The sequence below is a fragment of the Haemaphysalis longicornis genome, unplaced genomic scaffold (genome assembly GCF_048455015.1).
Source record: "Haemaphysalis longicornis isolate Haplotype H1 unplaced genomic scaffold, Haemaphysalis longicornis Haplotype H1 scaffold_4, whole genome shotgun sequence".
Taxonomy (NCBI): Eukaryota; Metazoa; Arthropoda; class Arachnida; order Ixodida; family Ixodidae; genus Haemaphysalis; species Haemaphysalis longicornis.
This window is the reverse complement of record NW_027526361.1, coordinates 103,209,228-103,270,175: the sequence shown is the minus strand read 5'-3', so window position 1 is coordinate 103,270,175 and position 60,948 is coordinate 103,209,228. Positions and strand designations below refer to the sequence as shown.

The following is a 60,948-nucleotide window of genomic DNA, read 5'->3' as shown; positions in this document are numbered from 1 at the left end:
TAATTGTGCGCTGAGACGTACACCTGGGCTACAAGGCGCGTCCCTGCGCGGAGCCTCATAATCCAGTTGCAGCTTCACCAAATTAGGTTCAATCTTGTTTCTTTTGTTCGCTGAGTAACATTAAATTGTGCCCTTTAGCGCGGTTGATGCTTTGGGCCTTCAGTTGTAAAGCCCTTGCCTCTTTCCCAACACACCTTGTCGCCAACAAATCGTAAATTGCTATATGATGAAAACTCGAATGCACAATTCCCTTTTAGGCCAATATTTTTCGCGTGGAAAGCACTGCTAGAAAGCGTGCCTAAATTACATGCACACTCTGACGACAAAAGTGCTAAGTGACCACAACCTAATCAAGCCTGTTTTAATGACATGTTATTTTCGGAAAATGAGGTTGTGCGATAGAATTTAGGGTGTCTGCGCACTATTCCCCCATCATCCATTGACGGGCTGGTTGTCGTTGGCTTGAAATTAAAATCAGTTGTGTATTGCACTTGTCTTCATTTGCCTACTTGACACAGCCGCAGAAATGGAGCAAGACAAGCCTGGAAGCTTCTTCGTCCATGATGAGGGAAGTGTTCGGGATATCGCCATGAATGTCGTAGAAATGCAGGTGAGCGACTCGTAAGCGTATCCAGCGCGCCTTTGCAGTGGTGAGGAGCATGCAGTTCATACCGAGGCGGCTAAACGTGTATTGTGACGACTATAATCACGCCTCATGAAGAATCAGTACACGTTCAAAGTGTCAATCCAGATGCCATGCATCATGGCAGCGACGTTTATGATTCCTTCAATTTATTTTCATCAACAGATTTTTTTAGAACGGGGATCATGTTAAGCATGGTGCATGTTAAAAACATGGTGCATGTTAAAAACATGGCATTAGAACATGGTGCATGTTAAAAACGCGAGAAACAGCGCGAACTACCAGGACGCAGAGTAGAAGACACACACACAGCGCTGACTAACAACGAAGTACTATTGCTTGCAGGCTGCTTAGATACACTTTTACAAAGCCATGGAAAGGAAAAAAAGAAAAGTTGCGAATAACACGAAGAGAACATAAGTTCTTGTCACATTGTCATTAATAAGCACCCCGTTATTCGTTTCAAAGATACATGATTTCATTTTCATGATAAACACAGGCGCTTTGCTTACACATTTGTTGCCCCTCTGACTGATGAAAAAAAAACCATATATATCCCCTGTGCGTTTGTCCGCATATCTTCGAATGATATGACACTGGTCACATTCTGGTTCGCACATACACTGCTGACAATGCGCAGCCAAGTGGCCGCCAACATTCGTTTTTAGTGAATTTGCATGCTCCTGGAGCCGTACATTAATGCGTCTTCCCGTCTCACCAACATAGCTTCGTTTGCATGTCAGGGGGATTTCGTAAATGACACAGTAACAGTAACCCACGTACTTCGCTTCGTGTTTCGTCTAACATGAGTTGCCCTTTATACTATCGTTATTCACCATCGCACATAGCTTGCTCAGTTCATTGGGTTTATTATGTCTATTATGAGAACTATTGTGCCCCCTCCTTCTGCAATTTTCTTAACTTCATGCGACACCTGAAGCACGCACGGAATAACGGTTGCGCGATGCTTTATGTTCTCGGTTTCTCTGTTAAGTAACGGTTTGTTCTGTTTTTGTTTCCGGAGATCCCGTAACAGGGTTTCAGCGACGCTTGATAAAAACGGGGGCTGATATCCAGTGGCTTCTAGTCTGCCGATTTGGACGTCAGAACTATGTTTCGCTAAGTGCTCGCACGACCTAGTTAATGCTGATTTCTAACACTAAAAAGAGGGGTGGTCGCGCCTTGCTTGAAGTCAGCATTAACTATGTCGTGCGAGCACTCAGCACAACATTGTTTTGACGCCCAAATCGGCAGTCTGGATATCATCTGGTGCTGGATATCATCCTAGGTTTTTATCAAGTGTCACTGAATCCCGGTTACGGAATCTCCGGAAACAAAAACGGAACAAATGGTTACTTAAAGGAGAAACCGAGAACGTAAAACGCCGCCCAGGCTTTCCATTGCTTTGTAGATGTTCATTTACGCCGTCTGCAAGCAATAAAACTTGGTTGTTAGTCAGCGCTGTGTGTGTGCCTTCTAGTCTGCGTCCCGTTAGTTCGCGCTGTCTCTCACCTTTTTTAAATTGATTTCTCACGATAAAGTGGTTTATTTACGTGTATAGATTTAAAGAACTAGAGAATGGTGGATTGTGTGGTGTAAGAAAACAAAAATCATTTAGTGGAGGAAGATATGGCGCTGTATTAGCTCCTTGAATTGGACCTGTCTTAGTGGGGCAGTCTTAACTTCTTGAATCTCCACACATGCGACTCTGCTTTAGTTGGTTGCATCAAAGAAAAACAAACACTGCATGTCCTGCATATCGATTTTCCCTGAAGATCATTGAATCACAAGTAGAAACATGTTCGCCTGATTCTCTGTTTTTTGAGGGACACAAGCTTGAGTGACTCCTGCTGATTTTTAACTCATAGCGGCCAAAGCTGCTGATGGGGGAAGCAGTTGCTGGTATGCCACGCAAGGCTATGTCCGCCAGTTAATAATCATCCCCCCCCCCCCCGACCACCACAATATTAGCCACATTGCTTCAATAAATCACTTTACTGCCCCTTTTCCAGGAAGAGGATAACGACTTCTACGTGTGCGACTTGCGCGTGCTGAAACATCGTGTCGAGGATTGGCGAAGGGAGCTGCCGCGCGTTACCCCCTTCTACGGTGAGAGATCTGCTAAAATTGTCTGTGCGGAACAAAAAATTCACCATAAATTGTCTTCCCGCGTTAAGAAAACTCAATTCCACCGTGCACAGGGGAAGAATGGCTGATCAGCGTACTCAGGTACCGTGACCTGCTGGGACAAGAAATACGTGCAGGGGGTTGGGACGGATTTTACAGCTGCCACCAAATCTAAGCGCTCGTTTAGTAACAGAACAGAGGCTACAGTCAAAAAGCCAGTCGAGAGCTTTAACCTCTCGTAGGTGTTTCGGGAAAAGCTTCTATTAGGAAACATTTCTAAACGATAACTTCTGGAGCATTGATTACCAGCGTTAAGGGTGCGTACCAAGTCCAGTATTTATCGTGTTAGTGGCCTCAGTTACACAAGTCCTCACCACCATATGCAGGCTCTCACGGAAACGGCAGCTGCATTTAAGACAGATCTTGGGGCATATTTTCCCCCAAAGTTACGTCGTATGTGGACGCTCACTTGCGCTACAGAACATCAGCTGATCCTCCGCTTGAGCGGACTGTTCTTTTCGGACCTTCGCTTCGCTGATTTTGTATCAGCGAGGCAAGCGCCCTCCTCTTATTTTAACACGTGGCCCTGCCATAGATTGCCCAAGCCGATTGCCTAGGGTGGATGCGCCAGCAATTCTGATTTTGTTTTGTTTACGTCATTAGGCTGGTGCTAGTTCTCTTTAACGTGTGTGCACCGTACTCGGCGTCAGTGGTGTACGCAGGATTTTGTTATGTGAGATCCCCCAGCAAGGGAAAGCATAAAAGGAGAAAAAAAGTTGTTTAAGATAAACAAGACGAAAACGAAAATCCACAAAAAGGCATTTACGCAAATACGAAGGTTTCAAGGTGACGTCGTAGTCCATATAACTTTCCGATGGTGCAGTTCCTTTTTTTCTCTGTAATTGCAAGAGGCCTGATCTTTCTTTTTAAAACATACTTCGAAACGGTATGTATTTGGTGCGTAGCTTATCCCACAAAAGAAATTTACGGTAGCCCTTATTTGTTGGCAGCCAGTTATTTTTGTCTTTCATCCCTACAACCCCCTTTACCCCGGCGCACCCCAGTTCTCGGCATCAATTCATGAATGTATAAATACAGCCCCCCTGTTATGTACTACTGTGTGCGTTCGTAACACCGTACTAGGCTTCAGGGTACTCGCACAGTTTTCCGATTTCACGTAGTGCCTGTATGGTTGCCAAGCCTGATGCGTTTGCACTAAAAAACGTACTACAATCCGTGCTATTGCGGCTTGCCGTGTGGAGCACTCATGCAGCACTCGTTGAACACTGCAAATGAACCGGCCCAGTTCCTTATCCTGTCTTGGCTGAGAATACCGAGTTGTTTCATGCCTCAAGCGCGTGCCACAACGTGGACTACGTACTGATCTATGCAAGTGAAAGCAGAATTGCTTCTCCCCTACATGCGCAAGATGTCTCACAAGTTGGAAAAAGTTGCCTACGTGTGTAATAAGCATGTTGTCTTTTTTTTCCAAAAAAATTAGTTGCGCTGTGCGTTCTTATTTGTAGAGGCGACTGAAAGACTGCGAGAATAAGCCCTTCAAGCGTGCTCTGCAGCAGGCTGTGGCCATGGCCTCTCTTGCAGAGAAAGGCCCACGTTTTCAAAACTAGTGGCAGCATAAATGACCAGATTTGTGAACGACAAGGGGGCACGACTGGGTACAAACAATCTTGAATGTATCGGCTGATTATATGCAGAGTCTTAAATGCAGATAAACCGGTCGTCGCGACAACGGTCGCTTATGAATGCAGAAAATGCCGAAACCGTAAAAACTAGTACGTGTCGCTACATTATACTCTTCTCCGCAGAACGATTTCTGATGCCCAAAATTTTTAAACGGAGTGGTAAAGCTCGTGCACGCAGTTTTCTGAAACAAACATCAAAGCAATGTAAAATAACTGCATGCTGGAACTCTTTCTGAGTACGTGTGTTTCAAAGAGGCCCTAAGTTTAGCTCTTAAACGTTAATTAGATTTACTGCAACTGCAAGTGATATTTGCGTAAGTTTCGATACCGGTCAGATGTTTCGCCTTGTGGTAAATACCGTCGGAATACTTGATCAATTCTTCTGTTAGGCAAGTGAATGCGAGAGCCATTTCTACATTTCACTATCCGTGTTTGTTTACGTACGACAACCAGCGACAATGATGATGAATTACTGGCGCAATAGGCTGAACGCGTCTCTATTCGCGCAGGAATCCTCTACTTTGGCTGGTATAATCCGCAGTTCCACCGAAAAAAATTTAGTTGCACGTGAGCGCCTCTTTCGCGCGAGCATTTTGTCCATTACGGTTGGAGCGGCGGTTTTAGATTGAAGCTTTATTGTCCTCACTGATGCCGTTGTTCGCCAATACGCCCTGCAGTAAAGCCAACTTTCTCTGACGATGATGATGAATGATCGTGGCTGAAGTGAAAGGAAAATGAAGGAAGCTCACACTAATGCGTAATACTTCAGGGTAGCGAAACTGTACGCAACCCTAGCGACCATCACGACGGTTTAAGTTCACCATTGCAGCCGATTTGTTTCTTCTTCGCTGCCGCAACGACCTTTACTCCATCATTGTTGCTATAAGTGTGAGCTTCCTTCATTTTTTTTTGCAAGTGATAATCTCTGAACATCACCTTGGGGAGGGGGGGGGGTGTACGCTATGACGTGTATCTCTAGTACCGAGCAAGTGTTCCCATGGTTACAGCGAAAGCTGGAGTTTTTTTTTTTTGTGCCAATCTTGACGAATCTCCCTGAGGGGGTATGCTTGACCAGGGACGCTGGGCGGTAATCCCGAGGCAAGCACACACGTGCGCTCGGCCCTTGCTTGGTTTGTTTAACTGCCGGAAGGCCGCCGTGAGGCAGGCGCTCACGTGCGCGCGATCGGTATTTTTAACTGCGGACAGGAAAAAAATATGATTTGCTGAACAGCATCGTGGTTAAAAAATGGCCGCGTATCTTCTCCTTGTCTCCGAAAAACGATAGTCGACTGGCGCCCCTGCCAATTAAAGGCCTCCCTTCTCTTTCCAGCGCTCCTCATGCTGTCCCTTTCCCGAATCGTTCCTCCCAAGATAAAGCGCTAGAGGTTTGCTCAAGTCAATTTAAATTTACCGCGTTCTACTGCTCCAAGTCGGGTGTCTCGATGCGAGCGCTGCCGTACGGCGGAGATGCGCGTGAATTGAGGGGCCCTCCTACAACATTTATAGAACAGCGATGCCCTACTGCAAGAGCGTTCCAAGCGGAACGTGGATCCCATCTAGTGGAACCTTTCGTTGCTATCGCCATTTTATTTCTTAAATGCAGCCAGGTGGTAGCGCTGGCAACACCAGGCGACGATTTTCTGCCGTTGATGTAGTATTTTTATCTGCTATCGCAAAAACCAAGCATCCATAAATTTTTTAATAAAAGAACACTGCAAATGTCGCTTATGTATTGATTTTATGCCTTATAAATACGTAATGTCTTGTTCTTGTTTAACAATGTTGGCAAGTATGAACACTGACACCGGACTTAGACGTTTAGATTTGGCTTTGAGTATATAAGAATATTGCGCAGATTTTATTTCACTTTAGCCGGGTGGCTAAGTCGAGTCCCAGACAGACAGACAAACCAATATTTCTGAGTTTTAGGAGCCCAAGAAAGACTATCGTCTTTAAAAAAGGCTTTCAGGGGCCTGAATCGAACCTGGGTCCCTCGCGTTACGGAGCCGGCGTCTATGCGATTGCTCCATTTCGACATGGTCGAAGCGAACGCCAAACAGCAGGGACCGATCCGCGGCCTACACCCCAAACCCAAACGTTAGGCGGAAGGAGTGCGCAGCCGAGAGCTGCTGCAGATATTCCAGAGAAATGATGCGTACCTACAAAGGAATCCATCCCAAGAAAGCCTTGCGATTTCCTTTCCCTTCACCCACGATCATTCATCATCGCAAGAGAAAGTTGGCTTTCCTACAGGGCGTATTGGGGTACAACGATTTGCAACAGCATACTCGGCACGAAGCGCTGCGAGACAATGGCCGGGTAGCGCGCGCCGCCGTGCATTCGATGATCACGCGATCAGTTTCCGAAACGCAGGAGATATGCACCGTGACCGAGAAGATTGCAGTTCGCGCTGCGCCCAAATTTCGCATTAGGAAGTATTGTAATCATCAGTAATTTTTAAGCACGTTTTTGTTTTTTACTGTGAGCGAGAATAAAGTGCTTGGTACACTGATCTCCTACTCTACAATTGTCATAACCTTTGTAATATGTAACTAGAAACGATGATATAGACTTCGCGTTTAGCGGAGTTATGTGCATTTCGATCTGTCTTTACATGCAAAATCGTTTCCTTAATGATTTTATGCCCATTTTCAGCTATAAAAGCCAACACGGATCCTGTAATCATTGAAACGCTTGCAAAGGAGGGATTTAATTTTGACTGCTCGAACAAGGTGAGGAAAAAACCGAACCATTCTCGTTATTGTTGCAAATTCAGACATTCTCAAGGATCGGTTAAGCTCAGGTGGCCTAGCGGAAGTATTGGCAAAACATCAATAATTGGCCTCCATTGGACATGGCGGATTTTGCCCTGCCAAAACTATCTATAGCCTAGTGCGAATATTGCCTTTGCAAAGCGCAAAATAAAAATAGGAGGTAGGCACAGGATTTTAAACGAGAGGTCAAGGGCAACCCCAATTACTTTCCCAGACGTGGGTATGCGTTTAAACTCTACATAGATTTGGAGTCTGAGTTCTTACCAAAAATGTAATTCTCAAAAAATTCTGAGCCATTCCATTCTGAAGGAACATGACCGGGAACTTTTAACCCGCGGTACAAAGGTGACACATACCTTAGGTGAAAGGTGCGAGCAAATTTTATTTTTCTTGAGGGCTGATGATGGTCACCCCTAGGAAAGAGGCATACATACTAACGTACGGTTTCATCATAACAATTCTAATCTTGGAAATAGTGTCTCTTGATAACAAATCAGCTAAAAATTTCCATTAACGAGATGAGATGTATCGCTTGTATTCACTGTCGAGGCACGCATGCAGGCAACCAAGTGAGCGCCCCGTTACTGGTTACGTGAGGCTCCGCGGGATGGCGGTACTTGTCTGTGCTAGCACATCAATTGTGCCGGGTGTTCCAAACTCTACCCCACCGAACGCGAAGTAATGTCTCGACTGCAATGTTAATGACATCTGTGTTGAAACCACCGTTGAGAATCAGGTTGAAACGGAGCAGACGACGCACGCCGGTGTTTTTTTTTTTCTTCGGCGTACGGGTGCAGTGGCACAAGCCGCGCCATGTTCGTGGCCGTTTACAGTGTTGCCAAGCGAAGAAATTGACAGCTAAACTTTTCAATGAATTCCACCTATAGGATTAGGCTGTAAGTCATGTTTTGGTTTTGAAAATAGTACGTAATAATAACTAATCTACTTTAGGTGCATATCCATGTGACGAGTCATACAAGCATGACGTCCTAATCATGTGTTTTGAACGGCGTGCGACATTAGTGGTTGCCGTGTGCTCACAGACCACACACCAGGGCGTTAATCTTTAATACCTTGCACTATAGAACACCTGGCACTTCAAACGTACTATCTTGATCACAGCTAAGGTGAACACGGAAGCGCGGGTCATTCCATGCGCGGGAGCCACCTGTAGGCGTTCCGAGTAAATTCACACGCGCATTACATAGCCTCGTTGCAAATGAACTGCGCATGCGTGCGAAGTTACCCGGAACGCCGACAGGCGGCTCCTGCGCACGGAATGACACGCGCTCCCGTGTTCACACTAACTGTGACCAAGATTGTACGTAGACACAAAAGATACATCGAATCCGAGCCATGTAAGCTTCGCTGAAAATAAAACTCGGGTTGTGTAACGTAAAACCTTAAAATTAAAACGGTACTCCATTTGTCACAGCAAGTTTTTTTTTCTTTTAGAGTGAACATGCAAGGCTAGGATGCCACGGTCTCGCGCTGGCGGCAATTTGCTCAGCGGCCTGTGTTCAGCGGATGGAAAAAAAATTGATAGAAAGGTCTTAATGCCTCAATATTTCGTATAAGAATGTTATATCGCCCTGGAGAACTCTCTTCCCAATAATGCTTTTTTGTTTAGAGGTCTAGCCAACCTTAAGACAATCGCTGTAAGTTTGGTATCTGTGCGCTTGCTTTCCAACATCCTGTGGTACACAGTGCGGCATGGTAGCCTACGTAGGAAGTATGGTTACAGCTCCCTTTTATACAGTTACACCTGGATATAAGGAACCGCTATGTAACGAATTCTCATATTTAATGAAGCTTTTCAATTTTCCATTTCCAGCCCCATTGAAACCCATGTGTTTGCGACCGCTGTGTGACGAAGGCACGCGATGGTTAACGTTGATGTAACGAATCCGCTACAGTATTGTTTTTTTGCACTTTTTCTGAAAAATCGGCTTGAGAAGGGCAATAATTTAGCGAACTTCGCCTGCACCGCAAACTACCGTGCGTTTGCAGTGTGAGGGAAGTGTGGGTTAGGAGCTAAGCCCGCCTGTCGGCGTGTAGCCGCACGTCTCTATTGCTGTCCGTGGTGGCGGTTCGTCGGTACTCAGTTCTACTGCCATGAAATGAGAAGTTTTGCCTTTTCAAGGCAAGCTTGCAATTTTGAATGCCGTCTCCGCCGGCGAGAAAGAAGAACGCCGCCACCCGGTACAGTATCCCAGCTAGCACCCCCTCAACCATTTTCAGTGCGGCAATGAGCATTAACTTCACGAAAAGCCACCCGTTCAGCATACGTTTGTGCCTTCAATCGGGTTAATGCACCAAAAAGTGTCAAAAGGCAAAAGTGATAGTTAAGTTACGTTTGTGCATACGGGATTACGTGACCTTGCTTCTTTGCAGTGCCGTGTAGTGACTAAGTTCGTGGGAAAGCAGCAGGAACGAATCGCGCTATGTTTCACTGTGAAATGAATACTTTAAGGCTGAAATAGCCATCACTGATGTCGAGCAATTTGTTTTTGTTTGTGCTTTATTCACGCGAACCTTAACTGGGAACCTGCACGTAACGAAAACCTGCACGTAACAAAAAATGCCAGTTTTTGTCAACTTTGTTATATCCACGGTTAACTGTACACCTTCCGATCGTCCGCACCTCCTCCTGAGTCGTGTGTCCTCCTCACTACGCAAGGCCTCTCGATACCTCGTGACATTGAGCAATGCCACGCGTTCTTCAGCGGCCATCTAAGCGGCGCAGTAGAGACTGCGCTGTTATTAGCGTAGCCACGTTATAATAACACGCCATTGTGTCTACCAACCAATAGTGTGTGTCCTTAATCAGTGACATAGAGATCGGCCACTGTCCTTGTATTCAGTATAGCAAATCCTCAGTGAAGCTAAACCTGAGCCCAGTAACTCCAACCTGAGCGCTAACTTAGCTGGACTTCCCTCTTTGGAAGGTCAAAGGGCTCTGAATTGTCGTTCTTTTTTTTCAGCGGGAAATTCAGTTGGTGCTGAAGTGTGGCGTGGACCCCAATAGGATTTTATACGCGAATCCTGCCAAGCAAGTTTCACACCTTGAATATGCCAAAAGTGTTGGAATCACTTTAATGACGTTTGACTGCGTGGAGGAACTCCACAAGATTTCAGACAAGAATTCAAGGTTGTACTCTTCCTATTACACAATTTCTTAGATGCAGTAGGAGAAAATACCTACGCGCTTTACAAGTAAACAACCAAATGAAAGAGGATTGAACGTTGCCGTAGCATCCTGCTTTCTGATCCCCATACCTTAATTCGGTAATTCTGGAATATAAACACGCACTGAAAAAAGGAAGCTGAGTCATAAAAACTGGTAACCTTTAACATCCTTTTACGTGCAACGGAAATTTTTATGGTGTGAGCTGATGTCGCAGCCTCAGAGAAAAACGCAACCGAACTAATGCACCGGTTTATTTTCCTGGTAAAGCCCCTACATTTATTTAGGCGCGCTGGAAATGCGCCTGTCTAGCTAGAGGAGCCACGGCAGATCGTTCCATGGTGCAAGAAGGGATCCCCATTCTGGCCGGCGAAGCCTTCGTGCACAGTAGGTCACAGCGTGTGGACTAGGAAAATCAAAGTTGTGAAATACTGCGTACGGCCCAACCAGGGTCCGCACGTCCACATGTCCTTTGTGCAAATGGTGCACATATCTTCCGCCCCATGCTACCAGAGCTGAAAATTTTGAACTTGTTGCAATTTACACGTCTTTTTTGCTATAAATGACGTCCTTTACCCGATTAAGTTCGCTGCTCAAGCTTTTCATTCACACGACACCGACTGGGATAGGGCATTCAGTCTCGTTCTAATGTCATACCGCGTACCCCTTGCTTCGCTGCAGGTGTCTTCGAAACTCCTTTGCCACCGCTGCCACGCAAAACCTTCCGCTGTCTTCCCTAGAGCACTGCACGGGCCCGGGCCGGGCCGTAAGCCCAGGCCCGACCCGGCACGCGGACCGGGTCGGGCTGCCCGAAGTCAATTATCGGCGGGCCCGGGCCGGGCTCGGGCTCGACACCACGGGCCCGGGCAGGGCTCGGGCTTGAATTCATAGGCCCGGCCGTTAAGTTCCGACGTGAAGTGTACAAAAGAGCATAAAAACGAATATTTTGAGTTTACTTTTACGCGCTTCTTGATGTTAGCTGTACACATTGTTTTAAAAACGTGTTTTGCTAGGTCTGATAGTCGCTATACTGTAATTTTAATGACATTTCATGTACTGCACCAAGATTTTGTATTTTGGTGTATAACATATCAAAGATACGGTTACAAGGAATGCCCTAGCGGGGAAGGAATTAACTAAGAAACCCTGGAGCTGCGCACCTATGTCTATGTACGTGTGTTTTAGATGTCGAACCAATCTAAATGCGGCTGCCGTGGCTTGAAATCAAACTCGCGTGCTAGAGAAGCGCAACCGCTTAACAACCACTGCAGGGAAAATATTTCAACGCACGCACATACTCGTGGATTCAAATGGGGAGCAAGAAATTTCGGCAATACCAACTTGTGACCAAGACAACCACATGAAGTTACCAAGAGTCTGGTCATCAAAGGTGATGATGTCTCTCGTGCAAGAATACGAGCTATTATAACGCCGATGTGGCGGGAACTGCAGATGGTGTAAGCTAAACTACGTGAACTTTTAAACCCTTATTTTTTGCATTTCAACTCAGGACGTGCTTGTACAGACTAGATGCTCCGTCTGATTTCCCGCTACGAAAACACTGGTCCAAATATAATAAACAAATTTTCTTCAGCGTCTAAGACCGAGCCTCGTCACACACACGCGGGCCCTCCCTAGGCTCGAAAATAAATGACCGGGCCCGGGCCGGGCCTGGGCTAGGCTCACTTATGAATGCGCGGGCCCTGGCCGGGCCCGGGCTCGGTGTTACGGTACCGGGTCGGGCTCGCGCTTCACAGAGCGGGCTCGGGCCGGGCTCGGGCCTTAAAATCAGGCCCATGCAGTGCTCCGTCATGCCTATCTTCTCCCCTTTCTTTCGTTCCATGATGAATGCAATGCGGTTTCCTCAATTTTATTTTCGAATGCTTGTCCTGCCCGCGCCATTTGTTGGGATCTTTTGTTTCTGTTGTGCTCATAACGGCTTCTTCTGGCCTCTTTTGGTTTGGTGTTTGCTTAATTTCGCCTCTCTTCGCTGGCGGTTTTATATCGTTATATTTCTTTTATTTCCCACTGCAAAAACCAGTCTAACCTGTATAATCAACTAAAAGAATCTGGCACTCTGCGTTATGAATTTATTTTACATAAGATATTTTTTAAGTTACCTGTGCGCTGAATAATGTCGCCACGTAAGAGCCATGGCCGCAGTGTTTTGTATTTTGTAACGGTTTTTATTATATATGGTTGTTCTCAAGCATTCTTTCACCTATTTTTGGCTGCTTGGTTGAAAAGACAGACAGACAGACAGACAGACAGACAGACAGACAGACAGACAGACAGACAGACATACAGACAGACAGACAGACAGACAGACAGACAGACAGACAGACAGCCACACACACAGACAAGCAAGCAAGCAGGCAGGCAGGCAGGCAGGCAGGCAGGCAGGCATGAAGAAGCTACACCGGAGGCGCGCTTTAGTAGATGGCTGCGGAATAATTTCTACCACCGGGGTATATTTTTCCTGCCCTCATGTCTCGAAACGCGGTTGGTTTCGTCTATCGAATGCATCAGACAAAGGTCCGCCTCGGCCAGTATGGAAATATTGGTGGGTGTACACGGCCTTATGTTTTTTATAATGGCAAGGCAAAGTTACATTGACGAGGGCGTTCCAGAAACGACCTCCGTCATTTAGGGGTAGCGTAGTGAACAAGCGACTTGCAGGGGAGTTGCCTCCGTTTCAACGATGCAGAGCGAAGAGAGAGAGAGAGAGAGAGAAAGCTCTTTATTAGAGGAGAAAGCCGAGAGTTTTGCCGGAATCGTACCACCGACATGCTACTCGGCGGGGGAATGGGTAGGGGAGGGTAGAAAAGACCCTATAGATACAGGGCAGAAGAAAGAGAAGAGAAGAAGTAAAAAAAAAAAAAAGAAACGGGCATCATGTAGTTTGTGTGAACAGTTCGACGAACGTCATGTTCTCAGTAGTTTAAATCAGTTCAGTGACGCCGATCTCGTCCAGGTATTCAAACAACGCCTTTAGTGCTTTGCGTTGTGCTGAAGGAGTGTGCCAGGGGCCAAGGAGCACTTGTAGGCTGATTGGTCCTGGGCGTAGGTGTTCGATCTTCTGCTCCAACCGGCACCTTGCGAGCATGTAAGCGGGGCACTCTAACAGTACGTGTTCCACGGTTTCTGGCGATCCGCAGTTATCGCAGTAAGGATTCGAGGTGGCGCCAAGTCGAAACAGGTAAGTTTTTGTAAGCGCTGCATTGAGTCGTAATCGGTTATACAAAGTTTCTAGTCGGCGCGGAAGTCGCTCTGGCAGCTTAATCCTCAGCTCGGGGTCTATGTATTGCAAGAACGGATAGTGGTGCTCTGGAAGAGACCAGAGACGGTTCCGCTCCATTAAAACAAGTGCCTTCGTCATAGCTGAGGCATCATGTTTGGTGAAGAAGACCTTCCTCATATTATGCATTTGAAGGCCCCTGCGAGCTGCTTCATCTGCCTTTTCATTACCTGGAACACCACAGTGGCCTGGTAGCCACTGAAATGTCACTTGGTGCCCAGTGTCTTTGGCCTGGTGGTGCAAGTAAGTTATTTCACGAGAGGCGTGTTCGTGAATGCTGAAGCAGTCGTTGCGCAGTAGACTTTGGAGGGCTGCCTTGGAATCTGTGAAGATGGTCCATTGCCCCGGCGGTTGGCGGAGAATGTACCGGATGGCTTCCTTGATGGCGTGAAGCTCGGCTGACATAGATGACGTTGCCCGCTCGAGACGATAAGAGAACGTCTGTCCAGTGGACGAGATGAAGATCCCGGAGGAACTGCGGCCAGGCGTACACGACCCGTCTGTAAAAATTTGTTTTGTGCCTGAGTATAGTCGGCAAATGTGGCAGAGTGTCAACTGTAACAAGCCGCTTTGATTCATATTCTTTTTAGAGTCGATTCCCGGGATGTTGCATCTAATTTGCAATGGTGATAGGGTCCAGGGCGGGAAATGAGACGGCATTGAATTTGGTGCCTGGGTGGGAATCGAAAGGTGCAACGACTTCAATGTTCGACCGAAACTTGAGTTCCCATTTTCTATCAGTCGGGTTATTGTACGGGTTTTGGCGTGCATCCGATGTCGCAGGTGTATCCGCACGGTTTCTTGGAGCCTAATCACGTCCAAGGGCAGACAGCCAGCTTCAGCGACAGTACCCAAGCACGACGACCCTCTGGGAAGTCCGAGGCAGATACGGAGGCAATTGTTTCTTGCCGCGTCTAGCTGTTTCCTGCTTGTTGGTGACAGATTTTGGAGGACAGGGAGACTGTAGCGCAGTATGCCGTCGACATAAGCTTTACAGAGTAGTATCATGGAGCGGCAGTCACTGCCCCATCGACTACCGGCAAGATACCCGACGATCTTTGACATCGCAGATATTCTCGTACGGAGCCTTTTAACCTCCGGAGCCCACGAAATACTGCGGTCAATTAAGATTCCGAGGAATCTTTGAGTACGTACATATTGCAGGGTACGGCCTCCGAGGACTAATGGATATTGCTTCATGTTCTTGCGAGTAAAAGCCATCGAAACACTTTTCTCAGAGGATAAATGCAGTCCTATTGGCGAAAGGTATGCTGATATTTTCGCAAGAGCTTTCTGCAGTCTTTGTTGTGTGGTGCGACGTGACCGCGCCGCACTCCAAATGCAGATGTCGTCCGCATAGAGTGTGATATGTACGCCACCCGGGAGGACTCGCTTTAGGTGGATGAGTGTCAGGTTGAACAGGAGAGGGCTCAAAACGGCCCCTTGAGGCACTCCTTTTTGTATAGCGTAGTAGGACGTTGGCCCTTCTGGAGTGCACATGAAGAGTTCTCGCCCCTGTAGGTAGTTTGTTATCCACGCATAAAGTTTTCCCCCGAAGCCAAGAGCAGCAAGAGATGTTAGGATTGCATCATGGAAAACGGAATCGAATGCCGATTTTATGTCCAAGAATACTGCAATGGGGATGTATCCGTTATGTAATTCGTCTTCTAGAGACGAAACCAGGGAAATTACGTTGTCGATGGCAGCTCTATTCTCGCGAAAACCGTTCATCTCAGGTGGATAAAGTTTTTTGCTTTCAAGGAACCAGGTCATTCTCCTGTGTATCATTTTTTCCATAATTTTACCGACACAGCTTAGCAAAGCTATCGGTCTGAAAGAATCATACCTCGTGGGTGATTTTCCAGGCTTTAGGATGGCCACGAGCTTTGCTAGTTTCCATTCTGAAGGTACGGTGCCAGTGAGCCAGAGTGAATTGTAGTATTCCAGGAGACGTAATCGAGAGTGGTGAGACAGGTGAGATATGGCCTCGTAGGTGATTTCGTCTTGCCCAGGCGAAGAACGTTTGTTGGCACGGGAAATGGCTGCGTTGAGTTCTTGCACGGTAAAGGGGAGGTCGATGGCGGGGCAAGCAGCTGGCGGTACTTCGGAGGAGCCACTTCTAGGGCATGTCGGAGGTACCGATTTTGTGGTCAGGATTCTACAGTACTCTTCAGCCGCCTCTTTTGGGGAAATGCCAATGTGCAACGATAGCGCTCTGAATGGGTATAGCTGCTGAACATTGCTGCGCATTCCCTTAACAACGCGCCAGATGCGTGACAGAGGTTCGTGGAAGTCTAATTTTGAGCAGAAATCACGCCACCGCTGCGTTCTCAACTTTTCCAAGTGACGCCTCACCTTCCTCTGTGTTCTTCGAGCCTCTCGTACATCTTCTAATGCCTTAGTGCGTCGTGCCTTTCGTTCTGCTCGCCTGCGAATGGCTCGTAATTTTTCGTAGTCTTGGTCGGTCTTTACATGTAAATGTTTCTTCATGGTTCGGGAGGATTCCTGAAGGCAGTTGGTTAAAATTGGTATAAGGTCTTCGTCCGGAGTTGCTGCTGTGATTCTGAGGTCTGCAGACGCCCTGTAGCCTTCCCAATCTGTGCATTTGACCCTCAGTTCACGTCGAAATATAGCTGCACTGGGAGAGGATATAAGGATGGGGTAGTGATCACTCCCTCTTGTTTCGAAGTCTGTGCACCAAGCAAATTTTCGGATGAAATGGCTTGAAACGAACGAAATATCAATGCAGCTGGTGACCTTTGGGTTTTTTAAGAACGTCCGGCGGTGGGGGTTCGAACCCCACCGCCGGATACCCACCGGTTGATCAGGGTACAAGCGACCCCCGCCCCGGTGCCCTGGGCTTACCTAGGGGAGTGTACGCTTGGGGGAGGTCCTCCAGGTATGCCGTCCTCAGCGCTCGGTGGGCTTAAGGCGCTCTGATATTAATCCTCGCCGGTTTCTGCAGAGCGAAGAAAGCTTAACTTGTTTAGTGCATGGTGAGCGATGATACAGGAGCAGCACCCTGGCGTGCTCACAGCATGACAGCTGAATGGGCAGAGCAACGCTCTGAGTGGATCCCGGGAGTCTCAGTCACTAGGCTAGCCGAAGGGCAAGAATTTATAACAACTTCGCAACGGCGCATAACCTTTGAGTGCGTTGCGCACGTCACCAAAGTACAGATACACAAAACACAAGTCCTGTGATGTGTTCTGCAGAACCGGTGTGTGCAGAGAGGGAGATAGGGGAAAAGGGGGGGTCTACGGACGCCAGAGTCAAACATACACAAGTAAAAAATTCCCGCATCTCCACGAAGTGAATCATGACGAGTGGGCGAAGCACTGGGGATCGTTCTTACCGTAAATCATCCGTGACATTGCCCACTCGCGCAAGTAAATGAGTGACAACGCGTGTGTACAGTATATACAATTCCAATCCAATCCAATCCGATACAATTCCGTTTAATCTAATGCAATCCAATCCAATGCTCCTCGCGCATGCGCAACACTGTCTACACGGAGGCTAAAGGACAAGCCACGGATAAAGCGAGGTCCTAAGGTGCTTCGCCCCTAAAACATTCTTGAAGAGCCGGAGAGGCGACGAGTCAGATGCCGCTGCCGTCAATGGCCGCTTAGGCAGGCTCTTGCGTTTTCGAGCGGGTTCAGGCCGCGCAGTATTCTCGCAATCGCATGAGCGCTGCAAGTGTCTTCTGCTCGCGGCACCAGTGCTATGCGGGAAAGCATCAAAGCGCGCCGTCGCGCTGTGTGCTGTCGAAGGCCGCGCACCGCGTCAACACACGCACACACACACTCAGTCGATACGTAACAGCCTGCACTGCACCTTCGTGACGCTGTAAAACCAGACCAATGACCATGGTTGTATTGCTATGTATGTATGTATCTATTGATCATTAGGAAGAGAGGAAGGACCACCAGCATGCGTAAATTGTTTCGCCTAGGGGCGGACTATCGGAACGCCTGCTGGGGTAGGGGAAGTGGGATAGGGAGGAAAGAGTACATAGGAACAGCGGGGGATAGGCGAGAAGGGCAACATGGTACATATGTACAACCCAAATGGGATCTCAACAAGGACCATATCTAAAACACAAAGGAGAAAAAGGAGTTAAACAATTAAAGCAGAGAGAACACTACACATATATACCAATAAACAAAATGTTAATGTGCGACATACATGTAAAAGGGACACACATATGCACGCACACACACACACAGAAAAGCTGCATCCGCAGCAGCACTCCACTGCAATCAGGGTGACTACAGGATTTCCCGCTCAATATAATCCAAACGCCAGTGAATATAATCCCAGCGCCAGTGAATATAATCCAGGCGCCAACCAATATAATCCAGGCGCCAACCAATATAATCCAAGACCCACGCAGTGCACAACACATGACAGCGCTTGGTAATTTAGTTGGCAACCAATACCATTCGGGCGCAGTGTATTTTCATCCAAGTTAGATGAACTAGGTTACGTGACCAGTTTAACCAGACGACCTAAGAACTGCGCAATAAAACAGTCACGTGACTATCCAGCACTCTCCCTAACTACTATAGTGAATACGAGGATGGTGTTATGGGTATGAATTATCGGATTTAAATTGCTCGCTTACTCGAAATTTTAGGGGAAACTGCCACAATGCCTAACTCTCGAAACCCAATACGGGCACGTTCGGTTTAATTAATTACCTAATATAGCTACTTAATTCATTATTCGTTAGTCATTGATTTGGATAAAAGTCAAATTGATGTAACCAGGGCTTGTGAAGTACCAAAATAATGGTCTCCATAAGGGGAATCACGTGGGAGAAATAAAAAATTGCTTCCTGCTTATGGTCATGAGATAGTCACGTTAGTCATAGATTGCATTAAGTGTCAGCGTAATGCCACTAGGGCTTGTGAGGTATCAAATTAAACGTCTCGATAAGTGGTATCACGTGAGACAAATAAAAAATAGCTTCCCGCTTGTAGACATGAGAGAGTCACGTGAGCCCTAGATTGGGTTAAAATTCAAAGTGATGGCACTAGGGCTTGTGAGGTATCAAATCAAAGGTCTCGATGAGAGGAATTCCGTGAGAAAATTAAAAATTTCTTCCAGGTTAAAGTCATGATAACAGTCACGTGAGTCATAGATTGGGTTAAAAGTCAAAGATATGTCACTATGGCTTATAAGGTATCAAATTAAAGGACTCGATGAGCGGAATCACGTTGTACAAATTAAAATTTGCTTCCTGGTTATAGTCATGGGATAGTTACGTGACTCACAAATTGGGTTAAAAGTCAATGTGACGTCACTGGGGCTTGTGAGGTACCAAATTAAAGGTCTTGATGAGGGGAATCACGTGGGACAATTTAAAAATTTCTTCCTAGTTATAGCCATGATAATAGTCACGTGATTCACAAAATGGGTTAAAAGTCAAATTGACGCCAGTAGGGCTTGTGGGGGATCAAATTAAAGGTCTCGATGAGGGGAATCACGTAATACAAATTAAAAATCTCGTCCTGCTTATAGTCATGAGATAGTCTCGGGAGTCATAAATTGCATTAAAAGTCAATGTGAGGCAACTAGGGCTTGTGGGGTGTCAAAATAAAGGTCTCGATGAGAGGAATCACGTGACACAAATTAAAAATTGCTTCCTCGTTGTAGTCATGAGATAGTCACGTGAGTCAGATTGGGTTAAAAGACAACTTGATGTCGCTAGGGCTTGTGAGGTATCAAATTAAAGGTCTCAGTGAGGAGAATATCGTGGGACAATTTAAAAATTGCTTCCTGGTTATAGTCATGACATGGTCATGTTAGTCGTAAATAACGTTAAAAGTCAATATGTGGCTTGTGGGGTATCAAAATAAAGGTCTCGAATGAGGGGAGTCACCTGGGAAAAAATAAAAATTGCTTCCTGGTTATAGTCATGAGATAGTCGCGTGAGTCATAGATAATGTTAAAAGTCAATATAATGCCACGCGGGCTTGTGAGGTATCAAAATAAAGGTCTCGATGAGAGGAATCCCGTGAGGAAAATAAAAATTCCTTCCTGGTTAAAGTCATGATAATAGTCACATGAGTCATAGATTGGGTTAAAAGTGAAAGATATGTCACGATGGCTTATGAGGTATCAAATTAAATAGCTCGATGAGCAGATTCACGTAGTACAAATTAAAAATTACTTCCTGCTTGTAGTCATGAGATAGTTACGTGAGTCATAAATTGGGTTAAATGTCAATGTGACGCCGCTAGGGCTTGTGAGGTATCAAATTAAAGGTCTCGAGGAGGGGAATCTCGTAGTACAAATTAAAAATCTCGTCCTTGTTATAGTCATGAGATAGTCACGTGAGTAATAAATTGCGTTAAAAGTCAATATGAGGCAACTAGGGCTTGTGGGGTGTCAAAATAAAGGTCTCGATGAGAGGAATCACGTGACACAAATTAAAAATTGCTTCCTGGTTATAGTCATGAGATAGTCACGTGAGTCAGATTGTGTTAAAAGTCAACTTGATGTCGCTACGGCTTGTGAGGTATCAAATTAAAGGTCTCGATGAGGAGAATGTCGTGGAACAATTTAAAAATTTGCTTCCTGGTTATAGTCATGAGATGGTCACATTAGTCGTAAATTACGTTAAAAGTCAATATCTGGCGACTAGCGCTTTTGGGGTATCAAAATAAAGGTCTCGATGAGGGGAGTCACCTGGGACAAAATGAAAATTGCTTCCTGGAAAATTGCTTTCAACACACCGTCAGCCTCAAGAAAGAGGCTGATGGTGTGTTGAAAAACTTGTTAATTGGATTTTAATGATGTCGCGGGACTCCTACGGATGATTAATCAGTCACGTGACTTACCATGACGTTTATTTTTCACGAGAAAAATCATCTTAGTTATCAAATGATCGCCATTCATTTGCTTGTTTGCAGTATGTGCAAAAATGTGTCTTAGCAAACATTATTCCCAAAGACGTCGCATGATTTCCATGCGTCATGATTTAGTGACGTGACTCACCATGAGGGTAATTACATCACGAGAATTGGCATGATGGTTATGAAAAAAACACTGTTGAATTGCTTGTTTACGTGATGCGCAAAAACTTATTGTAATAGTGAACATGCCTCCTTTTGATGGCGCATGATTCCTATAAATCATGAATTGGTCAGGTGACTTACTATGAGGTTTATTACACGATGAGTATTGGCATCATGGGTGTCAATAAACGCTGTTTAATTCCTTGTATTTGAGATGTGTACTAGAATCTTGTCATGGTGAATGTGATTCCTTATGATGACATATGACTCCAATGGATCATGAATTATTCACGTGACTTACGATGAAGTGTATTACATCCCCAGTACTGGCATAATGGGTGTCAAATAAACGCTGTTGAATTACTTGCTTTACTGATGTGCAGAAAAAGCCTCTTATTGTGAACATGTTACCTTAGAACTCGTATCACACCTATTTATCATGAATTATTTATGCGAGTGGTAAGGTTTATTTTACCGCGATTAATCACATCATAGGTATGAAATAAATACAGTTGAACTGCTGCTTACGTGATGTCAATTTTTTTTCTTGTGGTGCACGTGATTACGGATTATATGGCATGGTTCCTAATTATCATAAATATGTAATGTGACATACCATGAGGCTTACTAAGTCACGCATACTGTCACCGTATATATCCAAGAAAACGCCATTGAATCGTTCTTCACGTCATTTGTGAATACATGCTTTTGTGAATACGTGGGTGATTGCAGGCACATCCATTTGAAAGTACAAAGAGGGGCCTGGTTTCGCGAATGTAGTACGCTTCATGACACACTGTCATGACAAACACCGATGTGTTAGATATTTAGGATATATATATATATATATATATATATATATATATATATTGCCTAGCCATGACGGAACTGTCATGAAGAGTACTACACCGATGAGTTTTCAGCCTTCGCGAAACCAGGCCTTTCTTTGTGCTTTTAAATTGAAGTGCCTGCAATCAGGCACTATAGCAAAACGCGTGTATTCACAAATCACGTAATGGCGTTTTCTTGGATATATACGGTGAGAGTACGCATGACGTCATAAGCCTCATGGTATTTCACATTACATATTTATGATAATTAGGAACGATGTCATATCATCCGTAATCACGTGCAAAACAAGAAAAACATTTTGACATCATGTAAGCAGCAATTCAACGGCATTTATTTTTTACCTATGATGTGATTACTCGTGGCATAATAAGCCTTATAACTCGCATAAATATTTCATGATCAATAGGTGTGATGCGAGTTCTAAAGTAGCATGTTAACAATAACAGGCTTTTTCCTCACATCACGAAAGCAAGCAATTCAACAGCGTTTATTTGACCCCCATTATGCCAGTACTGGTGATGTAATACACATCATAGTAAGTCACGTGACTAATTCATGATCCATTGGAGTCATACGTCATCATAAGGAATCATATTCACTATGTCAAGATTGTCATACACATCTCGAATAGAAGGAATAAAACAGCGTTTATTTGACACCCATGATGCCAATACTCGTCGTGTAATAAACCTCACAGTAAGTCACGTGACCAATTCATCATTTATAGGAGTCATGCGCTATCAAAAGGAGACATGTTCACTATGACAATAAGTTTTTGCGCTTCACATAAACAAGCAATTCAACACGGTTCTTTTCATACCCATGATGCCAATACTCGTGATGTAATTAACCTCATGGTGAGTCACGTGACTAAATCATGGCGCATGAAAATCATGCGACATCTTTGGGAATAATGTTTGCAAAGAGAAATTGTTTTGCACATACCGCAAACAAGCAAATGAATGGCGATCATTTGATACCGATGATGCTTTTACTCGTGAAAAATAAACGTCATGGTATGTCACGTGACTGATTAATCATCCGTAGGAGTCACGCCACATCATTAGAAATACAATTAACAATTCTTCAACACACCATCAGCCTCTTTCTCGCTTATGTAACTTTCTTTTTACATTCGGGCGGACGATAACAAGCTCTGAGGCATCACTTTGACATTTAACCCAATCTATAACTCACGAGACTATCTGATCCCTAAACAGGAAGCAATATTTAGTTTGTCTCACGCAATCCTCTCATAGAGACATTAAATTTTATACCGCACAAGCCTTAGCGGCATCATGTCGACATTTAACCCAATTTATGATTCGTGTGACTATCTCACGACCATAACCAGGAAGCACTTTTTTATGTGTTCTAAGTTTTTCCCCTCATCGTGACCTTCAATTTGATAGCTAAAAAGCCTAGTGGCATCACTTTGAGTTTTAACCCAATTTGTGACTCACGTGACCATCTCATGAATATAACTAGGAAGCAATTTTTAAATTGTCCCACGTGATTACCCTCATCGAGACATTTAATTTGATACGTCACAAGCCCTAGTGGCATCACATTGACGTTTAACATAATCTATGACTCATGTGACTATTTCATGGTTATAACGAGGAAGCAATTTTTAATTTTTCCCGCGCAATTCCCCTCATCGAGACCCTTATTTTGATATCTCACAAGCCCTAGTGGCATCATATTGACTTTTAACCTAATCTGGGACTCACGCGACTATCTAATGACTATAACCAGGAAGCAATTTTTTATTTGTCCCAGGTGACTCCCCTCATCGAGACCTTTATTTTGATACCCCACAAGGCCAGTGGCCACATATTGACTTATAACTTAATTTATGACTCACGTGACCATCTGATGACTATAACTAGAAAGCAATTTTTAAATTGTCCCACACGATTCTCCTCATCGAGACATTTAATTTGATACCTCACAAGCCCTAGCGACATCAAGTTGACTTTTAACCCAATCTGACTCACGTGACTATCTCATGACTATAATCAGGAAGCAATTTCTAATTTGCCCCACGTGACTCCCCTCATCGAGACCTTTAATTTGATACCTCACAAGCCATAGCGGCGTCATATTAAAATTTAAACCAATTTTTGACTCACGTAACAACCTCATGACTACAACCAGGAAGCACTTTCTAATTTGTGCCACGTGATTCCCCTCGTCAAGACCTTTATTTTGATACCCCACAAGTGAAATTGGCCTCACGTGGACTTTTAACGTAATATGTGACTCACGTGACCATCTCATGACTATAACTAGGAAGCAATTTTTAAATTGTCCCACGCGACTCTCCTCATCGAGACCTTTAATTTGATACCTCACAAGGCCCAGCGGGATCAAGTTGACTTTTAACTCAATCTATGACTCACATGACTATCTCATGACTATAACCGGGAAGCAATTTTTAATTTGTCCCAAGTGACTCCCCTCATCGAGACCTTTCATTTCATACCACACAAGCCCTAGTGCCTTCACATTGACTTTTAATATAATCTATGACTCACGTGACTATCTCATGACTATAACCAGGAAGCGATTTTTAATTTGTACTACGTGATTCCCCTCATCGAGACCTTTCATTTGATTCCTCACAAGCCCTAGTGGCGTCAATTTGACTTTTAACCCATTTTGTGAATCACGTGACTATTATCATGACTATAACTAGGAAGAAATTTTTAAATTGTCCCACGTGATTCCCCTCATCCAGACCTTTAATTTGGTACCTCACAAGCCCCAGTGACGTCACATTGACTTTTAACCCAATTTGTGAGTCACGTAACTATCTCGTGACTATAACCAGGAACAAATTTTAATTTGTGCTACGTGATTCCGCTCATTCAGCCCTTTAATTTGATACCTCATAAGCCATAGTGACATATATTTGACTTTTTTAACCCAATCTATGACTCACGTGACCCTCTCATGACTACAACCGGGAAGCTATTTTTTATTTGTCCCACGTGATACCACTTATCGAGACGTTTAATTTGATACCTCACAAGCCCTAGTGGCATTACTCTGACACTTAATGCAATCTATGACTAACGTGACTATCTCATGACCATAAGCAGGAAGCAATTTTTTATTTCTCCCACGTGATTCCCCTTATCGAGACCATTATTTTGTTACTTCACAAGCCCTGGTTACATCAATTTGACTTTTATCCAAATCAATGACTAACGAATAATCAATTAAGTAGCTATATTAGGTAATTAATTAAACCTGAACGTGCCCGTATTGGGTTTCGAGAGTTAGGCATTGTGGCAGTTTCCCCTAAAATTTCGAGTTAAGCGAGCAATCTAAATCCGATAATTCATACCCATGACACCATCGTCGCATTCACATAGTAATTAGGCGAGATTGCTGGATAGTCACGTGACTGTTTTATTGCGCAGTTCTTAGGTCGTCTGGTTAAACTGGTCACGTAACCTAGTTAATCTAACTTGGATGAAAATACACTGCGCCCGGATGGTATTGGTTTCCAACTAAATTACGAAGCGCTGTCATATGGTGTGCACTGTGTGGGTCCTGGATTATATTGGTTGGCGCCTGGATTATATTGGTTGGCGCCTGGATTATATTCGCTGGCGCTGGGATTATATTCACTGGCGTTTGGATTATATTGAGCGGGAAATCCTGTAGATGGTGTTATAGTGGAGTGCACTGTGCCACCGCAAAAAACAAAATATGTAGCGTAACCTCTTTTCTCGATGACGTTTGACTTAGGAAGAGCCAAATTTATAATTCCTATCGCTTATAAAGAGTTCAAACCAGGACTTTGCGCTAAATGCTGGTTCATGCAAAATCACAAAGAATTCATGGCTCCGAAGGGCCATGGATTGTTCCGCCTGTTTCGGGCAACGTCGACAAAAACAAAACAGAAAAGCTCCCGCTCGCAGTATTTTTGTCAAACAACGTTGCTAAGGGCAGACGTTATTACGTTGACACGTGATTTCGTCACGGCATTACAGCTGATTACGAAGAGCACATGGCCACCAGGCGTTGCGCAAGCGGTACATTTCGCCTAGTTTTAATGCGAAGTCATTAAATGGCCTATTCAGCGAAACAGCCGGCGTCCAGGGACTGCACCAACAAAACGACGCCTAAACCTTCCATTGGCTGCTACGCGTAGCACATGCTTGGAGAGGTGCATCGGTTAATGCTTTCCCGGAATTTTCGGAGATTAGGCCTTACGTTGCGTTTTGATGTGTAGCGCAGTAACAGGTGCGTGCATCTTGATGTATCAAGAGCTTTAAGTAGTTTGGCCCGTCATTAAGCTCTACAGTAGGGTTACAATTAGACCGCTAACGAAGGCCATAGTATATATCCGTAAAGGGGCATTAACCTATTCTTTCCAGTTATATTGCTGATGGTAAACCTAATGTTGCGCTTTAAAGTTTAACTAAGTTACAGGGCACACGCAGCGCGACATATTATGAGTTTGACGTTGCTCTGCCCTCGTTGGGGTGAGCGGTAGGCTACACAGTCGTAAGACAACCAAGGGTGACGGAACATACCCGCGCCGAGGGTTCATATTTCGTTCATAGTCCGACGTTCAGCTGCTTCCTAGTGCCCCTGTCTTGAGCTCGTTTTCTCCGACGACACAGTTCAACCTGCTCTTTCCAATTTTTTGCCTGAGCCGAATAAATCTACCTCTCCTTTTTCTGCTCTCACGCTCCAATAGGCTGTTGTACCTTATTGTTTCTTCCTAATTCAACTCCCTGCCCGTTGAGTGCGGTACTCAATTTTAAATATTTTCGGTGATGTGAGTTCATCCCCTCTGTAACTAATTCTTCTTGCGCTTCGCACATTTATTCGACAAAGTTTTGAAGTAGACTCAGCGCACACAACTGCGCTAACTGCTTTGGTCGTTCTGATCTTCATTGGCTACCCATCTAACCGCCTGGTCACCATCACGCGACCGGGATTTGACCAGGATTCATTTCTCCCCGTTTTATTTTAATGGTGCCATCGTAGAGTAGTGGTACAACTTTACACGCATTTTGCTTTATTCTTCGAATCATCAGGACGCCTTATACTGCATTTCGACGTAGCCTGTTGGTAGCTAATCATAAAATGCCATTCACAAAACAATAGGATCCATTAACATGCCTTTGCGAGCATTGGGGTCTCTTATGAGCGCTGCACACATAATTAGAAGATTACGCGCATATTAATCAAAGTTTATGTTGTAATTATGCTATTAGGTTTTGTAAGAGGGTCTTCGTAATCCGTGGTAAAACCGTTCTTAAAGGTTCTTCTTAAAGGGTCTTCTTAATCCTTTATAAGCGCCATCATGTAATAATGAATCACGGTTGAAATGTTCAATTTCTATTCGAGAATCTCAGCATCATATTAATAGTATATCTCTATATCCATTCGACTTGGCTCTGAAAAATTCCAGTATGAACACACCCAATTGCCATGATGAGTTGCTATAACAGGGGAACTTACCCCCTCTTTATTTACCCTGCTTTAGTGGATCTTATACCCCTGTCAAACGTGCCTATATAAGGGCACTCAGGCCGAGTGCACTCGGGCTCCCCGAATGACCCTTTAGCTGCGCGCTGTTAAACGACGAAATAAAGTGTCCTTGCTGGGATGTCAGTGACGATAGCTGGCATGAATATTCGACAAAATTACTTGAAATTCCACCTCTGTGTCGCGTGAGAAACAATATAAACGCTTTATTGTGTTTACATTGTTACACACTGTAATCGGCGTTTCTCACAAGTCCACAAAACACGCAGTTGGGACTGCGGATGAATACCGGTGGTCATAATTTTATTGTTATACGCTGCGCAGCGAATCGCAGCAGCCATATCGTCGAGGGAAAATTATCAGGGAGCGCGGCTTACAACTGAAAGTACTGGTACTGAAACGGGTACACGACCACAAAAACTACCTACGCGAACGCCTCAGAGAACGGCGGCCATGGAACAACACCTCACGAGGCGGCGCTAGCACGTCGTTGGGCGAGTGATTATTTTCTTCTTTCCCGTCGCTGCTTCTCTTTTCGTAAAAATAAATCAGCAATATACCCATAATTAACTTCTAACATAATTTACAGACGTCTCAAAGCTCGTTCTTTTATGTTATTTTTCCAAATTTTAAGGCCCCTGTGGACGAGACAACTCACTCGGCGAGCCGGCCCGGGTAAAGTGTGTTTCGGGAACACGCTCAGCTTTAAGTGCGTTCGGTGGTAATTGTCATTCGCGTTTGCTGTTCGGCTGCGCCCGAATGACATTTTAGCCGAGTGCACTCAGTGGAAGTGCACTTAAATAGGCACGTTTGAGAGGGGTATTACTACTCAAGAAACCTGGCGCGGAGTGTTAAGCTCTGGCCGCATCGTATGGTGTATGCGCATCCAAGAGACACATTTAGAACGCTTAAACGCGTCGCTTGCAGACTCCTTTTGAGGTTCGCAACTGGAGGGCAGCAAGTAAAGGAAAGACAACTGGAGCTGAAGTTTGGATGTCCACTCGCCGACGCCGAAAAAGTTCTCAGAACTGCCATTAAACTAGGCCACACGGTGGTAGGAGTTGCGTAAGTCTTTATCATTTATTCTTTGAAGTTTTGTTGCTGACAATATTGTGAAATTTAATAGTGATGTTGCACTTGGTAATGGAGGGTTACGTGCGAGCATTGAATGATGTATACATGTTGTAGTATAGTGTAAAGCGTTTCCCTTTTTTTCTTAATTTTAGCATGATTTATGCCCATTTTATTTTGATAAAGTATTAGATGGGGTTAAAAGAGACGGTAGGTCACTGCAGGGAAATTCTGAGTGTTTATTATTTTAGGCAATACGGTCCCACGCTATCAACCCTAATGGAATTTTCACTCTTCTTCTTCTTCTGGCAACCGACGGCTCTCACGTTTACATGCGATAATTTGCGGACTGCTCGTGTGCACAAGGCCAAATTCGGAATGGGAACAAAAGCTTCCCGCCTACTTTACTGAAGCAGCCATTGTTATTGACTAGCTGAGGTTTTTGTGGCGTATTCTCAGTCTATTCTACACTCTATGTTCTCCCTCGACTCGGATGAGAGGAGGATATCGCAATGCTTTCATATGCAAAAATCGCTCAAGGATCTCCACGACTGGAGGCTCGAGTAGAGGACGGATTCAAAATACCAGGGTTTGTCTGTTATAGCGAAGAATTCTGCATGAGTCTACTGCGACTGCTCACTTCTTCACAGCGCTTTCGTTAAAGGCTGGTGAAGAGCTTTTGAAAAAAAAAATTGTTGGGGGCATTACTGTATGGTTTTCTTGACGATGAATTCGAAAAACATGTTTATTTTATGTGCAAATACCCCCAAACCATCTTTTTCCGTCAAAACAAACGACCCCTGCCCGGGGGCACGGCGACAGCCTTGGTTGCCTTTCGCGATTGGCTGGAGGCAGATGACGTCATATTCGGAAGTTCCCGCGCTGCGGTGATCGCTCGACTTGAAGAGCTCGTTATGTTCCCGTTCAGGTACGGACCAGAAAGTCCTCTGGTGAATGGAAGAGTCACACAATCTTCCCTTAGAATAGGAGAGCCCGAGGGAAGTATAAACGTAACAAGTTGGCTCGCGGCGTACTTTCTAAAGGGGTTCTCCTCCTACGGCTCATGGCCGACTTCTGTTTCTCGGATGCAGGGAAGTTGTGTAGATATTGGTTCGCCGCTTTCACTACCAGCGCTAGTCACAATTTCTAGTACAGTTTTTCTACACCCCATCATCCCCTTCCTCGCATGTGTAACTTAGTTTTTACATTCGAACAGGCGGTAACAAGCTATGTGCAGCGGCCCGCGATGCGCGCAAGCAGCAGCTAGCGAGCGGCCGGTCGCCGCGTCGCGCGGAGGTGCTGGCGCCGGGTCGCTGCGCGGCCGGTCAGCGGAACGTGGCATTGCTGCACATACGCAGCTTTAGAATAGGGGAACCTAACGTTGGTGGCCCCCCAAAATGTAGAGGAACCCAAACGCAGCACGCTGGCCCGCAACGAACTTTAGAAGAACGCCTCCCCCCATAGCTCCAGCCGGCTTGGGTTGCACGGATCGCCTCGGATGTTGGGACTTTAGGCTTAGCATAGAGGCAGATATTTGGTCGCTGCTATCTTTACCATTGCGAATGACTATCCTTAACACAGTTTTTCACCACACTTTCATCCCCGTTCTCGCACGTGGAACCATATTTTCACGTTGATAGTCATACTAGCGATCGGTGCTGTGTTCATTCTTGCGCGCAGGTAGCGCCATACATCGGCCTCTCGCAGCATCTTGTGCTCGGGCAGGTGTATTTGCTGCCGTCGACGAGCCTCCTTGACCGGCCGGCGCTTCGCATCGCGATTCAAATTCGATCACCTCTTTCAAAATCGCCTTGGATGACAATCCCTGGCACAGTTTTTCACCACACTATCATCCACTCTCTTGCAAGTTTACCTTGCTTTTCGCGACTGCCCTGTTTCTGGACAGCAGCGAAGAGCGGTTGCTGCCACGGCATGCGCGGTTCGAACCGCATCGTGTGCCTCACGGGAATGCACGACCGGCGAGTGTACGGAGCACTCTCACAGGCAGAAAACGCTTCATGCTTTCCAGCTTGCTTGATTTCTTCTTAAAATCTACCTACTTAGCTAAGCTGTCGTCATAGCTAACAATGTTGATCGGGAAAACGAACAAGTGAAGTTCGGGAAAGCCAGAGCGCTGCGGTCCCACAAATTTTCTAATCCCCCAATAATGAATCAGGAACTTGGGGCACCTCCGTATTTGTTTAAACCCGTCGCTTCGCGTATGAAGCACAGAGCACCCGACGACACGGCTGGCCCACGGGCGCTCGGTGGCTCGGGTAAGAAATCTCTGGTATCTAGGAGTCGCTTTAGGGAATCTCTAAAAAAAATTCCCCCGCACCTCCCCGAAGGGAATCGTGCGGAAATGCGAATGCATTGGGTGCACCGATGAGTGTGTTGCGAGTAATGGCGTAATTAATGACGAGAGTGTGAACGTAATCATTTATTAATCAGCACCTGTTTGTGTTATCGTTGTACCTGACGGCCACAATCACTGCCTTGTGATCGCTGAAGTGCACGGTCAAAGGGTCTTTGAGAAGCATACGCGCGTCACAGTTTCGCGTAAAGACCAGATCAATGCAACTCCGGTGAATGGTAGTGGGGCACGAGTCGAAGCCGGCAGAGAGACAATGCATAGAGTGCCTGTTCTGCATGTACTCGACCAGCCACTCGCCACTCTTCTTGCGCACGTCAACGTTGAAGTCGCCAACCAAGACTATGGGGTCAGAGGGTTTGGAGCGCACGCGCACACTTTCCATAGCCGCGTCCAGCTGCGCGGCAACGGCGTCTCGAGCGAGGTTGGGCGCGAGGTACACGGTCACCACAAAGACTCCGTCTCCGGTGTAGGCAAGGGTGTACAAGTCCTTGTACGGAGACCTGTCTCGAACGGGAGACGTGGCAACGGCGTGCGATATCAAGTTCCCATACACGTTAGACACGAGACTAACACCGCAGTACTCGCCGTCCTTGCCGCTTCGAGCAAACTAGTACAGCTCGCTTCAAGCGCATGCGTTCGGCATTGAGCGCGGAGAGATAACACCTGCGGGCGCACGCCGACGGAGCACGACAACCCCCGACTAAGAAATGCATTCGCATTTACGACGACGACGACGACGAAGGCAGAACTACGAGGCGCGCGCTCACGTGCGCTCGCGCTGGAGGAATGCAGGCGCACGACGCTCGATGGACGCAAGACAACCCCCGACTAATAAATGCATTCGCATTTAAAAACAGTGGCATAACGGTTAAAAATCAACGCCGCAGCAACTCTGGGCAATAAAAATAAATAAAGGGCAGATTACACGCCCGCTAAATTCGGAACTCGCCCACAAAACGAGGACACAGCGAAGCGGCGGCGCACGCCGCTGTCGATCTTCCGAATATGACGCTACTTTCGGTCGCTGCCTCTCGGTTTTTCGCTCTTCCGGCGATACGAGAGGGAGCAATGGGCGGGGCGTAAGGTCAACTTTACCGAGGAATACCTCTGTCCCCAAGCTAAAAATGACGAAAAAAACTTTACAGGCATAAACTACCCAATGTATGAATTGTGAAAAATGTATTTTTACCCCATTTTAAAAGCACTTCAGTAGCCCTTTAAGGAGCCAAGGAAAACGCGCTTACGCTTGAAAATTGATTGTGTACGTGGAGTTTAACGCGGCGAAGCCACACCTTTGTGGCGAAACATTTCCGTTACAGCAAAATTGAAATAAGTTTGCGTTTCGAAGAATTCAGGGATTTTTTTTTCTGCTTTACAGCTTTCACCTTGGCTGCGTGCCCAGCACCCCGGGGATTTACCAAGCTGCGATCGAGCAAGCGAAGAAGTTGTTCGACCTTGCTTGTCGGCTCGGGGTCCAAATGAGCGTGCTTAATATCGGCGGAGGAATGTTAGGCAGTCACCGCAAGATGGACGTCTTTGCTGAAGTAAGGATACCTAATTTAATAAAATAATGCATCGCTTTCTTGCTATTTGCTCAAGCTGAAAAGCAGTGCCAGCAATGGAAAATGAGGTTGCTAAACCACCTGAAGTATGAACCATACTGTTTTAGCAGACTCGGTTAGAAAAATCTTGCCAATACTAGCGATCATGTTAATGATGATGATGAATTGCTTCAAACCTACCGCACATTTACTGTGTATATCCGGATGATTGCCATAGCATTCATATAAGGAGTTAAACATGTTCAACATTTATTTAATGCGAAAGCATTATGTGCCCGTCACAGTCAAGTGACGAAGTCATGACATAGCATAGCATGTCATTTGGACAAGTCATGGCGCCACGTTGCAGCAACAAGTGAGAGTCTTGTTACCGAGTCGTGACGTCACTTTACAGAAACACGTTGCAGAAAGTATTGCTAAGAGAAGCCATAATGCTGTCCCATCGAAGGTACGGGAGGAGGCTTTTGTGCCTTGAGGAGTTTTTTTTTTTTTTTTGCTAAGCAATACACGATACGGAGGCAGTCCGTGAACGCGAATTGTGTCGGAGCACAAATTCATATTGTGAAATTTATGTTTGTTTGCTTACACTGCGCCGTGGTTTTCCGGAGCAGGTCTCTGCAGGTGTGCGGTCAGCGCTAGAAACGCATTTTCCGCCCTCATCTGGGACCACGGTCATTGCCGAGCCAGGAGCGTTCTTTGCCACGTCGCCCTATACTTTGGCGGTCAAGGTCGTCGCCAAGAGAAGCCAGCTAACCACCATTGATGGTATGGAATACGCTTAAGGCCTACCTTGATATGCTTGCCCGCCATTTAGAATGGGAATTTGACTTTCGCCTCCCTCATAACGCTGGGCTTGTTGTTAGGCGTGATTTTAACGGTAGAACAGGCCCTTACAGTTAGTCAAAAACCGAGCCAATTGTGTAATATTAAGAGTATACTGTTTATCCTAAGAAAGTTGATGTAACACCCACAAGCCTTTTGTACATAGTTCTGCCACTGTTTTTGTCATCATCAGCTATTGCTTGGAGGGCATCGCTATCTATACGTGAGCGCGTGTAACGCGATGGGGTCTGTCTAGAAACGTGCTACGTGCATGCAGTCGTAGGTGTCAGGTACTTTGGTCCCCATGCTTGGGCCACGTACTTTAGGACGTGCCGCGGCGGTTAGCTGTCCTGCGTGTTCTTCGCTTGGTTTAGCTCCGTTGGAACGGGCGCGGAACCTGAGCCAGCCATAAATGATGGACCACCGTAGGTACCACGCAAACATCTGGCGTCTTCAAACTCCGCCTCTCTTTTTGATTCCCACGACTTCACATACTTGTCGATTGGAGCGAACATTGGAGGCTATGCGTAGCGCAACTGCATTGCATGGCCCCCTAGCGGAAAGCCCTGCTTGTGGCCAAGAAAAGTAGACTGCTATTTGCAGCAACGAATAAGACTGAAAGTTGGGCTAGTTGGTGTTGACTTAAAACCATTTTACCAGCGAAAATACAGGGACCTAGAGAGCGATTGTCTAGCGATTGTCCTGCTTGCTTCTCTCTAGGTCCCTGTTGTTTTTCGCTGGCAAAATGGTTCTAATGCAGCATCGAAGCGAGACAAAGGTTCAGACGCAATAATTGCTTCTACAACATTTCCCACTATATTGTTCTCAGGTAGCTATGATGATGCATAGATGAGCATAAATACCAGCAACCTCGTCCAAAAAGTGTTAAAAAATTGACCACTGCAGCCTGATAACGTTCTATCATCTCAAAAAGGGGCCACGTCGAGCAAATGAGCAAAAAGGTTTTGTGCGTCAGCGTTACTCTGCGAGCCTTTCAGAAATCAATCCGCCTTGTTCCCTCGTCCGCCTGTAGGCACCGTGCGGCAGGTTGCGCTCCATGGCATGCTTGTGGGACATATGAATTAAACCGGCAATTCAGACTAAAAGGACATTTATTTCATAAAGGCTTTGGGCCCTGTGGCGTAGGCGGTTTGAGATAAACATACCTAAGCGTATAGGTATCCTCTAGAAAGATTGCTCGCGCAATTCACAAATGCTACTTCTCGCGGGTTGCTGTAGCTTTTTTCTTCCTTCTTAGGCACCGTGCGAGAACACCACGATATCTACGTCAACGAGAGTCGCGAAAACTGCATCCCGCGAAAGATGTACAGACGTCTTGACATCGTGCCTTCACCACTTGCGGTAAGAGAATGTTTCCTTTAACTGAGTCAGGACATGCCATTTTTTTATTAACATTGAATGAGCAGTGTCCACATGCCATCTTCCATTAATTGTAACAACGCAGTTGTGAACAGGCAACCTCCACTTGTGCCTTAGTCTGTCAAAAGCCCGCTTATTTTCTTGGCCTGAGACACATGCTACGTAATTTGGAAAGTACCAACTCTTACATTTGTTGCAAGGCTCAATTGCGGTCTTAAAACGACTTATCCCGGTTAGGTCTAAACATAAACCAACTTATTCTTTAAAACAATGCACGGACGAAGAAAAGGTGAAAATGAGTTGGGTGCGGTTAGGATCTAGAAGTGGCGGCAACAAAAGCAGCGGAAATTAATGAACAGTTACACCAAAAATATGGTATTAAGATTTCAAGGCACTTTTGTACACGAAACATTTTTGATATTACTATTTCTAGTAAGTACTCAGTTCAGTAATGAGAAACTCCTGATCTCAAGTTCCTCTAAAGATAACCATACATACAAAAATTTCGACTTCCAGCCCCCGTACGAACGGCCCCGAAGCCAGCTGGCAACCCTGTGGGGTGCTACGTGCCATCCGTATGACGTGTTCGAGAGCGACGTGCCTTTCTTCGACGTGACCGTGGGCGAGTGGCTGCTCATGGACAACATGGGGGCCTACAGTATGGTCAAAGTCAGCGGCTTCAACGGCAGCGGCTTCCCGCCTGTCCACTACAGGACGGAGAGTAATGACGTGGATCGCGTCTCTCGCATTCTCCGGGCATGGCGGCTATCGCCCGCCTACTGCCAGGCCGAGCAAGCCTTAGGGAACTCAGCCACATCGGCGGAGAAACCAGGAGCACTGGTGTAACTTTGTGGTGTTCCACTCGTGCGTTTCCAGAATAACGGTTTCGCACCTCACGCATTTCGCGTATTTGCTTTCGCTTCACCTACCGCTTCTCTTTCTTGACGCCAACGTGGCTTCATTTCTAGATAAAACATTCGACAACATTAAGAAACAAAGTCGAAAGAATAGCTGTTGCTCTCCCTGAAGCACTTCTTATCCTAGGAATGCAAAGCATCAGGAAAAAGTAAGGCAAAATGCAGCTACCATTGTTCAAGGTCTTTCAACCGAAATAATAATGCTGGCCGCTTAAGTGTGTTTTCTTAATGTCGCGCAGAAAGTTGCGTTTCTCTCAGTCTCACAGTTCTCAGGATGCAGTTGTTTTACGCAAATTCTGCGGTGCCTTGTCATAGTCGTTTTTTTTTTCTTTCTGACAGGGTGGAGGCCCTGATAACATCCTTCCGCTCACCTTACTTAACAAAAAGTTTCTCTTTGCGCTGTATCCGAATTAAAAAGTATGTCTTTGTCTTTCGTCTGCTGCTTTCTTCGAGGTGTTGTTCCTACCTGCATATCAATGTATCTATTATTTCGTGAGCAATATATAAGGCATGTGTGCAAAATGTCAAAGCCCGTTGAAGGATGCTTAAAACGCGAAGCTTTTTTCTGTGCAACCTGAGTCAACGTCAAAGTTCAAAATACAAACTGCTTCGACCACGTCGGAATGGCGCAATAGGATCTAAATCTCGTTCGTAACGCAAATACCCGGTTTTGATTCCGACCACGGTAAGCGTTTTGTTTTTCATGGGGCGCTTGATTGCCTTCGCTAGCACTTTCATCATTTTGTGAAACCAATACTGTAAAGATGGCTTTCCTGCAAATAGCGGCGGTGACATCGAACGCCATCAGTGAGGCATACAGAGCTTCGCTTTAAAAATTTTGCCGTTGATCTGTCCACACAGCGGCAAGAGGACGAGAACGATAGGCTCCGCGGCTGCTCTCACGCGGCGAGCAAGAAAAGAAAAAGAAAACTCGTCGCGGGCTGTCTCGCATGCGCAGTTTTTCGGGCCGTTGGCTGCTGGCGCACTGGCCCTGAGAGGTGGAAATAAATTATAACGCGAAACCTCTAAATGCCTCATCGTGAGAACACCATCGTTGTTGTTGGCGGGTGTAGGAAAAGGCCGCGCAGTAAGAGCTTAGAATTTGAAGTGTAGAATTTAGAAGTGTAGAATTTGAAGCCGGGTCTCAAGAACAGGAACCGAGTGCTGGCTACAACAGGTTTGTTGTTATTGCCTGATTGGGCAGGTACACACAACACAAAGATTAAAAACAAAGTACATAGCACCACGCTCGTGTTTGGCGGGAACATTCTCGCGCACGTTCATGGCTTTTAGCTCAGCAAGCAAACACAACACTTCATCATCGCATTCGCGTCTACAGCAGAAATTTTGCTGACAAGAAATTCTATGCACGAAATTGTAGCGCATAGGGCGTGCATTACATCACTAATTTTGCAGTCATTCGACTGCGCCATATAGACGGTATTCATTAAAAATTTGAGCTGTTAATTTCTTCGTTTGGCAACACTGAAACGGCCACGGACATGGCCGAAGCGCCACGTACTTCGCGCGGCTTGTGCCACTGCGGCCGCACGCCGAAGAAAAATATAACACCGGCGTGCGTCGTCTGCTCCGTTTAAACCCGATTCTCAACGGTGGTGTCAACAGAGTTGTTATTAATCGCGTTCACATTGGAGTCGAGGCATTACTTTGCGTTCGGCGGGCTAGAGCTTGGAATGTCCAACCCATATCATGCGCTTTGCACGGACAAGTACCGCCATCCCGCGGAGCTTGACGTAACCAGTGACGGCGCACTCACATGGTTGCCCGCATGCGTGCCTCGCTATTGAATACAGCCTATAGCGTGGAGGTCCAGCAGGAGCCACAGATGATAGGCTTTCCTATCCATTACTAATGTCTGATTCCTTGATATTCCAACTGTAAATCCTTTTTCCCTATAAAAATTATACCCTATATGTACCCGGTCCCTATTTGCCGCGAGATCGACATGTAGGTGGCGACAGCGTCGCGCTGCTAGTGTGGATGCTCCGCTGAGCGGCCCGTAAGAATGCACACTGTGGATGTGCTTCGTGCCTTTTTCCCGCCGTATGTGCGCACGAAAGGCGCAAACAAGATTGGTATGCTGTAGTTCGGTTCCTCAACGTTCAATGTATAGGATGGACGCGGCAGTAAGTTTTCATTACTACGCCAAAAAAGCGACGACCCATCGGGAATCTCAGAATGGCCGTAATAGTGAAAAATGAACTTGTACGCCGTCGCTCGTAGCAAGCTCGATCTTTCCAGACTATGGCTTTGAGCCTTCAATAAAAGCATAAGAAGAAACAAATCATGAAGCCTTGATCTGTGAAATTCAGTTTACAACGGCAATCTCAATAGCTTTCACTGGTAGCATGACGCATTCTTGCATTTATGGGATGCCCTGTAAAACACCACCTACCTGCCCCGACATTCTTTCTAAGAGCTTACGATATTTTTTGTGTGTTCGAAAGGCAACATAAAATTACTGAATTTTGATCAGCGCAGAGATATGAATGTAACCGCTCTAACGGGTCTTTTAAATGAAATTTTAGCCACTCTGAAGGAAGGTTTGTTGAATAACGGTGTCGGATCACTTATTTACGGCTTTCGTCGCAAGTGAACTTGCGAATTGAATTGTCAACGCACGCAGTACAAGCAACATCTCATGTTTAGCTAGGTTTTCGCAAAGCGACAAGCAGGTTTACAGTGTGCAAACCAAGCTTCTGGGACCTCACAGTGAGCACACATTTTCTGTTACGGCTGCTCTGTTGACCATTTTCGTTCCTTTTAAAATCTAAAGGTGCCTGCAACAGGGAGATGTGTTTGCATTCTTGCGTATAAGGTCGCTTACGAACCCTAAAGATGGCAAATGAAGTTGCGCTGTTGCAGATGTAGTAAAACGTGTCCTTTTTATTTCTCGTTGCGAATCAGCGCAACGGGTTCCCGGTAACGAACATCGCCTTTGTCTTGCATTTAATTCTTAAGGATTGGTTTAAAAATTGCAAGGATAAAAGTTTTCTGTGCATTTCATTTTTTTTGTTGGGGGGGGGGGGGGGCGGTGCCAACGTTGCAAGAGCAGCGCGAAGAGAAAGCATGTAACGCGAAAAGCCAAACGTTGGTTATCAGTATTACTTACAATCGAAATTACGCTAGGCGTCGTGTTCTGTAGCGGTGAAAACGCAGTACTTCAACACGTATTTTCAAATCTGATTAAACCCCCTTTGGTCCGAGATTGTCCAGGAATTGTGGCTCGCCTTTTTCAAAATTGTATTGAAAGCAAGCATTGTGGGAAAAAGTTAGAAAAAAAAAAATCCCCCCACCTCCCCGAAGGGGATCGTGCGGAAATGCGAATGCATTGGGTGCACCGATGAGTGCGCTGCGAGTAATTATTATTAATGGCGTACTTAATGAAGAGAGACGAGAGTGTGAACGTAACCATTTATTCATTCATCAGCACCTGTTTGTGTTATCGTTGTACCTGACGGCCACAATCACCGCCTTGTGGTCGCTGAAGTGCACGGTCAAAGGGTCTTTGAGAAGCATACGCGCGGCACAGTTTCACGTAAAGACCAGATCAATGCAACTCCCGTGAATGGTAGTGGGGCACGTGTCGGAGCCGGCAGAGACACACTGCATAGAGTACTTGGTACACGCCCGCCCCGCGCGCGAGCTCTCTCCACCGAGCTCCGCGATGCGAGCGCCCTCACACGCCAGAGCGCGCTCCTCCTCTCCACTCACTCTCCGCTACTCCGCCCGAGCTCCGCGATGCGAGCGCCCTCACACGCCGAGCGCGCTCCTCCTCTCCCCTTGCCCTCTTCTACTCCCGCCCGAGCTAGCACGTGCTCCGGTTGCTAGGCGCGCCACAGCTGTTGCTAGGCGCACGCCAGCCAACGCACGACAACCCCCGACTAAGAAATGCATTCGCATTTAAAACACCAGCGAGCCATGGCACACACCCCAAACACACGTGGGCAACAACCTGCGCGATTTTTCATCTTTCTTTAAACTTAGGTCCACCTTAAGAGGTTAAGACGTGACCATATTAAGCATTTGGTTATGCTGAGTGAGACACATTTCTGGACAAGGGGATGTATGTCAGGATTTGAAAATGTATATGAAAATGACACACGAAATGCCGCATGACAGACGCAAACTCACAACTGCTTAAAGGGACACTGAAGTGATATGTAAACATTGCGGGATTACTAGCGCAAATTGTAGTCCGGAGTCCCCAGGCCATGTTTCGACCACTCCGGGCGCGTTTACGTGATTTTATTTAGTAGAAAAATCAATTCGAAAATGCTGTCCTCCTCTCTTTACGCTCGCCTATTTTCTGTGGCGTTTTCGTGTGACGTCGGGAGGAGCCGAGCTCGCAATAGGCTGCGCTACTGCACGGCACCCCGGCCTTCAGACAGAGTCAGTCGGCCCAGCGTTTCGTCCGCCGGCCGCCGACGGGTCGTCGCAATTCGTTCGCTCAGTTGAAATGAAGCCAGGACACGTTTGTGAATGGAAGAATGTGCCTTTCTTTACTTGGTTAGTTTGCACACTGTATCTAGCTCCAAGTCAAGGTCGCTTCACACAAGCGCTGCACAAGCGCACATGCGACGCTTCGCTGGCTGGTACGCCAGTAGGAAAATATAAGGCCTCTTGAAGGCGGGAGAAGAGTCAGCGAAGTCAATATAGGTACTAAGGAAATAAAATCAACTGATAGTTTTACCGTACGGCGTAAAACTAGGGTGCGGGAAGCACTTTTTTGCGCTAGGCGAACAAGCACAGCGGCCAGCAGCACGACTACGCATCTGCGAACGCTTTTCCGACTAAGAAATGCAATTGCTAGACGTGAGATATTGTGGAAACTTGGGGGATGCTAATTGCACGAGCGCAAAACAACAAATAGTCACCTAAGGTGCTTGGAATGCTAAAACTAAATAAAAGTGTAAACTGGTTATACATTATACATTATACATTATACTGGCGCGCTAGCGAGTTCTCGTTGGCGTGCTGTTGCCATAAGCACCGACTGCTTGCGGGCAGTGGGCACAGGCCAGAATCAACAGACCCTTGGCCTGGTGCGAACACGCTTTTTACGATACAGGCATGAGTGAGGCAAGCTCGAAATATGGGGGAAAAGCGCATGGCATTTGAGCGTCTGCGGGAACGCGGAGGGCGTTCATGCACTGCGTAGGCCTCTGGTAGTGAATGCTACGATTCCAAGCCGTCCTGGGAGGCTTATATGATGCATTTTACAGCCGACAACATGGCAGAAGCGCGGTACGATGATTACTGAGATATTGAGAATGCCCATCCAACAACGCCATCGATTGTGTTTTACAGAACCGAAACCGAAACTTGTTTGATTGCTAACCTTGGGTATCGTCCAATCACGGTGCCCCCTCCTCCCAACGTCACAGCCGTAGTTGGTGCGGCCGCCGCAAACCGCGCATGGTAGTTTTTCTTCTTTCGCGCTTTGTAAAATAATTACCGATTTGTCAACCGGATAAACGATGAAAAGTGTGCTAATTTGAGCCAGTCTACGCAGTGCAAGCAAAAACGGGAGCTTGAAGAATTCACTTCAGTGTCCCTTTAATTTTACCGAGAAATCCCCCCTAAATGCTCTTGCGCATCCATAGAAATGTATTTTAAATAATGCGCAAAATTAGAAACTCAGTATAAACAATGACTGTCCAAAAATGGTATCTATTTTAGAAAAGGTACGGGAAGAACACGATCACACAGGCGCATGCGGGTGTAAAATACGTCCCCGGTAATTTATTGGTGATAGAGCACGGGTCGTGAGCAGTGTAATTGTTTTTGTTTGTTTCTTCTTTCGATAAGGAAATAGCGTAATTTTAGAAGGGTGTGGCAAATGCACGGGTATGCACAGGTCTTGTTCTTCTTACACGTTCCGCGTGCTAAACTTTTATCCTTTAAATAATCACCACGCCGCTTTCATAAAGCACCCTTCGACGTTCCCGAAACGGCAGACGGCTGCACTCAACGATAAGAAAAGTGCAATGTGTGGAATGAATGTTTGTAACACGTTTCACACTCAAGCGGTGACCACGGCGAAGACGTTTCGTGGAATTAAACCAGCGCATTAACCAGCAACGACCGCTGATTATTGCGTTTCTAGAGGAAATGCGCAAGCAGAGTTAACTATGTCATTGCTTACTGTCAAACGAGTACACTAATTGGTTGTTTTGTCGTGTGCAGCACGCGTCTTGCGCCGCGCGCAACGTAAACAAGCAGACGACCCGAGAGCGCCATCCACATTAGGAGTGGTTCATCCCGCCGCCGCCGCCAGGAGCCGACTGTGTTCGCGCTCGGGGCGAATAGGCACCGGGCAGCTGGACGGGTGGCGCCACCACTCGGCGCTCCCCTGGTTAGTGCAATGAGCCGGTGCAACGGACTGCGCAGCCGTCCGTTCTTTTTGCCGTGTTTGCTTCGGTGCTTTGAATGTTTTTCTGGTGTTGTGAGCGGATATGTGCGCCGGAACGAAGCCTAGACAGATGGGCTGTGTTCTTAGATGCAGTATCGGCTGCGTAAAGTTGTCGGACGCTTCTAAAGTTGGATATGGGCTACAATGACATGAGCGCTTTTTCAGCGATCTACGCATGGCTCCAACTGACCAGAGTATGAATAAAACTCCTATTATTAGTATTCATTTGTTCTTAAATGCACTAATGGCTACGTAAACTCATTGGAGGCTTCTAAGGTTGGGAACGGGCTACATTGACATAAGCGTGTTTTGCAGCGCTCTGCGCCTGGCTACACGGCATCTGAGTAGGAATAAAACTATTATTATTAGCATTCATTTCTACCACTTTAAATTATCTTCACTGGTTTCAATGACTAATATGGTTTCCACGCCAGCCTTAACGGTGGGATACCTCGATACCTGTGCTTTGAAGAGAAATGTCCGTACGAGATCGACTACTGTCCGGCCGTGGAAACGTCGCGGCAGTTTACACTTTCTTTCTGTAACCGTGAGCTTTATGCCTTCGGTTTCCTTGAGTGACAGCATAGGAGCCTGAGAGCTGAAGCGGAATTCCCCCTTTTGTAGTGGTCATTTTATCAAGAGCCAAAGTTATTCAACCACCCAACAGCCCAAGCTGCAAACCATCCCTCCTCCCCTTCCCGTTTTACCACCTGCGTGGAATAAAGGCTGGCACAGATAGTTAAAAAATGTGGCAGTGTTAACTTCGGCCCGTGCTTTTTTATTGCTTAAATATACATGGCCGAGGACCTAAAAAATCGTGTAATGCCTGGTGAAGAAACCAGAAAAACTCGCGACCGTTGCCTCAAATAGGGGTGCATCAGACCGAGTCATCCATCAAAGACGTATTTCCGACACGCTAGTAGCAGTTAGGATATGGAGAGGGGTCATGGATGTGCAAAATTAAACCGCAAAATCATGCCCTTTTCCGCCTAATGACGACAACGGTTGAACGAGAAACTTTCTTTTTTGCGAAATAGAATGGGAAAGGGTCAAAGTCAAAGATGCTGCGACCAAAAGACCAAACTCCGTGCTGGGCAAATTCAAAGCTCAACTATTCAAAGTTTAAATCCGGAAGGCAACCACGGAAACCCACACGAGAAAGCTTTGCGGTAAACCATCATCGTTGTTAGACGGAAGAGTGCTGACTTTTCAGGTGTAGGTGGCAGCTTGTAAAACTCCACCGCAGCATTCAGTTGTGAAACTGAGGGCAGGTTTTTGGCGCCCTCCTGCCTCTTGTTCTTCAGCCACTGAGGTGTTGTTTTTTTGAAAAACCATTAACCAACTAGTGAGCAACCATTGCAAGCTTTATAAAAGCAATGCTTTTCCACGATAAGCAATAACGTTCTGCTGTCATGCGGTATTTATTCTATAAACGATTCTTGATGGCTGTAGTAAACGTATGTCTGTGAAAGTAAACCCGTTTCTACCTTAGTTAATGAAGTTATGGAGTGTCGTCTATCATAATTTCTGTTTTGGGCTAAATCTTAGAACACACCCCCAACTTTGCCTTCCGCTTGTGGACGACGTCGTTTTGACATCAACTACCAAAGGCCAGCGCCGCAGAATTCCTGAATCGGCTGCACACACAGGTTTTGTAGGGGCAATTAGCTGCAACATATTCCTCGATACTCGATACGCCAAAGTGTATGTAGGCATGCAATGTTTGCACGAACGAACTGACTTGCACTTCCAGCTTGGAATCCAGCTTGGCGCATTGAGCGTCGTCTGCTATTCATAATTACTGAGTATGGACGTAAATAAGACACCTGTCAGGCCTCGTAAAGGTCGCCTCTACTTTCAAGATTTACCGATCAGAAAAACGTCCTTGTGGTTATTACGCTTTGCCAATCGCACCGCATCAGAATGACAGAAAGCCATGCACAACTACGCTGCGCTGACCGCCACCGGCATTCCACTGACGAGCGGTTCGCCACGGGCGGCGCTGTTGGCTAAAGCGACGGTGGTGTCATACAACGGCCGCCCGGTGCCTATACACATAAGGTAGGAATTGCGTCACCACGATGCATATGATAAATAAATAGGATCCGCCCGCTTCCGGGGGTTCTCGGTTTGGTGTTGGACTTGATTTTGGAAAGCTTCGCGCACCCCCATCATTGTCGGTTCGACAGAGGGATATTGTATTTTTTGTTCATTCATTACTCTCCAATAGATCATGTTCTTTCGGTACCTTTCGAGGGCTATTCCAAAGTAGTTGGACTGCTTCGATCACATGTTAATCTGGTTGTATCTACTTAGTATCACTGCCCTCTCTTCGTGGCAAAGGCCGCACCACTTTTCACCATTGCCCCACTCCTCGTTGCATCACAAAACATGTTTATCACGGCTTCGGCATTTGTCAGTTTTTATGGCCACTGCAAAATGAACCTACGTCGTCCCCATATGCCATTACTTTCGCATCACATGATCGCAACATGAAACCCTAGACGTTTCCTTAAATTACTTTTGCGCATAGTGGTTCCAAGGAGAGCGCAAAAAGTAAGAAAGAAGTCTGCATCCTTGCTTAAGGTATGATACTCCTTCGATATTATCCATCATTAGTTTGTTTATTACCATTGTGGCAGTGGGATTTTCGTTTACAATTCTTCCACTTTCCCTTATCATGGTGCGACCTCCGTAAGCTTCAGTATTGAGAAAAGAATATCATGACAGACACGATCAAAAGCTCTCTTTAGTTCTATTTGTAGCATCGCCTCAACTCTACATTGGGGATCACAGCTCCCGAGAATGTTGTGTAGGTGTGCATATTAGTGACACAGTTAAACCTGGATGTAACGAACCTATATGTAACGAATTCCCCGTTTCCATCCCCATTGAAGCCCATGTGTTAGGGACCTCTATGTAACAAAGGCATGCGATGGTTAACCTCGATGTAACGAAATCGCCAGGCTGACGAGTCATTGCCTTTTTCACTTTTTCTGAAAAATCGGCTGGAGGAGTAGCAGGAAAACACTATTGACATCAAAGGGCTCAGGAAGGGGGGGGGGGGTGGCGGAAGTCCAGCGTGCATTCGTGACTTCTAAGGCCCGGGTAATCGCCACCTCCTCTGCGGTTAGATCTGAGCTCCCCAGGGCCTGCTCCCAGTGTGAACAGACAGGGAGGGCGGGAAGGGGAATTTGGACCCTGACATAGGGAGTGATATTGGGTGTGAAATGCGCTGCATGAAGGGCAGCGGGTAGAGGAGAATTGGCGTGGGTGTGCGTGTACGAGTTGTCTATGGGGGAAAGTGTGTATCTGCAGCAGGCGCCATATGTGCGCGGCCTGCGGTGTCAGTGATGGATGAGGAGGTGGTAGGCTTCTGCGGAGGAGGCGGTAGTGTTGTGCAATGCCCTGAGAAGCAAGAAGGGCTGTTTGGGTCAGCTCAGGGACGCCGTGCATAGTTGTAAAAGTTGTGGGAGCCCGGAGAACTGCAGCTAGAGCAGGTTGATGTGCCGCATCAGTAGCACCTATCCATGTATGGGCCGGAGTCCATACTAGTGACAAGGGGTGGCCGGGCGAATTTTTTGACAGAATTTTGTAGGCGGGTTTGGAAATAATGCCTTTGGAAAAGTTCCGTATTGCTGCCTGCAAATCTCATAGTACGACGAAGAGGGTTGGTCGATATGCGAGGGCGAGAGCAATGGCCGCCTCTTCCGCAGTCGTTCGTGATTTGGTGTGTGTGGGGCACATGTCATTGGTTGCGTCGTGGATGAGTCTGTGACGACTAGGGTGAAAGTTCAATGGTTTGGGTACTCTGCCACGTCGACGTACAGCGTGAACTCATTGGGAGGGTATTTTGAGCTGTGAGCGCAAGCGCGGGCCAAGCGATGGTACATGCAGTTGAAGGTAGGGTTCATATTGCACGGGGACGGGACGGACGTGCATCAAGGAGCGCCGGTTGCCCTGGATGCGTATGCTATCGTAAAGAGGAAAAGGGTGCATGTTTATATTGTGGATGATGTTTCAGTCTGTAGGTGATTGAGGAAGGCGCATGTATTGTGAGGTTCCATGCGCTTCGATAAGTTCTGAGAGGGTGTTATGTAAGCCTAGTGAACCGAGTAGTGGCGAGGGTGTGTGTGTAAGTAGGTATAGGTCAGCGTACCAGAAGCGACTGACAAGAAAACTGTAAACGCCGTAGGCGCTCAAGTTCTGTGAGGCAATTTCTGTGTGTGGATATGCGTTTTAAGAGACCCAGTGTCCGTACAGTGTCTGTGGGAAGTAGGTTAATGATGTGTGCGTGTTTGTGCGTTTGACGTTTATGGGCAGGCCGAAAAAGCGCAGTTTTTGAGTTTTTGGGACGGGTTGGTCATGAGCCTGGATGCGTATGGGAGTGTTAGGGACCATGCGGGTTCGTGGCGGGGGGAGTATGAGAAGCTGGGATTTGTTGGTGGAGCAGGTGAGACCAGGTTTTGAGGCTGTAGCAGCTCCTTGTAAGAGTGTGTTCTCTATGGGTGCATCGCTACCCCGTTGGGCCCAGATTGTGATGTCGTACACACACATGATGTTTCTAAGCGAAGGAATGTTGTTGAGAGCAAGTGCAAGGGAAAAAGGGCTATATTGAAGAGTAGCGGGGAGAGAACGGCTCCTTGTGGAGCTCCGAAGTTGGGCATGGTGACTTAATTGTCTGAGTTACTTGTGCCTAGGCGGAGGGAGGCGGTGCTATTCGGGGCGAAGTTTTGGATATAGATGTACGCTATGCTGCCAATGTTGAGTGTGCTGATGGTGTGTAGGATGGCCTCATGTTTTATGTGATCGAAGGCTTTGAGCAGATCAATCGCTAGAATGGCGGCGTTGTCTTTGGCCGGGGTGTTGTGTATTACGTCATACTGAATTTGAATTGGGGCGTCTTGATTGTTAGGCCTGGTCTGAAACCAATGATGTTAGGTGGCAAGAGGGAGGCAGTTTCGAGATGGAGTGTGATACGTGTGTGGATGATGTGCTCGAGAAGTTTTCCGAGGCATGAAATGAGGGATATTGGTCGTAAGTTGGTAATGTCCAGGGCTTGGCCAGGCTGAGGTATAAGCGTTATGTCTGAATGCTTCCTTTTCGCGGGGAGCGTGCTTGATGTCCATTGTGAGTTGAAAATTTCAATGAGATGGTCGAGTGAGCAATCGTCGAGGTGTCGTAATATTTTATTTTTTATACGATCAAGACCACTTGATGTGTGTCGGCGAAGCTGAAGTAGTGCAGCTTGAATTTCCTCTCGAGTTATGGCGGCATCCAGGATCGAGTTAGGGGGGCGTGTGTATGTGGGGGGGGGGGGGGGGGGTGTTGTGAGGCATAGGAGGAGCTGGGGTATGTATGTGCTTTTGAGGCTTCGGAATATGTCTTCCTGGGATATATTGAGATGATGCAGGAGCTGTGTAATGCGAGTGTTGTGGTGCATGGGGGTCTTGGTCGGGTTGATTAGGTGGCGTAGGAGGGCCTAGATGGGACACATACTATTCTTATGTTTCCGCCATCGCTTCTTAATACTGGTGTAAGCTTCCCATAGGTGCCGCATTTTGCAGTCCACGTAAGGGGCTGGGGTGTTTGGATCGACGATTCTTTCGTGTTGTTCTTTGGTCTTTATGAGGCTACTAACCAATTCTTTGAGGGCGGTTTCAGAGGTGTCTTCGCGGGGATGGGAGAACTTGGCTTTGTGCTCGAAAAGCTTTCCAGTGATTTATGGTATTATGTATTGGAGCCTCATGCCCCGATGTGCGAAGGCTAGTACTGAGCTCACTAATGAACACGACCGAGGGTATGGAGGATCGGTTGCCATGTGGCCGGGCCAGGACGATGAGAGAAAGCAAGGTCAGTAGTGGGAAATGTCCTGATTCGGCGAATTTCTCCAGCACCGCAAACAACCGTGCGTTTCGAGGTGTGAGTGCAGGGTCGGTAAGGTGCGAGGCCTGCCTGTCGCCGTGTACTAGCGCGTCGCCGCTGCTGTCTGTGGTGTCGCTTTACCGATGATGAGTTCTACTGCCAAAAAAGGGAAAGTAGTGCCTTTTCAAGACAGGCTCGCCAGTTTAAATGCCATCTCCACCGGCACAAAAGTAGAACGTTGCGTCCCGTACGGTACGTCAGTTAGCACCCTCTCAACAATTCTGAGCGCGGAAAAGAGCAGCAAGTTGGGGAAAAGGCGCCCTTCAGTATTCGTTCGGTACCTGAAACCCATTAAGGCTCCGAAAAGTGTCAAAAGGCCGAAGTGATACTTAATTACGTTTTTTGATACGGAGTTAAGTGACCTCGCATCTTTGGAGCACCGCATACTGTCTTCGTTCGTGCGAAAGCAGCCGACGCAAATCAGTTTTTCACTGTGAACTAAATCCTTGAAGGGTGGGTTCACCTTCACTGATGTCTAGCAATTTTGGTTTCGAGTAGCCTTCATTCACGCAAGCCCTAGCCCGAAACCTGCATGAAACGAAAACCTGCATGTAACAAAAAATTGCGAGGTTTTGGCAACTTCGTTATATCCAGGTTTACCTGTATTACTTCGACCCTTATTCACGCCGCACGTCCCTCTGGGACCTAGCAGTGCACTCATTATTGACTGTAGCTGCTTACCCACAGCTTTCAGAAAAACTTTGTAATTAGTGTTGGGAGTTATTGGTCTGTGTCCACTAAGTTTTTCGACATTGAAACTGCATGCGATTTCTAAAATTGCGGTGGCAAGATGTTCTGCTTGTGGGACACGCAAGAAAACTCGAATAAAATACCCAAATTTCCTTCAGGCGTTTAATAAACAATGGCCGGGCAGCTGCTTGCTTCGATGCAGATATCACCGAAAGATGATAGTCGTCCACCGTCCCTGCCACGTAACTCTTTTCTCCACTCGGTTCTCCCAATCGTCACGCTCTCATTCTCTCCTTTTGTTCCTCCAGCCTCCGCACTGTTCGGGCACCATCTGTTGGAACAGCACACATTTTTTCTTTATACTTTGTTTCTTGTCCTGTCTGCAACAGCACGAGCGAGTGTATGTACTTTGTACCTTTTGTGCTTGCTTTCATATCTCACGTGCTGGATCCTTTGATTGATTGAAAACAGGTTTATTCCATTTTCTTGCGCTAGAGCGCTGCTAGGGATAGATGGGTCGCTAGGGGCAGGAGCTTTTGGTGGCGGACAGGACCAGGACTGGAGAGACGTGGGCCAGGGTCCAAGTCGCACGTTGGGGAGGGAACGGTACCGAGGAATATTGTAGCGGGGGCAGTCCCACACTAGATGTTGTAGGTGTGCCCTGGTATGGCAACTGCTGCAGCTGCTCGGGACACTGGGAGCGGCCTCACGGCGATGAAAACGGTGGAGAAAAAACGGTGTGAGCAGTGTTCCCGTCTGAATCTGTGGGATGATCACAGTTTTCCGCCGGGAGAACTCACGGGAAGGAACTGCAGGGATCTGGAGTGGGTTGGCCATGGCTACGAGGTAAGCTGTCCGGCGCGTTTGACTAAGCTGCCGTTCAGCCGTGGGATCGGCTTCTTCTTGAAGGACGGGCAAGGACGCCGTAGCCACGAGTGGGGAGGGGCTCCGAGCTAGCACGGAGAGTAAATGTGCGCGTGCTAGTCGGTGCACTTTCTCATTTCCAGGGATGCCGCAGTGTGCTGGAACCCAGTGAAGTGTGAAGCCGTTACCCGATGCCCGGAGTTTCAGAACGTTGCGGCGAATGACTTCGGTGACGAGGCTGGTGAACTGCACATTGACACAGGCTCGATACGCTGCCTGTGAGTCTGTGTACACATGGTGATGTACAGGGGAGCTTGTTAGGTCTTCCTGGAGAGCTGCGTCGAGATAGTCACAGATATCTTGCAGTTCAGCTTGTGTGCTGTGGGCCGGAGTGACACCGACGTGGTGACGGCGACCTTGAAGTCCAGTAGTTTCGTCGAACCAGGCCGTGGCGTACACAATGTGCGAGTCTACCGTAGTGGGCATGGCCACGTCCGTGTAGATGACACGCTCGTGCCTAAATGCCGCCTGTGTGGAGCGGGCGTTACGTTTCGCATGGGCTGCTCTTCGACCGCCATGATGAGGTCCCATGTGGACGGGTAGTGGCTTGCCATCTGTAATGGTAATGTACTCCCACGGAGGTGTGCGTCGCGGGAGTAATGGTAGGCCACTAGTGTTATAGCCCAGACGGCGAAGGGTGTCACGGCCAGCCTCTGTCGAACAAAGCCGGACTTCTTGCGTGTGCCGGTGCGTGTCTATAATTTCGGACAAGTCGTTAATAAGGCTGCAGCTCTTCAGCGCTTCGAGGAGGGTGTAGCGGGGAAGCCCCATGACAATGCGTCGTGCTTCGTTGAGCAGCCTTTCGAGTGCAAGCTGCTGGGTGCGATTGACCGGGTAGTAAGGAAGTCCGTAGACAATAAGCGATACTAGCAATGCTTGCACAATCTGCCGCATCTCCCTTTCCTTGACACCTCTCGTACGGTTTGACATACGTCTGAGAACGTGAAGAATTTGCTTGCACGTCTTTAATGTCCTTTGGAACCAGGTAGAGGCGGTACAGTTATCGTCCAGGTGCATGCCCAGAATTCTGATCGACGGTTTTCTTGAAATCTCTTGGCTTCCAATGCGCAATCGGTATGCCTCCTTCTCCGCCTGTTTCACCGCTATACGCCTGCCCCCGTGAATGACCACGAATTCGGTCTTATCTGGTGCAATAGTGAGGCCGACATCGCACATGTGATCATGTATGATGTCCAAAGCCTGTTGGAGCGTGGCCTCTTGTGCACCGACGGAACCCTGGTGCGTCCACACGGTGACGTTGTCGGCATAAATGGCGTATTTATCCATCTCCGCACTGGCGGACAACGTCCACAACGAACTAGCGCTGGGTATTACGCGAAGACGGCGTACATTACGCACTGGGACAAGTATCGGTGCATTTTAATGGAAGAGCCACCAGCCGCCGGAATTCAAAATCTCACAGACCAGCTGTGCATGGCGAAAGAACAATCTACCAAGAAATTGCGCGTCCCTCCAGATCACCCGGAGCCAGACAGACACTTGGTGACGCTGTGGAACCGTCGGTTGCGAATTTTCGGTCAATACAAAAAGTCTGGTCGTGCACCACATCTCAAGCGACGCCTTCTCGTGGTTCAGAAGAAAATCGAGAGTCACACTAACGCATTAGCCACCGAGCGTTGGATGGATGTGTGCGAGACCATAAATGGGCACACGCACACTTCGAAAGTCTGGGTTTTTCTCCGATCTCTTCTTGGACAGCGCAAAACAAACAATAGTGCCGCACGAGTCGCCCTTCGCGGAGGTGTGAGCGTAAACGAGCTGGCCGAAGAAGCTGCCGCCGCCTTTTCTCCTCAAACGTCTCACCCTTCTGCAACTACCTACAATCGGGACGATACATCTGCCGACGAGGGAGCTTACAACGTCCCCTTCACAATGACAGAATTACACCATGCCCTCGAACGAGCGAACACTCGCAGCATGCCTGGGGCCGACAAAGTATGCGTTGCCCACCTGCGAAACCTGCCGGATAGCCACAAGCAAGCCCTTCTTGATGAACTAAACCACATCTGGGACAGTGGCGAGATACCTGAGACCTGGAAGTTCTCAATCGTAAAACCCATCCCGAAGCCAGGCAAGCCGCCTCTTTCTCTGTCCAACCTTCGACCAATCTCCTTAACATCGTGCGTGTGCAAAATTATGGAGAGCATGGTAAATACACGATTAAGCTGGTATCTGGAGGAGCGCCAGCTGTCGCCACCAACGCAGTATGGATTTCGATCTGGACTGTCTACTCAAGACGTGCTACTTCGCCTTCGAGAAGACGTGCTTGACAAGTACTCTAACCAGCCTCGTGCCGTGGTCGCCGTTGACATTAGGAAGGCTTTCGATTCGGTTCCGCATGACACCGTGCTGACCAAGACCCGAGAGCTCCGCATACGCGGGAGGCTTTATAACTTCATCGCAGCCTTCTTGCAAGACCGCACCTATCAGGTCCACATAGGCCAGGCGACTAGTGCTATTTATCACAACAACGTCGGAGTGCCTCAAGCTGGATCCTTCTTGCGCCATTTTAGCGCGTCGTATGCCAAGACGATAGCGGCTCTTGGGCCACTTAAACATGGAAAGTATGTCTGTCTGTCTGTCTGTCTGTCTGTCTGTCTGTCTGTCTGTCTGTCTGTCTGCCTGCCTGCCTGCCTGCCTGCCTGTCTGCCTGTCTGTCTGTCTGTCTGTCTGTCTGTCTGTCTGTCTGTCTGTCTGTCTGTCTGTCTGTCCCCTGATTCAGCATTTCGGCCAAAGTTCAAACAATTCGCCAAAAAGGAGTTCATGCATAAACGCCCGGATGACATCACCTACACAACCCTTTCGCATCTACATGAAAAGGGAAAAAAGTTGCCTCCTATATGCCTTCAATCTTTCGTGGGGGACAGGGCGTCTAGATCCAAAGTGGAAACACGCTCGCCTTGTCCCAATCCTGAACACAGGTAAAGGCCCCACCGCCATCGAGTCCTACCGACCTATAGCGCTCCTGAGTTGGGAAACAGATGGAAAAGGTGTTGCTGTTCCGGTTGGACTAGAATTTGACCACCCGAGATATATGCCCGGCACAGATTTCTGTTTTCCGCAAGGGTCGTAGCAGCTTCGACAACTTTATCGCCATTGCGAATAGCATAAGACAAGCAAATTCTCGGCGGACCATTACTGTTGCCGTGCTCCTCGACATCGTCAGCGTATGACTGCGTTGAGCATGAAGCCATCCGCTCGGCGCTGAAGTCTCTAGGCATCAGGGGCCGCGTGTACATGTGCCTATCTGGCTACCTCTGCGAAAGGTATGTGTAAATGTTTACGGACAGCGGTGACTTATCGCTACACCAGGTGACCGGGGTGTTCCCCAGGGTGGGGTGCTGAGACCTATACTTTTTAACATTGCCATAGTAGGCCTGGAGAAATGCGTGCCACAGTCGGGAAAACTCCCTCTTTACGAAGAAACGAGCTACGGTGATACTCTGCCCACACTGTGATCTGGAGAAACCCTCCAGCACCTCCTCTGTGAATATGCTCTATTCATTGCTCAAAGAGTGTCCCTCGCAGTGTCTTTGGGATGGCCGCTTTCCGTGGACATTCAACTAAAGGATGCTTTAGGACAGTGGACATGTCCCAAACGTGCTTTACGGGCGACAAAAGCTCTGATAGAGTACCTGCAACACACAGGTCTAGACCACACTCTGTGAATAACTCAACGTTTCTGTGCACATCAACTTCTCGAACATCATCGCCATCGTCTCCTTTACGTCATCAACTGGCATAGCAAGTTAGGCATTTTAGCCCGGCTAACATCGCCAGACCTAATTCAAGATTGTTCTCTCTTTCTCTCTACACAAAACTATTTCAAACAACTACAACTGCTGGAGGTATTCATAAATGTCCCCATTATTTAGCGCTAAGCAAAGCTCAGGCAAATTGGAGGCAAAATGGAAGTGTACATAAAGAGGATTACCCACGTTCTTTGCTTGCAGAAAAGACTCAGTCAACAAAAGCTAAACCAAGAACTGCGTAGATGACTGAAAATCCTTACGAAAAATAATGGGCTCTAATCCACGCTGTGAAGGCGCTTGGAAAGCAAAGCTGTAAATTACACACACAACAATTGCCCATGCGACGTCACTTGAGTTCACACACGTGGCTCTACTAAGAGATTCTGCCAGCCGTTACGTGGAATTCGCGCTGGTGGTGCGCCGAACGCAGCAGTAGCGTCGACCGCGGCCGGGCTAAAGCTGCGGACGCCGCCACTGTAGCCCGGCCGTGCGTCGGGAGAAAGAAAACGGAAGGGGCGTCTTTCGAAGGGTAGTGGTACCTAGCCATCCTGATGTGCTAGCTCAGGGCTACACCACCGCGTAACACAAGCGCCGGCACCGAGACAATTCGGCATATGAGCTTAGTGATCCCAATCTATGTCAATTAAAAGTAGTTAGTTTAGTAAGTTTGAGAACTGCAAGAAAGCTGAGGGAGCTTTTATAATCACTATTCATAAGAACCAGTTGCTCCTTTCGCCTATTATAGTACCTGTTAAAACACAATCGAATTGTATTCACCAATTTAGAAAACGGAATTCCATTCGTGGCAAGCAGTGCGCGAAATGTAGCGTTTCTCTAGCGGCCAGATGTCTGTATGTGGTCTGTGCATCTGGTTTTCCCGCCCAGCAATATAATAGTTAATGTATCTTTGCCGTAAGACCACTTAATTTCGTCGGGTCGTTGGATATCTTCGTTGAATTTCGTTGGATATCTTTCTTAGTTGAATACGTGCGAGCCAGCACGCCCTGAAGCGTGACAATTTTGTTTGGGGCAGAAAAAGTAGCAGGCGGAAAATGTGGTTTATTCACTGATTTTATTAGCAACGTATCGCAAGGGAAGTTCAATACATGCCCCAATAGCACAGAGCTGTGTATCTCGTATAGTAAGTACAAATGTCCGCATTCTGTGTCGGTTACACAAACATAACAGACATCTTCGTACAATTCATCGTATACCGAAAATTGCTGCGGAGGTCACCACGTTCATTTCCTGTACACAATGCAATTCTGCAGAAACGATGTTTCATAAAAACACGTGTTTGTGAATAATAAAATGATTATGAAGTGAGATGACCAGCTAATTTCGCCCCTATTAACAACCGCTCCATATTCTTATTCTCGTAAACTAGCTAGCCCAAAAGACCTTTTATGGCTAGCGAATTTTCTGCGTAATTTCGCCATACGTCACACCTAGTAAATGGAAGAAGTACCACCATGGATACCAAAAAACAGCACGTAAAAGCGAGACGAATATGGAGAGTGCAAACAAGGTACAAAAAAAGCCGCCCGCCCGCATCTTCCCACGGGGGGAACTCGAGTAAATGCGTCGCATAGGGGTGGTTGTATTGCGTGATAGTTGCGTAATTGGGTAGTTTGTGGTTACCGTTTGGATGTGGGGAGGGTTTGGAATGCTTAACTTGTTGACGGTACTGTTGCTTCCATCGCTTATACTTCATCTGGAGCCAAACGAAAGGCAAGCAAAGACGCACTTGACTGAAGTTCGAACGCGCGCTCCGCCGCTTATATACACTGCGCGCGCTGTCGAGGGAGAGGAGAATGGGGGAGAGACGCGCATGCGCGCACTTCCGTACACAAGCGCGCGACCTTTCCACGCCCCCCACCATGCGGTTGACACGCAGCTGTCACGCCGCTAGCACGCCGCTATCACGTGTACACCTGCCGCTGTTGCTGCTGAGTGCGACGGAGCGCACGGGGTAACTACTGCGCATGCGCGCGCAGAAGCGTTCCCCCCGCACCACCGCAGCTGTTGTTGAGAGCGACGAGGCGCACGGGGCAGCTACGGCGCATGCGCGCGCAGACGCGCTCCTGCCGCACCGCCGCAGCTGTTGTTGAGAGCGAGGAGGGTACGGGGGAGAGGCGCGCACCTGCGCCTCGACGTGACGTCATGAGCTGCGGACGCCTATGGACGGAGGAGTTGGCGAGCCTAAGAAATGCTCCGCATTTAAAAAGGGAAATCCAGAGAGCAGAACGCAGGACGAGAAGAGGAGGCACACACACAACACCGCTGGACTAACAACTGAACAATATGAACCAACTAGCCCAGCAATTCACTCTCGTGAAGGTACAAAAAATGTGTCGTGGCATAGGTTGAAAAGCGGAGCGCAGCTCGGCCGTTGCGCAGGTAACTCGAACTTCTCGTAACACGGAATGCAAGCAGTCAGCTGCCACGTAAATAATTTTGGGGGCTTCTTTCGTGTTAATAAGCATTAAAAGGTGGTAATGTAACTATAAGAAAGTGATCGTCGGAACGATCTAAAGCCAAACCAGTTCGTCGAAGAAGCATTTAAGCACACTGGGCAAACATATTTTCCAAGCTTTTCTCTGGTGGAAAGAAAATGAAGAGCAACGGCTCACCAAACCGATACGGAAGCGAAATTTCCGTCTGTGTGTCCACTGGCATCAAGCGGTTCATGAGAAACTGTCGACAAGCAGCGTCACAAGCTTACGACAATACTGACAAATGCGTTGTACCAAACAAAAAGAAATTCACTGGAAAGCAACAGCAGAAGATTTTTCGGTTCGCCCTGCAGCTTTTTTGATAGCGATAGCGCTTGCTTCTTCATAACTTTGACTGAATAAAATGTGTGCTGACCTGTCGTCCGCTGGGAAGCGGAAATAATTCGCTGTGCTATTCCTACCCGAGTTGTCGCACCGCGCAGCATCGAATCACGCGTTGTGTCCTTTTCTCAGTTTCTCTGACATTTTGAGCCCGTTCGCACTCGCCGACACCAAATGTTTCACCTTCAAGGCATACTACAAATCTTTTACACGTGCACACATTGAAAGCGGCAGGAGCAGACGGACAGTATGGCAGCAGAAGAGATAACAGCGAAAGCGCCGCTCGTCGGCTCAACGAATGAAGCGACTAAATAAATAAATAGGCTGCGAAATAAGGAAATAGCCAAGAACACATTTTATTTCTACGCATAATAGAATCTTTTTAATTTATTTTGGCTTATATGTTGAAAAGATAAAGCTACATATGCAAATGTTGCTGAATTTTCGCTTGGCTACCAGCGTCATGGCGGCACTTTATTTTGCGATACCGAAACTAGCCGAAGTGTCCGGCCCCTGCCAAAACTGCCGGTGGGGAATCTATGGCGAAACTAAGCTGCCAAGATCCAGCAAAGCAGGCGTCAATCCCTAGCCTAGTCACGTTACCGCAGCTGCAAAGCATCTCCGCAGCAGACCACGTGACGTGACGTCAAACCTGCTACACTTGCGCTCCGGCGGCTGAAGGCCACTACGACGCGACAAATGACCTTGCGCAGGGATTTATACACACCACCCTAACACGCCCCCAACAACCCCCCAAAAGGAGTTCGACCCCCCCCTCCCCCCCCCAAAAAAAAGATTCCACAACCATAAGCACCCTGCCTAGGGATTTATCCAACACCCCCCCCCTCCCCCCCCCCCCAAAAAAAAGATTCCACAACCATAAGCACCCTGCCTAGGGATTTATCCAACACCCCCCCCCCCTAAACATCCTACCGACAACCCCCCCCCCCCCCTCAAAAAAAAATAATCGAAATTCTGCATAAACCCCTGACCTTGCGCGACATGGCGTAGCAGCGTTTTCACCCTAAGAACCCCGAATTCAGGCGTACATCAACAGGGGTAAACCCATTTCTTGAATAAGATGCATTACAGTCTTAATCGTGACAAATCAGGAAAATGGCCACAACATCATGACAGCCCAGGCACTCAAAAACATGTCAAACCCCTCGACTCACTTCGCGTAGAGCGAAGGGGCCACACGGAATGCGGGAGCGCAACGTAATCAAGCTTGTGCAGGCATTTGTCCTAAGCAGAAAACATACGTCTCTCACTTCCTCAATGTGGGCGAATGAGATTAAATGAACTCTTAAGTAAAAAATGAAGCAAGCTCACACTAACGCGTAATACTTGGAGGTAGCGAAGATGTAACGCACGACCATCACGATCATCGCGAGGGTTTATGTCCACGATTGTAGCCGATTTGCGTCTTCTTCGCTGCCGCAACGACCTCTGCGCCATCATGGTTGCTATAAGTGTGAGCTTCTTTCATTTTTGTGGAAGTGATAATTATTGGACATCGTTTCGGAGGAGCGTACGCTATGAAGTGTTTTTCTCATTCGGAGCAAGTGTTGCCACGATCTGCTTGCAACGCACGTGGAGTAGGGAAACGCGGTTCTATAAACGTTGAAGTAGGGCGCCTCGATTAACGTGCGTCTTCGCCGTACGGCAGCGTTCGCATCGAGACACCTGGTTTGGAGCAGTGGAACGCGGGAAATTTAAAATGATTTAAGCAAACCTTTGGCGGCTTTACTTTGGGAGGAGCGCGACGCAAGAGGAACAACATGAGAGGTGAGCGGGAAAGCGAAGGGAGGCATTTACTTCGCAAAAGCCGATAAAGTCTATCGTCTTGTGACGGCATTTGCAACGAAAGGAGCATATACGCGGCCAATTTTTAACTGCCGGGCGGTCGCTGCTATCGTTGCCAATCTCCCAAAGGGGGTATGCTTCCCTTAACAAACGCGCTCTGGGTACGCTGGCCGGTCGTCGCGAGGCACGCACACATGAGCGCTAGGCATTTTCTTGGTTTTGTTAAATACCGTGCGGTCGCCGCGAGGCCCGTGCTCACGGGCGCGCGCTCGGCAATTTCTTGGTGTATTTATCTGCCGACACGAAACATTACCATTTGCTAAACAGCTTCGCTATTAAAAAGGCTCACGAGATGGCAATGGACATGCCAACTGCAACCTTCAACGAGCACTTCTAAGCACTACGACTGCAACATGCACGAACAGCTGGTAGACGCCGAAGAAAGCGCAGCTTGAAAGGCTCACCAGGAGCCGGACGAGCAGGCACATCTTCCAAACACTACGTATTAACTACGAAGGAAGACTCAGGAGAAACACGACATTACAGCCAAAGTAAGGTCAGGTTCGAGGCAGAGCTCACGACGTTTTGAGAATAGGATACACGTACTTTTTGGTGAATTTCATTTAAAGCCGTTCTCTTTTATCCATTTAAAGAACGTATTTATACCTAGTTGAATCTGCCTTTCACACATTGACAGGTTACACGATTTGTAACTAATCTGGACATCGTCAACGTACATGGAGCATGATATTGAAGGTGGCAACGAATTTCTGAGCGTTTTCATTTTGATAATAAATAGACTACAGCTGAGAACTCCACCATGAGGAACAACATTTTCTTGTACAGACACTCTGGAGAGTGCCGTCCCAATTCTAACACAAAAGGTCCGTTCCGACAACTAGCCCCTGTGTACGAGATTTCGGCGCATGTTAAAGATGCCCAAGTGGTCAAAATTAATCCCGAGCCCTCTACTAAGCCGCGCCTCATCGTCTGCGTTGCGTCGGCAGATTAAACCCTACAATCGATAAATAAAATTACTAACGGCGTACTGGTTACTTTCTGTGATGTGTCCCCTGTACACAGGCATCCCGGATTCAGATTGCATTAGCGCAGTGTCATCCGCGTAGGCTGAGTCATGCTTTGATAAGCGTACTGAATTTCGAACTTTTCGAATTTGTATGTTCATCTTGAATTCGACAATTTCAAGTTTGCTGGAGTAAATTCCGTGCATGTCATGAATGTTACTTCTTCAATGTCTTTGCGGGATGCAACAGCAAGAATTTCTCGCCACTTACAATTATAAGCAACTACACTCCAAATGGTTTGCTGAAGATATATTTGATATATTACACCACAATGAAGTGGAACTCGTAACCTTTATTAAGACATTTTTTGTGGCACATTATGCTATTTCCCTGTCGCACTTTTACACCCACTACAGTGTGAGCTGGCTAGATGTTAGAGTCACAATTCCATTAACAAGCATTAAACCGAAAGATGCGGAACAGTATTTTCGTTCTTACAGTAGCGACGTTACACTGATGCTCGTCGTCTTGGCAATTTTGTAGTAAAGCACAATCCTACTGGAAGCGTCTCGAATTCAAAGCTAAGATTTCAAATAAATTATCTACAGCGGGCAATGGATAACTCTATTACACGTGGTCACGAATTGAGCATAGCCCTTATTCTTGAGGAAGGAGCGTCTAGCTCTAACCCGCCGACAGACATCATTAAACTCATTCGGCCTATGATCTAGAAGTGTCTGCTACGATAAGCCAACATTATAATAAACTTGTTAACGCTAGAAGTCGTTATTCGCGAAGCCCCTCACATCGTCTAATCCTGGAATAAGAGTCTGGGCGAATTTCTCGCAATATAAAACCCCAGTCGATGTGAACAACTAGTTGTAAATACTGCAGCAAGTCACGCTGCAAGCCCGCCCACAAATGACCACAACGCAGCTTTCCGATAGCACGTATTCATATTACTATGTGAAAAAAAAATTTCCCGCATTTCCCCGAGGGGAAGAATGTGAATGTGCGAATGCACGAGTTGAATTTGCGCGGTTCGGTAATGTTCGCGAAAGAGAGATCACACACACACGCACAACTACAAAGAAAGAAAGATGCATTTATTCACAGACACCTATTTGTGTTGTCGTTGTACTTGATTGCTAGAGCGGATCTCAGCTTTGAAATTTCGTGTCAGTACTCCTTTAAGCGGGTGCATTAGCCCTTCTCACGCCCGATTCTTGGCCAATCCCCCACGTGGGTATGTGCCATGTCAGCGGCCAGGCAGCGCGCGCCCATCTCCCCCCGTTGCCAAGGAAGACGAGGAGGTTCCTGGCCAATCCCCCACGTGGGTATGTGCCATGTCAGCGGCCAGGCAGCGCGCGCCCATCTCCCCCCGTTGCCAAGGAAGACGAGGAGCGCGCGCACCCGCAGCTGTTGCTATGCGGACGGCGGCGGACGCTTCAGGCTCGCTCAAGAAGTGCATTCGCACTTAAAATGCAACCAATTGCCTGTGGCACTTGCAATGTTTTATACCTTCTTGAAGGCTCCAATAGCGGTTGACAATATTATCCGCCAAGCTGAAATGCTTTTTCGTATTCAGTTTACTACGACTGCTCTTGTGTAAAAAGTATCCGCGCTTTACCCTTGTCAATGTGGGTTATAACACCAATACTCATGTGAACATAACAAGAACGCAATTTTGGAGTCTGAGTTTTGCCCCAAGCGTGAACGCGAAATTCTTAGGTACTATCTAATTTACATGTTTTCGTCAGAGTTGCTTGGCATAACCTGGAGTTATGTGAAACTGACGTACTTATCGCTCGAACAAATAATTCGTTCATTTAGTGATTATTGTCCCCGTTTTTGTGGCACTCCCGTAGCCCCGTACTTGCGGCTTCAACAACCTTATCTGGCCATTTGGTGGACCCGATTATCGTTTAGGCAGAAGGCTTTGTTCGCTTCCTATATTTGAAAAAAAAAAATTGTTGTGTACGCGCACTGTGCGTAAGCGTGTGTGTCGCTGCGTCTCCTCGTGTTTTCCCGGTTTACTGTTAACTACATTTCAGTACATCGCCGGTGTCGAGGAGACGTGCATATGCGTGTGCACTTTTTTTCTTTTTACTTTCGGATTCCCCACATGTTGTTTTTCATATTAGGTAGCTTTTAAAACCGGGTACCCTTGACACGTGGATATCATCTCGCTTTTTGCTGCACTTCTGTGTGAAAGCATTGTTGACTCGGGAGGTGGGACATTCGGCGTACCTGGAACACAGATGGTACGCACAAAGGCCG

General features: G+C 47.0%; 1 protein-coding gene across 1 annotated transcript; it reads left to right on the top strand.

The window, feature by feature from the left end:
• The first annotated feature begins 410 nt into the window (after nucleotides 1–410).
• LOC144179207 (ornithine decarboxylase-like) lies at nucleotides 411–35,685 on the top strand. The gene is made up of 9 exons (XM_077707470.1): nucleotides 411–610; nucleotides 2,656–2,752; nucleotides 7,129–7,205; nucleotides 10,232–10,398; nucleotides 28,054–28,191; nucleotides 31,950–32,115; nucleotides 32,745–32,898; nucleotides 34,214–34,317; nucleotides 34,852–35,685. The coding sequence occupies exons 1-9, from the start codon at nucleotides 527–529 to the stop codon at nucleotides 35,179–35,181; spliced, it is 1,317 nt and encodes a 438-aa protein (XP_077563596.1). The 5' UTR covers nucleotides 411–526; the 3' UTR covers nucleotides 35,182–35,685.
• Nucleotides 35,686–60,948: the final 25,263 nt, after the last annotated feature.

Bases quoted from the DNA above. Each gene is read 5' to 3' on its own strand.
- LOC144179207 (XM_077707470.1), top strand. From the start codon at position 527: ATGGAGCAAGACAAGCCTGGAAGCTTCTTCGTCCATGATGAGGGAAGT. The intron at 2,753-7,128 runs GTGAGAGATCTG...GCCCATTTTCAG, and splicing joins GCGCGTTACCCCCTTCTACG to CTATAAAAGCCAACACGGAT. The intron at 10,399-28,053 runs GTTGTACTCTTC...CGTCGCTTGCAG, and splicing joins ATTTCAGACAAGAATTCAAG to ACTCCTTTTGAGGTTCGCAA.